Below are 72,089 nucleotides of genomic sequence, written 5' to 3'. Positions count from 1 at the left end.
CTGAACCAAATGGGTTTTTCTGACAATCGAAAATGGTCATCATTAGACACTTAAGTTCCAGAGCTTATTTTTATTGAATTCAAATTCTCCAAGTGCTGCAGCAGGCTTTGAACCCAGGTCTCCAGAACGTTATCTGTGGCCTTGGATTAACTGTCTAGCGACAATACCACTAGGCCAGTACTTCCCCACATCGCTGTCCATCTGCACAGAGTGAACAGTGATTTTCTGGTTAATCACACATAAGTTTGCTCAATGATTGCAGGAGTGGGATGTATTCTGGGGTTTGTTTCTGATGATGATTGAAAACACCATCAGTCTTGTTATCTTTCGAGGATAAAAACAGTTTCAGTTAGCTTTCTGTTAAATTCATGGCAATCAAGTCGATCCCATAACTCTCAGGCAGATTAGTTACTTTAGAAGAACTCTCCATCTCCCCAACCTCCTCCATCCTCACCCCCAACAGTACAATAATCTTACAGAGTCTCTTTGTGACTATGAATGAGACAATCTGATCAGCTGCTTCTTTCCCTACTCCTATGTCAAGTAGCTCTTAAACTCCCCTTGCTGCAGTTGTGATCCTGCATCATTGTACAGTGTTGCTTGTATTTCCTGTCTTGGCCTATCAGTGTTCATGATACTGCATGGAGCTTCTTGTAAAGGGCTGATAGTGTAAGAGTTGAGCTCTTTCCTTCCAACAACAACAGTCGAGTTGCACTCCAACAAAGCTTACAGAATCATGGCCCAGCATGTTCCCAACTTAACTCTTACCATCACACCACAGGATCAGCCCTCATTCAACTGAGAGAGTTCAGGAGGGCATGCCAGTAACAACAGCATGAATACCTAAAAATGAGGTGTTAACCTGATGAAGTTACCAAAGAAGACTACTTGTGTTCCAAACAGCATAAGCAGCAAGTGATAGACAGAGAAAAGCAATCCGGGAAACAGCAGAACAGATCTAAGATCTGCAGTCCAGACACATCCAGTTGTGAATGAAGTCAGAGTACAGCTGGAGTTCTGAGGACAGTTCTTTTCAAGATATTAACCAACAAGAATGTCAGACACATGGTGGGGAATCCCAGTCTCATGGAGTGCACATCCTGTTCCATGTGGGAAAACCAGGACAATTCTTGTGTCAGCAACAACCACAAGAACACGGAGGTCAGCAACACGAGTGTGACCACGGCCAATATACTGCACTCACTTCTGTTCCCCACATTCCAGGGTGATGTGTTCTCCCCAGACAGGATTGATCAGAGTGTTTCTCCAATTGGAGAATTTCTGCTCTGAGAAAGGCTGGATAGGGTGGGGATGATTTCCAAGGAGGATGAGCTGAGCTTTTATTGAAGTGATAAGATGCTGAGGAATCCAGATTGAGTGGATAGGAAGGAGCTATCCATTAACAGATGGATAGATCATAAGACCATAAGGCATTGGAGTGGAAGTAAGGCCATTCTGCCCATTGAGTCCACTCCACCATTCAATCATGGCTGATGGGCATTTCAACTCCACTTACCCGCATTCTCCCCGTAGCCCTTAATTCCGTGTGACATCAAGAATTTATCAATCTCTGCCTTGAAGACATTTAGCATCCCGACCTCCAATGCACTCCGCAGCAATGAATTCCACAGGCCCACCACTCTCTGGCTGAAGAAATGTCTCCGCATTTCTGTTCTGTATTTACCCCCTCTAATTCTAAGGCTGTGTCCACGGGTCCTAGTCTCCTCGCCTAACGGAAACAGTTTCCTAGCATCCACCCTTTCCAAGCCATGTATTATCTTGTAAGTTTCTATTAGATCTCCCCTTAATCTTCTAAATTCCAATGAATACAATCCCAGGATCCTCAGCCATTCCTCGTATATTAGACCTACCATTCCAGGGACCATCCGTGTGAATCTCCGCTGGACACGCTCCAGTGCCAGTATGTCCTTCCTGAGGTGTGGGGACCAAAACTGGACACAGTACTCCAAATGGGGCCTAACCAGAGCTTTATAAAGACTCAATAGCACATCGGTGCTTTCATATTGCAATCCTATTGAGATAAATGACAACATTGCATTCGCTTTCTTAATCATGGACTCAACCTGCATGTTTACCTTTAGAGAATCCTCGACTAGCACTCCCAGATCCCATTGTACTTTGGCTTTATGAATTTTCTCACCGTTTAGAAAGTAGTCCATGCTTGTATTCTTTTTTTAAAAGTGAAAGACCTCGCATTTGCTCATATTGAATTCCATCAGCCATTTCCTGGATCACTCCCCCAAACTGTCTAGATCGTTCTGCAGCCTCCCCACTTCCTCAGTACTACCTGCCTGCCCACTCACCTTCGTATCATCGGCAAACTTCGTTAGAACGCCCCAGTCACTTCATTCAGATCATTAATATATAACGTGAACAGCTGCGGCCCCAACACTGAACCCTGCGGGACACCGCTTGTCACTGGCTGCCATTCCAAAGAAGAACCTTTTATCCCAACTCTCTACCTTCTGCCAGACAGCCAATCCTCAATCCATACCAGTAGCTCACCTTGAACACCATGGCCCCTCACCTTACTCAGCAGCCTCCCGTATGGCACCTTATCAAAGGCCTTTTGGAAGTCTAGATAGTCCACATCCACTGGGTTTCCCTGGTCTAATCTACTTGTCACCTCTTCAAAGAATTCTAACAGGTTTGTCAGGCACAACCTCGCCTTACTAAATCCATGTTGACTTGTTCTAATCCGACCCTGCTCTTCCAAGAATTTAGAAACCTCATCCTTAATGATGGATTCTAGAATTTTACCAACAACCGAGGTTAGGCTAATTAGCCTATAAATTTCCATCTTTTGTCTTGATCCTTTCTTGAACAAGGAGGTTACAACAGCGATCTTCCAATCATCCGGGACTTTCCCTTACTCCAGTGACGTTTGAAAGATCTCAACCAACACCTCTGCTATTTCCTCAGCCACTTCCCTCAGAACTCTAGGGTGTCGCCCATCAGGGCCAGGAGAACTATCAATTTTAAGACCTTTTAGCTTTTCTAGCAATTTCACCTTTGTAATGGCAACCATACACAACTCAGCCCCCTGACTCCCTTTAATATTTGGGATATTACTCATGTCTTCCATTATGAAGACTGACACAAAGTGCTTATTAAGTTCTCCAGCTATTTCCTTATCTCCCATCACTAGGCTTCCAGCATCAGTTTGAAGTGGCCCAATGTCTACTCTTGCCTGTCGTTTGTTTCTTATGTATTGAAAGAAACTATTACTATCACTTCTAATATTACTGGCTAGCGTATCTTCATATTTCATCATCTCCTTCCTTATTTCTCTCTTTGTTATCCTGTGTTTGTTTTTGTAGCCTACCCAATCTTCTGATTTCCCAGTGCTCTTGGCCACTTTATAGGATCTCTCTTTTTCTTTGATACATTTCCTGACTTCCTTTGTCAGCCATGGCTGTCTAATCCCTCCCCGGATAATCTTTCTTTACTTGGGGATGAACCTCTGTACAGTGTCCTCAATTTTACCCACAAACTCCTGCCATTTTAACTCTACTGTCTTCCCCACTAGGCTCTGCTTCCAGTCTATTTTCATCAGTTCCTCTTTCATGCCCACATAATTACCTTTATTTAGCTGTAACACCATTACATCTGATTTTGCCTTCTCTCTTTCAAACTGCAGACTGAACTCTACCACATTATGATCGCTGCTTCCTAAGTGTTCCCTTACTTTAAGATTTTTTTATAAAGTCTGGTTCATTACATAGCACTAGGTCCAGAATAGCCTGCTCCCTTGTGGGGTCGATGACAAGCTGTTCCAAAAAGCCATCGTGTAAGCATTCCATGAATTCACTTTCTTTGGATCCACTGGCAACATTATTTACCCATTCCACCTGCATATTGAAGTTCCCCATGATCACCGTGACCTTGCCTTTCTGACATGCCTTCTCTATTTCCCGGTACATGTTGGGCCCCGGGTCCTAACCACTGTTAGGAGGTCTGTACACAACTCCAATTATGGTTTTTTTGCCTTTGTGGTTCCTCAATTCCATCCACACAGACTCCACATCATCCAACCCTATGTCATTCAGTGCCATGGATTTAATTTTGTTCTTAACTAACAAGGCAACCCCGCCCCCTCTGCCCACGTCCCTGTCTTTTCGATAAGTTGTAAATCCTTGGATATTTAACTGCCAGTCCTGAACCCCTGCAACCACATCTCTGTGATGCCTACCACATCATAATCATTCACGGTGATCTGAGCCGTTAGTTCATTTACTTTGTTACGAATGCTGCAAGCATTCAGGTAAAGTGCCTTAATGCTAACTTTCTTATCATGAGAGATATTGCAAGTCATAGATGTCCTAAGTTATCCCTCCTTTTTGCTGTATTCCTAGTCTGCCTCAAGCTTAAATCCACCTGCACACACGCTATCCTGCTGCTTATCTTTCCATTTATCTCCAAAATCCCTGTCGCTTTCACTTTCCCTACCATCCTAACTCATAAATTTAAAGTCCTACTGACCACCCTATTTAACCTCTTCACTAGAACATTGGTACCAGATCGGTTCAGGTGGAGACCATTCCAATGGTACAGATTATGACGGAGGATGTGCTGACCATATTGAAAAATCATGAGGATAGATAAGTCTCCTCGGCCAGAAAGGATATAACTAAGATTGTTATGGGAAACGAGGGAAGGGATTACTGTGTTTTAGCGAAAATCTTTGCAGCCTCACTGTCCGCTGGAGTCATCCCAGATGATTGGAGAGTGGCAAACATTATTCCCTTATTCAAGAAAGGCAATCAAGATAATCCTAGGAATCATCGATGAGTCAGTCTTACATCAGTTGTGGGCAAATTATTGGAGAGGATTCAGAGAGACAGGATTTATGATTATTTGGAAAAGCATAGATTGATTAGAGATAGTCAGCATGGCTTTGTGAGTGGCAGGTTATGCCTCACAAACCTTACAGAATTATTTGAGGTTGTGACAAACACATTGGTGATGACAGAGCAGTGGATGTGGTGTATATGGATTTTAGCAATGTGTTTGATAAGGTTCCCATGGTAGGCTTAATCAGAAAGTAATGAGGCATGGGATACAGGGTTATCCTGATATAATTCAATGTTGAGACATTTGTGTCAGAGACTGCAAGGGGGAAGTGAGAGAGAAAGATTTTTTTAAAAAGCAGAAAGGAAAGGAACTGGTGAGCAGAGGAGCTCCAATTAGTTTCTCACCCTGCCAACATCGTATTGGGTGAGCTTGGACGAAGACTAGTCGAGCAAAGGCCTGACACAGTTACACGGACAGAATCATAGCTTACAATGTCCTAGACATCATCGTCACTATCCCTGTATGTCCTGTCCCACCGGCAGGACATGGATGTAATTGAAATGCTGGAACATGCAGGGTTATGGACTAAGGTCTGCAGAATGGGATCATTGTGATTTATTTGACATTTCTCCAGAATATTAAACTCCAGTCTAATTTGAAAATTTATTAACATCATCAGACTTGAACTCCAAATATCAGAAAAAAAATCAGAGACTTACAGCGCAGGTCGAGGTCACTTGGCCCACCCTGTATATGTTGCTTGTAATATAACTACCAAGTCATTACAATGTTCTGTACTCACCGATGAGAGCAACTATTTCAGACTGTGTACTCTGCCCTCTATGTTGTTATAATCTATTTTTCCAATGTATTTCTTTGATAGCTGCTCACCTTGTTTCCTGGTTTCTTTCCCAGCCCTAAATCCATTCCCTGTGGCCTTGAGGGACTACCATTTCTGCAATTTAATCTCTCCTGCCTTCCCCCGTGTGACAGACTGTCTTTTTGTCCTTGCCTCACCCCCACCTTGCTCACATCCTGTTACATTTCTGATGGTTCCCAAGCCTCTGTGACTTCACTGCGCCCCCTGGGTCAGTGGCACGAATTTTGAATTCTCTTCCTCCAGAAATAATTGGAAATCTTTCTTGCAGTTTCCCCCAGATTTTATTTTGAAAAGCAGAGCATTTGTGTCAGAGTCAAGTATTTGTGTGCCTTCATCCACAATTCTGAGCATTTGGGTGTAATCTGTGACCTGCCCACAGATGTGCAGTTTCACTGGATTGACCATGTTAATATGGCCTGTAGTGTGCAGGTTCGGCGGGTTGGGTTAGCCATGATAAATGTGGGGTTATGGGGGTAGGGTGGGAGAGCAGGTTATTGCAGACTCGAAGGGCCAAATAGCCTCCTCATGCACCTACGGGATTCTGTGATTCTAACTAGTTGTGATTGTCGTCACGTTTTCCTCATGCCATGGTCATTCAGCTCAGGTACATATGCTGCTTTGGTGTTTCTGTGGGTGCTCGCACACTCCTTTCCTTCTGTTTTATAACAATTTCACACTGTATTTGAGGGTGGGAATGAATTTGTAAATACAAATACTCCAACCGAAACCCGGGCAGGTCAGGACCTGTTTCTGCTGCTGATGTCGCTCACAGGGAACGGGAAAATAAAGCTTCGGTCATACATCTTACAAGGACAGAGGTTACAATCAGCAGGAATGGCTAAACAGCTTAAACCTCTTTTCTCAAGAGGAAGCTGAGACACAACCTGGTACAAGCAGGAAGCTTTATGTCGGGTTTTTAGAGAGTTCAGGTTGAAATAATTGGGTTGGAAGTGTGTTTCATTGCCCCAGGACATCAAAGGTGCTATCTAAATGTGCATATTTATTTCTGTCTCTCTGTTAACAATCAAATGGACAGGTCAATGTCTGAGTGTTTTCCCAAACCCCTGATTGAAGCTGCCTCCTCCCACAAACTTAGGTGCCTCACCAATCACTGGGTCATGGAGAAACTCTGCTGTTACAATGAGAACTGTCTTTGCTGTCACCGCTCCTCATGCTTCCGCCTAATCCCCACTGCCCTTCATGAAATCCCAGCTGCCTCTAGTCCACCCACATGGGCATGTTGAAGTGCCTGACAGGAGATTGGATTGAAACCGAGAGGTCAATAGCCAGAATGAAAGAGGAAGAAGGAAATAAATGGGGATTTTGAATCCCAGGGGATATAGACTCCAGGATTAGTTCTTGTGGGCATTCCCGCAGTAACACGAGACAGCATTCCATTATGAGAGTTAAACCCGGGTGGCAGGAGAGGGAGCCACTGAACATGAGCAGGTTTAGTTCAAACACAGGAGGTTTGTTCAGTCAGTAACAGTGTGTTAGACATGGATGTGAAGTGAACAGTGAGGGGAAATGTTACCACAAGCTGCAGACAACTTTCATTGCAACAGGAGGAGACCATTCAGCCCTTCAACCCTGCTCTGCCATTCAATAGATCGTGGCTGATTTGTGGCCTAACTTGCAATTTTCAAAACTCTCCAAACTCATCAATAAACTCCTCTGCAACAGACAAGATCAATATTCAAAAACTTAAACATCTGAAAATATGGGAAATCAGGAACAAAAACAGAAATTGCTGGAAAAATTCAGCAGATCTGGCAGCATCAGTGGAGAGTGAACCTTTGGGTCCAGTGACCGGTCAGGTGACCAGCTGCAGCTGACCATTCTGCCTTTTCTGTAACACTCTCTGGAACAGGTTCTGGTGCGAGGGGAATGAGACGGTCAATAATTGAGAAAATAGGAGGACGTGCTCAATGAGAATAAAACACACTTTTGTCTTTCACTTTTAATTCAACTATTATTGTACAATATTATTATTATTATTCAACTACTGCAAAGATTATTCATCATCATTTCAGAAATAAGATAATAGGCCAGAAATCAACTCTTCATGTCATTGGGTCTGGGAAACTGTGTTAATTCTAACCTGGTCCAGCTTCCGTGTGAATCCAGACCCTGAATCACGTGGTTGACTCTGAACGATCTCTTGGGCAGTTAGAATGGATGACAAATGCTGCCCCAGCAAGTGATGCCATGATCCCATGAACAAACAAAACAAATCCAATCTCTGTGGATCGTTGTGAACTCGCCGGTGTTATTGGAAGAGGACGACTGGGAAGGTTTATGGGGTAAAGGGAGAAGATTGGCATTCGGTGAGGTGATCCTTTGGAGAGCTGATGAGCCAATCAGCCTCTTTTTGGACAGTAACAATTCAGTGAATATTTCATTCTGAGCCATCTAAGGAAATATCAGGGCAGGGTTTGGAAAGAGGTCAGATTGAATGAGTGTCTCAGTGAACACAAGTGAGACACAGGTACAGAGGAGTTTTGGGATGGATTAAATTAAATTTTATACATTTGCATAGTCATCAACTTTACAGCAGTTAAAAATGGGAATGATCAAGAGAGTGGAATTAGAGCAGCAAATAAACCTTAAACATTTATGCAGCTAAAGGGAATGCTGGGTAAAGATACCGTAGTTAGTGCTTCTTTTATTCCAGGCACACCAGCCAGGGAGCACATCCTTCCTGTATCTATCCTCTCACGCTCTTGAAGATTTTTGTTCATTTGAAGTGTTTCATGTTTAGATACTCCAGAGAAGACAGCTTCAAGCTCCTCAATCTCTCCTGGCAGGGAAATACTGCTGTTAGAATTCAATTCACTGGTGCATGTTACTGGCTGCTTCATGGACTGGAGCTGACAATTGAGACTGAAAGCTTACTGTATAAAATATCTTCAATGGTATTGCCAGAGGTGAGTGGTTTTAGGAAAATGACCTTGACTTAGGGGCATTGAGTGTCAGAGCACTTCCTGTTGTGGGGCATCCTGTTTAAATTCAATCTATTGATAACTATTAGAACTGACTTGCACTGGCTCAAAGTGGTCAGAGCATTATGGCTGTCATCGAAGCTGGTAACAAACTTCCCATGGGTTAAAAATCGTAAATGATAGAGTAGGTACGAGGTCTGATGGCACTGTTGGAGTATTGATGTTGTTGTTAATCACATTCACTCGGCAGGAGTTGACTGAATTTATATTGTCTCTTTCTGAATCTCAGGATGGCTCTCTGGGCAATAAGTCTCCAATAAACAGCAATGTGACAATGCACAGGGATCACCTGTTTTGATTCAAATTGGAGTCCAGCCTTGGTCAAGTCAGTGTGGAGTTTGCACATTCCCCTATGATTGTGTGGGCCCCCTCCAGGTGCTCTGGTTTCCTCCCACAGTTCAAATATTTGTGGGTTAGGTGGGTCATTTGTGTGAAATTGTCCACAGTGTCCAGGATTGTGCAGATTCGGTGGATCAGCCATGGGAAATGCAGTGTTACAAGGATGGAGTGCTCCAGGTGGGATGCTCTTTGGATGGTTGGTGGGGTTTCATGGGCCAATGCTCTCCTTCCACACTGTTGGGATTCTATTCTATGATTGAGGATAAAGCAGGGTGTCCTTGGAGAAGGAGTATGTGGTATGTATCAATGCTCTCGATGCCTTTAGATAGAGGTGGGCATCGCAGGGGATAGAGTGCTTTATCTCCACTGCTGCCCCCTCACCCCTAACTCTACTTTGATTTGGTCCCTTCCCACTCTGTCATTTGTAATGGTTTGCTTTGCCCGTAATGGACTTTGTTTGTAAATATTCAATTGGTTACACGGGTGATTTACTGCTAGTGATTATATATTAACAAAACTCAAAATGGCGTAATGATGAACGTGGGAAGGTTGCTCAGCTGTTTGAGATAACACTTCTGGGTAGGAGAAATGGGGGGAAAAAGTACACTTCACAGGTCACAGAAGGAGAACTGAAAAGCAGTTAAACCAAAACAAAGGTTCAGACAGGGAGGGAATATTTCCCTGGAGTTTGAGTAACTGGAAAGTGATGGTGTCCGGGAATAGACAGGATTTTGTTTTACAGGGCGTTTGAATTTTTAAAAAACTGTTATATTCAGATAGTTTCATTTCTTTTCTTTTAGTTTTATTTATTGTGGAATAAATAGCTACAATACTTTAAAACCAAATTCACAAACCTTGTGTTAAAGACAAATGTTAAATAAAATCCATCAAACCATCCCTCACTGAAAACTGATGTAGAGGTGCAATCTCCTGGAGAATCCCTGCCCACTTCTTCCTACCCGGGCTCTATGGCTATATACATACCTGGGAGATAGCAGGAGGAGACGACCATTCGGCCTTTCAATCCTGCTCCCCCATTCAATGGGAAACAGCTGACCATCCAGCTCAGTCTCCTGTTCCTGCTGTGTTCCAATCCCTTTTCATGACTTTACCTCAAAGTACGATATCAAAGTCCTGCTTTGGTTTCACTGCCTTTTGTTCCAGTGGCGTTGTTGTGTTACTGTGTGGGTGCAGGCAGGGGTAATGTGATGGTGCTGGCTCCTGGAGGATGCACTCAGCATCCCTCTTCATCCTGCAGTAACATCAATTGGATTTCAGCAACTCGAGATCGAAACCGTTTCCAGGATATGGGCATCACTGGCTCAGCCAGCATTTATTCCCCATCTCTCGTTACCCTTGAGAAGATGGTAGTGAGCTGCTGTCTTGTACCATTCACACTCCATTTGGTGCAGGTAGACTGACAATGCCGTGAGGAGAGTGTTGCAGGATTTTGGCCGAGTGATTCTCCATCTTCGGTTCTTCAAATGCTGGTTAACTTTATCACGATCCGCGCATGATTTTGAGATGTCAGTCTGCAAATCTTCACCATCTGGCACCCTGTATAAAGGAATATGTACAGGTTAGAAATTCAGAACAGACAATTCTCGTTTCTCTGGAATATCTTTTTCCCCTTTCTTCCCCCAAAACTGTAACCCTGCAGCCCACTTACTCTCTCCCACCATTCTGACTCTGCTACCCCCTAATGTACATCCTCCCCATTCTCACGGGAGTGCCTGATAAACAGATCCATGCCACCACTTCCCATCCCTGGTTAGACTCTGCACCCTTTCTGGGTTCACTTCCTTTCCCTCAGTTGCTGCAAGTCAATAATGTAACAGCAGAATGAAACAAAAGGAAACAGACAGGGAGATGGCAGATCCTGGACAGAAGAGGAACCTTCAGTCTGGGAGAATGGGTCAGATCCTTCCTTGTTTCCCATTAGTCAATTCCCAGTGTTATGACAAGTTGCGAATGGAACTTGGTCCCATCTGGGCATAGTGACACTTTGACCCCCCCCAACAGATCAATACTACAAGCAGATACGTCCCTTCTCCAGCCAATCACAGTGTGAAATGCTTTCCGCTAGTTACCCCAAAGAACATGCTCCAAAACCCTCCCACATTCTGTACATGTACAGTGCTGGGTTTCCCCACACACGTGTGGTTCCTGCCTCAGGGATTGTGGGAGTTGTAGTCCCCATGAAGCCCCTGGAGACCTGTCCCTGGAAAATGAAAGAAAGTGTGGGCTGGAGGGTATTGTGTATAGGATATCTATTCAGACACACAGGACATGTGGGCTGTCACTGGGATTTACTGAGACATCCGCTTAGACACCCCGATTTCTGATGTAAGGAATATACATTCAGCCAATTTCAGGGTGGGGAGGTTAATAATGGTCAGCAGATTTTAAGCAGAGGTTGCTCAGTGGCTAGCACTGCTGCCTCACAGCGTCAAGGACCAAGGTTTGATTCCAGCGTTAGGCAACTGTGTGGAGTTTACACATTCTCCCCATGTCTGCATGGTTTTGTTCGGTGCTCCAGTTTCCTCCCACAGTCCAAAGATGTGCAGGTTAGGTGGCTTGGTTATGCCAAATTGCCCACAGGGTCCATGCATGAGCCAGTTAGGTAATTGGCAACAGGAAACGCAGGGTTACAGGGAATGGGAGGGTCTGAATGGGATGCTCATTTTAGGGTTGGTGCGGAATCGATGGATGAATACCCTGTTTTTGCACTAGAGAGACTTTATTCTATTCTCATGAAGAAGAATGTATCTATCTCAATGTGTTCTGAATCTGTGGAATTCCCTATTCAAAATGCAGTGGATGCCAGGACAATGAGCAAATTTAATGAAGAGATACAGATGTTTAATTTGCAATGAGTTGAAGGGTGAGAGACAGCAGGTGGGAAAATCCAGCTGAGACCGAGGTGAGCTGAGTCATCATGGTATTAAATGGTGGATCTGGTTCGAAGGGCTGCATTGCCTCTCCTGCGCCCAGTGCTTATCTTCTTACGGTAATAACTGGAAAGCTGAATCCAAAAATCACCAACTTCACCAAAGGAGATTTCTGGAAAATGCAGGATAGTCAGGTGGATTAGCGTCCCAAACTTAGATAGTGAGGAAGCGTGCAGGAGATAATGATTTTGCTTTTTTAAACTGAGGGGAGACAGTGATTTATGGTTTTAGAATGTGTAGGACATTCACAGTGTCCAGAATACTCTGTTGTGAATATCTATCTTATAGATGTGGGTGGCACAGTGGCACAGTGGTTAGCACTGCTGCCTCACAGCGCCAGAGACCCGGGTTCAATTCCCGACTCAGGCGTCTGACTGGAGTTTGCACGTTCTCCCTGTGTCTGCGTGGGTTTGCTCCGGTTTCCTCCCACAGTCCAAAGATGTGCACGTCAGGTGAATTGGCCATGCTAAATTGCCCGTATTGTTAGGTAAAGGGGTAAATGTACGGGAATGGGTGGGTTACACTTCGGCGGGCTTGTGTGGACTTGTTGGGCCGAAGGGCCTGTTTCCACACTGTAAATAATCTAATCTAATCTAAATTTTATTACAAAGCCAAGATCTCTGACAATGAAGCCCAAAACACCCAGGAAACATTGCCTCCCATCCAATCTGATAAAAAGACTTGTGATAAGTCTGGTTGAATTTAGAACACAGATGGAAAGCGGGAAGATTAAATCCAATCCCAACATACTGTGCTTAAACAAAGGAGACTACAATAGGATGAGGCAGGAGTTGGCTAATACAGACTGGAAGCAAAGACTTTACTGTGGGACAGTTGACAGACAGTGGAGAAATATCAAAGCAATTTTTCAAATTTCTCAGCAAAAGTATATATCAGTGAAAAGGAAGGACTGTAGGAAAAGGAGCAAAATGCCATGGGTGGCTAAGGAAATAAAGTAGTCTATCAAATTGAAATAGAAGGCATACAAATTGGCAAAGACCAAGGAGAAATTCGGAGATTGGAAAAACTTCAAAGATCAACAGAAAGCATGATGGAATTGGGGATAAAACGTGATGAGTAGCTATCCCCAGGAACAGAATAGCAGTTTACACTGCTAGAGGGAAACCTATTGTTTGGGGAACATATGGCCTCTGTAATTGTTGAAGCACTTAACTGTTACCATAGGGACAATCCTGATCAAGTTAAAAATCACAGCACACCCCAAAAGCTTGTATTGCCAAATAAATCTGTTGGACTATAACCTGGTGATGTGTGGTTTTTAACTTTGACCACCCCACCCCAACCCCGGCTCCTCCACATCAGAATCCCGATAGAAAGCCCCCCTGAAACTGAAGAGTCTGTCAGATACTTGAGGGAGCCACGGGGGCGTGGGGGGAGGAGTGTGTGGTTTAACCACAAAGTGCTGAACTGAACTAGACTTTTGAACTGCCGTTGCCATGGAGATAATATTGAGAGACAGTCTGTATTCAAAGTCACAAAGCACAAAAGGTAGAAGAATGGGAGCATACACCAGACAGGCAGGGAGTTACCCGATGCTGCCTGAAGGCGTTTTGCATGTACACTATCCAGGTAACTGCCATGTCTCAACAATAAAGACTCAAAGAAGACCTCTCAGAGTTCTGTGCCTAGTTATGCCTCTCCAGCAGGGTTGAAGAATATGATTACACAGCAGTCAGTCTTCACAGTGGAGGATACGAAGAACATGCCAGTAATTGATAAGGAAACTGAGGAAGGTGAGGACCAAGAAACAATCATTATCACGAAAGTGTTAGAGCTGGGCAAGTTAATGGAACTAAACGTACACAAGTCTCATTGCCCTGATGGAATACGTCCCAGGATACCAACAGACTTAGTGGGAGAAATCGCAAATATACTTAGAGTTGTCGAATCCTACAGCAGAGACAGGCGCTTTGGCCCAAACTGGCCCATGCTGATCAGAATGCCCATCCACACTAACCCCATTTCCCTGCACTTGGTCCATCTGCTTCTGACCCTTTGCTATCCATGTATTTGTCCAAATGCCTTTTACATGTTGTTAATGTACGCACCTCAACCACTTTCACTGGCAGCTCATTCCATACACATACCACCCTCTGTGTAAAACAGTTGCCCCTCAGCTTCCCTTTTATTCTTTCTCCTCTAATCATAAACTGATGCCCTCCAGTCCTTAGTTCCCTTAGAAAAAGACTGAGTGCATTCACCTTACCCATGCCTCTGTAAAATATTCCCCCTCGGTTTCCTTTGCTCTAAACAAAAAGGTCCTCGCTTGTCCAACCTCTCCCTGTAACTCAGACCCCTGAGACCTGGCATTATCCTTGTAAATTTCTTCTGCACCTTTCCAGTTTAATAACTCAAACCTACACTGCACTCATCACATTTCCAGTGTTTCCCCACGGCACTGGAACCGACGTGACAACGCCAATGGATTACAATCCATGATCAATAATTCACTCCATTACAACAATCCCATTTTCATAGCTTTTTCCACGATGCATGAATCCTTTTGTCTTTCTGGTTTCATGGTAAATTGCCTCATACAAAACCAATCTGGGGCTTAACTGTTCCTGGGAAATATGCCATGATTTTTTAGACTTTCAAAAACCAATGAAATCTCTCCCCACAGTCCCCACGCTAACATGGACTTCGCTGTCTCAGTACGTTTTTCCAGACACACTGACATTTGAAATATTCGTCCACGGACAGAATGGCCTTTTCATCTGGATGGAAAGGTGTGCAATGATATTGAGATAGGCACGGATCCAGTAACATGAGGTTCAATTTAAATTTCTCAACTACAAATCCCCCCTTTCAGTACTCTACAACAAAGAAAACAGAAAGTGCTGGAGCTCCTCAGCAGGCCTGGCAGCATCTGAAATGGTGACAGATGCAGGAAACATTGTAGCCTTGAAGAAGTGTTTAGATGATCACACCTCTGCTATTCCCTCCCCACCCCTTTCAGCATTCCACAGAGACCATACCCTCTGTGACTTCCACGTTCGATCCACAGTCCCCACCAACCCATCCTCCACTCCAGGTACCTTCGCTTGCCACTGCAAGAGGTTGAAAACCTGTGCCCACACCTTCCCCTCACCTCCATCCAAGGTACCACAGGATCCTCCCACATCCAGCATAGATTTCCCTGCCCACCCAAACACCTCACCTATTATGTCCTTTGCTTTCAGGACGCCAAATTGTGAAATATTTCAGGGAACATTTCTGGGACACATGCACCAACGAACCCCACCGCCCTGTGGCTGACCACTTCAGCTACCCCCCACCCCCCCCCCCCCCGCTGCCAAAGACATGCAAGTCCTCCACCCCCAAATCCGAGCCACCCGACACCTGGAGGAAGAACACCTTGGGAACTTTCAACCACACGGCATCAAGGTTTCCTCATCTCCCCTCCCCCAACTTATCTCAGATTCAACCCTCCAACTCGGCACAACCCTCTTAAACAGTCCCATCTGTCCACTTTCTTTCCAATTGTCCATTCCACTCTCTCACCACTACCCTCCATCCACAACCACCTATTGCCTCCCTAGCTCCCTTCCCCCAACCCCAAACACCCCTCCCTATTTATCTCTCAGCCGTATTCCACCACCCACATTTATGATGAAGTGCTAACATGCCCAATACGTCAATTGCCCTGCTCCTTGGATGCTGCCTGACCTGTGGCGCTTTTCCTGCGCCACACTTTAACACAAGCTGGAAGAACAACACCTCATCTCCCACTCGGGGACCCTGCAACCTTCTGGCTTCAACATCAAATTCAATAACTTTAGGTCCTGAATTCTCTCACGTCCTAGTGTCTTTGCCCCCTACCCCACATACCAGGCCTTGTTATTACATAGCCTTCCATTACACATTACCTATCGTTAGCCACTAACAGTCCCTATAAACAGCTATTCACCCTCCCCCAGTCAGATCGTTATCCACTCCTTTGTCCAACTGATCTTATCTCTCTCTTTGGACTCTATCACCATCTATCATTTACTCCTTAACCCCTACCTTCTGCATAAAAACCGACATTTCTTTCTCAGTAACATCAGTTCCTGAGGAAGCGTCGCTGGATCGAAAATGCGAACCGATTTCTCTTCACAGATGCTGCCAGATCAGCTGAGCTTTTCTAGTACCTTCTGGTTGTTGTGTGTGATTTACAGCATCTGCAGTTCTTTTGGTTCTAATTTACTCAGAGTATCTTTCAGTCTGCTAGACCTGAATTAGTGTTTATCAACCTTCCCAGTCCACACTAACTCCATCTCTCTCCCAATATCTGCTGTCTCTCCCACTCCTTCACATTCAGTCCCCCCTCACAGTGACACTGCGCCTGCAAAGCTGATGGTCATGTGTTGGCCTGCTGGACCCACCCCTCATTCACTCCCATTGGCTGGAGGACCACACCAACTCTCCTATTGGTCCGAAGCTGTGTCAATCAGCCAGGCCCCATTGTGACCTGAGTGGTGGGATCCTCCCAGGTGCATCAAAGGCTGAGGGGTGACCTCAGAGGTTTATAAAATCATGTGGGGCATGGGTAGGATAAATAGACAAGGTCGTTTCCCTGGGGTGGGGGAGTCCAGAATGAGAGGGCATAGATTTAAGATGAGAGGGGAAGAATTTAAAATGGATTTGAGGGGCATTTCTTTTCCCACTGAGGTTGGTGCGTGTATGGAATCTTCTGTTAGGAAGTGAAGGATGTTAGTACAATTATACCATTTGGCATCTGGATGGATATATGAATAGGAAGGGTGTAGAGTGATATGTGCCAAGTGTTGGCAAATGGGTCGAGATTAGGTTGGGATATCTAGTCAGCATGGACCAGTTTAACCAAAGGGATTATTTTCATGCTGTACATCTCTACGGCTCTGCCCTGTGATGAGCTTCATCATTCACAGTGAATTGGTCAGTATCACAGAGCACAGGGGCTGGGGGTTATTCAGCCCATTGGGGCTGTACTCTCTCCCTCTGGAGATGGTACCAGTCTATCCCAACTCACCTCCCATTTGTACATAGCCCCCCAAATCCTTACTTAAAAAAAGTTAAATTTCAAATTTGTTTTGACAATAACTACTGAATCTGCATCCAGCTGTCTTTCAAACTGTTCCAGATGCTTAGAACTTAGTGAGTAAAATAATCTTCACATTTTTCCTCTGCGTTATTTGCCAGTTACCTGAAAATATTTACTAAAAATTGTGATGTTAAAAATTTCTCACTCTGTCTCTCTGTAAATGAAATACCCTGGAAACAAATCAACTACTGGTCGAAATCATTGCTTAACCTTCTCAGCTCCAAGGAGAATTGTCTGACCTTCTGCTAACTCTCCATAAAAGAGAAACCTACGTTAATTTTAATTTATTAAAGTTATAGAGAAGTACAGCACAGAAACAGACCTTTCAGTCCAACTTGTCCATGCCGACCAGATATGCTAAATTAATCTTGTCCCAAATGCCAGCACTTGGCCCATAGCCTTCTAAACCTTTCCCAATCACATATCCAATGAGATGCCTTTTAAATGTTGTAACTGTACCAGCCTCCACACTTTCTCTGGCAGCTCATTCCATACACGTACCACGTTCAGCTTGAAACTTTGCACCTAATAATCCTTTTCAATCTTTTCCCTCACACCTGTGTTTTCTAGTTTTGGACTCACCGAAATAGGAATAAGACCCTGGCTGTTTATCCTATCCATGCCCCTAACGATTTTATCAACCTCTATGGTCACCTCTCAGCATCCGATTCTCCAGTGAAAACAGCCTCAGTCTATTCAGCCTCTCCCTATAGCTCAATCCTCAACCCTGGCAACATCTTAGCATCTTTTCTGAATCCTTTCAAGATTCACAATATCATTCCAATAGCAGGGAGACCAGGACTGAAAGCAGAATTCCAGAAGTGGCTGAATGAATGTCCTGTACAGCCGCAAAATATCGTCACAACTCCTGTACTCAATGCACAGACCAATAAAGGCAAGTACACCAAACACTTTATCCACTACCCTGCCTATCTACGATTCCACTTTCAAGGAACTATGAAACTGCACTCCAAGGTGCCTTTGTTCAACAACACTCCCCAGGACATTCCCATTAAGTGCATAAGTGCCACCCTAATTTGCTTTTCCAAAATGCAGAACCTCACATATATCTAAATTAAACTTCATCTGCCACTCCTCAGCCCATTTGATCGGAGTCTCATTGTACTCTCAGGTAACTTTGCTGTCCATTGCACCTCCAATTTTGGTCTCTATTGTAAACCTACTCATCATAGCTCCTATATTCACATAGAAATCATTTACATAAATGGCAAAAAGCAGTGGACACAGCACCCAGCCTAACAGCACATTGCTCATCACAGGCTTCCAGTCCAAAAAGCACCCTTCACTATGAGACTGACTGCTCAGCAGGGTTAGAGCTCATGGCATACAGGGAGAACTAACCATTTGCGTACAGAACTGGCTCAAAGGCAGAAGACAGAGGGTGGTGATGGAGGGTTGCTTTTCAGACTGGAGGCGTGTGACTAGTGGAGTGTTACAATGATCACTGCTGGATCCACGACCTTTCATTTATATCATGACTTGGATGTGAACATAGGAGGTATAGTTAGTGAGATGACACCAAAACTGGAGATGTAGTGGACAGTGAAAATGATTACCTCAGAGTAAAATGGGATCTTGATCAGATGGGTGAATGGGCTGAGGAGTGGCATTTTGGGAAAGCAAATCTTAGCAGGACTTATACACTTAATGGTAAGGTCCTGAGGAGTGATACTGAACAACGAGACCTTGGAGTGCAGGTAGATAGGATAGTGAAGGCGGCATTTGGTATGCTTTCCTTTATCGGACAAAGTATTGAGTACAGGAGTTATGAGATCATGTTGCAACTGTATAGGACATTGGGTAGGCCACTTTTGGAACGCTGCGTACAAATCTGGTCTCCCTCCTATTGGAAGGATGTTGTGAAACTTGAAAGGGTTCAGAAAAGATTTACAAGAACGTTGCCAGGGTTGGAGGATTTGAGCTAGGCTGGGGGTTGAATAGAGGTTGAATAGACTGGGGCTGTTTTCCCTGCAGCGTCGGAGGCTGAGAGGTGATCTTATCTATGTATATAAAAACATGAGGTGTATGGATAGGATAAATAGACAAAGTCTTTTCCCTGGCGTGGAGGATCCCAGCACTAGAGGGCATAGGTTTACGGTATGAGGGGAAAGACTTTAAAGAAACGTGAGAGGCAAAGTTTTCATACAGAGGGTGGTACGTGTATGGAATGAGCTGCCAGAGGAAGTGGTGGAGGCCATTACGATTGCAACATTTAAAAGGCATCTTCATGTGTACATGAATAGGAAGGATATGGGCCGGGTGCTGACAGGTGGGACTAGATTGCATTGGGATATCTGATCAGCATGTACTGGTTGGACCGACGGGTCTCTGTTTCTGTGCTGTCCATCTATGACTCTTTGACCTTCCAGCAAATTCCGTATCCAAACAGCTAGTTCCGCTAGAATTCTATGGCTGCTAACCTGCTAACCAGTGTGTTATGTGAAACCTTGTGTCTTTCTCAAGTCCAAGTTAATGATTTCAATGCACAAAGCCATGCTGACTCTCCCTAATCATTTCTTGCTTTTCCAATGACATGTAAATCCTGTTCCTGAGAATCCCTTCCAACAACTTCTCTGCCACTGACTTCAGGCTCACCGGTCTATAGTTCCCTGGCTTTTCCTTACCACCTTTCTCAAATAATGGCACCAGTCTTCCAGCACCTCACCTGTGGCGATCGATGATACAAATATCGCAGTGAGGGGCCCAGCAAAAGCTTCCCTAATTACCCACAAAGTTCTGGGATACACCTGATCAGATTCCAGGGATTTATCCACCTTTATGCATTTTAACACATCCAGTACCTCCTCCTCTGTAATATTTACACTTGCCAAATTATCACTATTTATTTCTCCAACTTCTCTAACTTCCATATCCCCTTTCAGTAAAAACTGACATGAAATACTTACAGAATCTCCCTCACCTCTTGCTGTTCCATAGACAGTCTTGTTGATCTTGGAGGGTCGCTATTCTCTGCCTAGTTATTCTTTTGTCTTCAGTGTATTTGTAGAATCTCTTTGGATTCTCCTTAAACCTATTTCCCAAAGCTATCTCATGTCCCCTTTTTTGCCTCCTGCTTTCCCGCGAGTATACTCCTACTGCCCTTATTGTCCTCTAGGGATTCACAAAAACACAGTGGTCTGTACCTGCCATATCCTTTCTTCATTTTCTTGACCAGAGCCTCAATTTCGCAGCATTCTCGACGCCTCCCAGCCTTGGCCTTAACAGGAACATACTGTCTGTGTACTCTCATTGTCGCAGGCCTATGGAGGCAATGGCAGATGAGGACAGAGAAACAATCATTTATCAGTAAAGAGGTAGTGTTGGGAAAGCTAACAACTCATCCTTATCTCTATAATTCCTCTCTAGCCTCAGAACTATCACTATCTCTGCATCAAAAACATCTCAATCTCTGCAACGTCCACCAATCTCTAATCTCCTCCAGTCTCAGTACCCTATCTTTAATCATGTCCACCCTCACAAATCTCTGTGATGTGCCTTTCTTTAATTCCAGCCTTCAGGATAACCCATTTTTATTTCAGATTCCTGAATCCAGAGCTCCACAATGTCCCGCTTAACCTCTGTCACATTTTCCTCCAAAAACATTAATCAATCCCGTATCATCTATTCTAATATCACCTTCTCTGACCTGGTTTCTATTGTGGCTTGTCATATTCCTATATTACTCTTCTGTGGTCTACATGACAGAAAATGGTTTTGTGGTCCATTGGGTTTATGCTGTAAAGAAATCTCCCAGCTAACTATTTTAATCTCATTTTCCAGCACTGAGCCCATAGACCTGTCAGCCTTGGCCTTGCAAGTGTGTTCCTAAATAGATTTTAAATGCCATCGGGATTTCTGTCTCTCACTCTCTTCCGGACAGTGAGGTTTAGTGCAACTGTTGCTCTATGCTATCACCCACAGGGTTCAGAGCAGCTGGGTCTGTGCAAACACAGATCACCCACACATTGTGAAGGATGGCAGGGTCCACGAGAGGGGGCACAGGAGATTTACCACGATGGTTCAAGGAATGGGGGATTTTAGTTGCAGAATTTGTGGGGCTTTTTTAACATTAATGGATCACGTGATATGTGTGTTGCTAATACACATCAAGAATAACCATCCACAATTAATGGACTCTCCTTTTTAACCTCTCCCCTTGCCTGCGCTGTGGTAATATTCAGGTTAACCACTACCAGACATCTCTCTAATGAGAGAGCAGTCTTATGGTCGGGTCGGACAATGCTGACTTGATCTTTTATACAGTGATGCCAAAGCACATCGGGGGTGGGGAGAGGGAATGCTGAAGGTGGTGGATGGGACATCATTCAGGTACAGTGCTTTATCCTGGAGGATGTTCACTTTCTTTAATATTGTTGGGGGGGTCTGCACTGATGCCGGCAAGTGGAGAATGTTCCAACATTATCCTGATGTGTACCTTATAGAGAGTAAACAGACATTGTGGAATCAGCGGTTTGGGGAAACTGAGATTGTTCTCCTTGTAGCAAAGGAAATTTGGGGAGCTGTGACAAAGTGGTTTACAAAAGTTACACGTTATAATAATAAACCTTACACCCATCAGCTCATTATACAAGGATTACAGGACACATGTTGAAGATTTGGGAAGATCTATTGAGAGGATGGTTTGATTCAAAGGAGAACTTTTATTCAGCAAATGGTATTGATCTGGAACACAATACTCTCACACAATATGAATATACAGGTCCTGATGAATTGAGTAATTCTGTCAGAGTGTGGCGTTACAATGACTGAGATTACCATCTGAATATCTGCCTGTAATACAAGTTTATAAAATCCGTCACTGTCAGTTCAAGTTTGAAACTCATACAATCCCCTCCTCCTGGCCCAGGATGACTGTACAGATTATCGCTGATGGAGGTTAGCAGGCACTTCAAGGGCAAATCTATGTGAGTTTCTATGAGTTTCCACCTTGGGACTTCATGTGACTGAACATGGGACAGAATGTCCCAAGATTCAGTGAGATATGGAGAGCAGGATTTGCTTCATTTTCTTTCCTTCCGTTCTGCCGCTGTGCCTCCTCAATTAGACTTGGGGTGTGAAAGGCTCATGCAGCTTGATGGGCAAGATGTCTCCATTCTGACCGATGGGCAGCAAGCTCCTCCCAGTCATGAAACAGAGTATCCCTGAAAGATAGCAACTGCGCATGCTTCCCACTGCCCAGTGCTCACAGTATATGTTTCGAATAATGAAGGGGGAAATCTCCTAGAAAAGGCATAACAGGAAAGTTCCAATATAATTATAAACAGTTTACAGAGAGATATTCACAGGAAACGTGGCAACAAGTTGGCAAATAGAGTATAACTTGGGATAAACTGTTGAAAGCTGCACCACAAAGGGATTGGGGGAAAATGAGGAGGAAACACAGAAAGCTAGCACACAGTTACAACATGGAATCAGGAAGGGGAATGGAATGTTGTCTCTTATTTCAAATAGTTTGCAATATAACAGTTTGGAATATATACCTTAGGGCAACTAAACAAATGGCGAGTGAGACCACAACTGGAGTAACGTGAACAGATTTGGTCGCTTTAGTTAACGAAATAGACCAGCTTATTGGAGGCATTTCAGAGAAGATCCATTGGGATGATCCCCGTTTTGAAGGGATTATCCCTGTAAGCAAAGGCTGAATAAGTTGGGAATCTACTCACTGGACTTTGGAAGAATGAGAGGTGATTTCTTTGAAACATACAGGATTCTGTCGAGGTTTGACAGGGTAAATATGGAGAGGATGTGTCCCATTACAGGTGAGTCTTGAACCAGATTCTGGGTCAGTCGTGGAATCAAGGGTTCTGTTTCAGATTTGTCAAGTTAAAGGCAACACCGACACAGGTTAGGGTTTCAGTAGCAATGGAGCTGGGGTGAGAAGGAGACAAGCAACGTTTTAGAGATTGGAATTCCTGGTGTTTGTGATTGTGTAGATGTCTGATCAGAAGGTCACCTTGGGGTCAGATATGAAAGCAATATTGTGAAGAATGTAGTTCTGCCTCAGACACTTCCCAGTGAGAGGGAGGGACACAGCAGTAAGGGAAATGAATTTGGAATAGCAACTGAAGGCAATGGGTTTAGCAATTACAGTGTTTCATTGTACTGAATTGCAGCTAATCGAAGCATGGCAAGCAGTTTGATAACTGAGTAATAGTGGAGGAATGGAGATGGATGATGGGGAGGGAGAGCTGGACAGTGTCAGTGTATATGTGAAACCTAACACAGTGCTTTTGGGCGATGTTATCTCCTGGCAGTATGTAGGTGAGAAACAGGACAGACCAAGGATAGATCCTGCAGGGACACCAAAGACAATGAATTCAGCAAGGAAAGGGAGAGTGGAGATGGAGCAGGATTTTCCAATGATGGTGAGGTCAAATATTAGCTGTTAGCAGAAGGGTGAGAAGGACATAACCAGAAAAGACAGACAGACAGATCATGGAACAATATCTGTGAATTGCAAGGGGGGGGGGGCGGTGACAAGCAGGAGGATGAGACGGAGATTTGGAATGTCCATGATTTAGCTACACTAGGGTAAATGGTCAAGATGACCTCCAATAAGGCTTGACAAGGGACTCTAGGAAATGCAAGTTTAGGACTAAAATGAGGAGCATCCTTGTGAGGCAGTTTGGCTCGGTGGACTAGTGAAGAGGGCGGAAAGAAGCAGAGGCAGCTGATCGGATTGTCTCAATGTTATTGTCAGAGAAACTCCATGTGCTCCTCACTCTTGTTGTTGGAGGGGAGGATGGAGGAGACAGAGTAATGGACAATTTTTTTTATTTCCAAAACAATAAACAAAACCTGTGATAGTGATTCTAAAAATAAGTGAACAAACCTGTCGTATTTATCATTTATCAAGAATGTTAAAATATACAACTGAAGTTCAGGTTTGAATCCCAAATCGGTAGAGGGTGGCTCTGAAGTCAAGAAAAAAATAACTGGAATGAAGAATGTACTGTTTGCCATGGAACTATTGGGGATGTTTTTCTGCCATTGACAATGTCCTTGAGGGAAAGAAACCCGACAGTGGCCCATCAAGTCACTCATTGTATTAATCACTGCACAGTCTCAACAAAGGAATGAAACTGGATGGACCACATTACATCTACCAATGCACTAGCAAATACAACCACACAATCAGCCCTCTTGACCCTGCAACTTCCACCTCACTGTGGGCCAACAGCAGCAGAACTGTACTCCAGCCCAATCTGAAACTCATGGCTTGATATCCCCCACTCAACCATTAACATCAAGCCAGGGGAATCAACCCTGGTTCAATGGTGAATGCAGGAGGGCATGCCAGGAGCAGTACCAGGCATACCTAAAAATGAGGTGCCAACCTGGTGCAGCTACCAAACCTGCATGCCAAACAACACAAGCAACACCAAATAGAACTAAGTGATCCCATAACCAATGGATCAGATCTGAGTTCTGCAGTTCTGCCACACCTAGTCAAGAATAGTGATGGACAATTAAACAACTCACTGGAGGAAGCATCACAGATATCCCTAGCCTTACCGATGGAGGGGTCTCACACATTCATGCAACAGATAAGAGGACAGCATCAGCAGCGATTTTCAGCCAACAGTGCCAAGTGGATGAGCCTTCTCCATTGGTCCCTGACATCACAGATATGAATCGACTTGGTTGAAAACCCATTTCAAATCAGATCAAGAAATGGATAAGCAGTGTAAATGTATGGGCCCTGCCAATATTCTGGCAATAATACTGTTGGCTGTGCTGCAGAACCTGCTGCCCTCCAAGGCAAGTACTGCTCCAGCACTGGCACCTACTGACTTTGTGGAACATTGCTCAGGGATGTTCCAACACAAAAACATAGGGCAGATCCAACCCAACCAATTCCCCTCTATCAGTCCACACTCGCTCAGCAGTGAAGTAATGGAAGGTGTTGTGAGAAACAAAAGCTCACTCACTTTAATAATTTCAATCCGAGACCAAAAATCTGAAACAGTGTCGTTTATTTGTACACTTGCAAGTGGGTGCCATGTCTAATGCCAGGTAAGGCAATGACAAATGCACACCAAATCCAACAAACTCTCGAAATTTATACAGTTTGAATTCCAATATTTTTTCCTTATTCCATTGTTTGCCCCCATCCTCGGCTTACGTCATTCATTTCCTTAAGACTGATCCCACAACTTCTGTTTATCCGGCCTTGTCAGTGACAAATGTCTATCTCTGCCTCCCATAAAGTTGTTTCACGTCATCCCATCCTTTGCTTATCATTATCTGCTCCCTCCATCTGCGCTGCCCCTCATAGCATCTTATCACTAAGCCCTTTTAATTGGGGTTTGTTCCTGTGTCTCTGTACAAGTGGGAAACAGATGTTTATAAAGGCCTCTTTTCACAGCATTTTATCTAGTGCCTGTATTTCTACCATTGTTCTGTAATCACGTCTCATGCTAACATACCATTTTGTAACGGATTATATATTTCCTCATTCTTGCTAAGTCAGCTCTCGTCCAAAACAATCCCAAACTAATGTGAATTCATTTACTCTGTATCAGAACTTATAATTTCAGAAATAACATTAATTCACCTATATCCCAGTGTCATCAACAGTGCTGTCAAGCACCTGCTCAGCAATAACCTGCTCAGCGATGCCCAGTTTGGGTTCTGCCAGGGCCACTCAGTTCCTGAGCTTGTTACAGACTTGATTCACAAACTGACAAACAGCTGAATGAGGTGAGGATGACAGGCCAGACCCCCTCCAAGATCACTGTTTCGACTTCAGTGATATCACCTGACCTTACCACAGTCTCAGCTCTTTTGCTGAAACTCTCATTCATTCCTTTTGTTAACTCTAGATTTCATTATCTAAAGCCACTCCTGGCCAGCATCCCACATTCACCCTCCCAATAATCTCAAAAATATTGAAAACTCTACTGCCGAAGTGCTCACTTGTACCAAAACTTGCTGATCAATCAAAAGACTCCCATTTATAAGCAGCAACAATTTACTTTCACACCTTTGAATTAATTCCTGGCTGTAAGCATTCCTATCTCCCTGCACCACACACCCTTTCATATCTCAATAACTCATTTTAGTTCAGACTCTCAATGATGTGTTTATTTTTGAGTTCACCTGTGTTGCTGTTTCTATAGACTCCAAGGGAACATGTCTGGAATCCCCACTCTAACCCTGTAAGATCTACTTTCTTCCTTTAAGGCATTCTTGAAAACTGCTTATTTGGCAATGTTTTGGTCACTGGACACAATATTCTCCATCTGTAGCCTTATGTCAAAATTTCTCAATAATATTTTTGTGAAATTAAAACCATGATGATTTGTACAGATATCTTCTACTCTTCGATATCGCTGAGTGAATACTCTGTAATGTCTCTTACCCAACCACGTTGTGGGAGCACCTTCACCACACAAACTGCAGCAGTACAAGGAAGTCAAATATCTCCCTCTCCACAGGTAATAAGGATTTGGCATTGATCACTGGTTGCTGTGGAATTCATATTGCAGTTGATGTTTCAGGGAGTGCAATATGAATTACAGTGAATGAAAATGGTGCAGACTTTGACTGTCAGAAATTGAAGGAAAATGCACTCGCTTATTGGAAAAAGAATTCTTGACTGTCAAAGGTATTGTGGAAAAAATAACCTGATAATGGAACAGCATATGGTCAGGAGCCAGGTAGCAGTGGACAATTCATTTACATTCCTGAAGAAGGGCTTATGTCCGAAACGTTGATTCTCCTGCTCCTCGGATGCTGCCTGGCCTGCTGTGTTTTTCCAGCTCTACATTTTTCAATTCATTTACAAAACAGCTGTGAAAGTAATAGTAAAATACTATACAGAACAAAAATACACCCATGAGAGACTGAGGAAGCTAGATAATGAACAAGTGGACATCAGAGAACCCAGAGGTGAACCAGAGCAGAGTTCACTTTTATGATCCCACAGTCAAAGATGTCTAGCACAGAAACAGACTTCTTCGGTCCAACCTATGCCAACCAGATATCCTAACCTAATCTATCTAAATTAAATCCAATCTGCCACGCCTCAGCCCATTGGCCCATCTGATCAATATCCCACTGTACTCTGAGATAACCTTCTTCATTGTCCACAATACCTCCAATTTTGGTGTCACCTGCAAACTTACTAACTATACGGCCTCTATTCACATCCAAATCATTTAAATGAATGACGAAACAAATCCATAAAAAAAATACATTTCTCTGGGTTTGAATGTGCTCTGTGTAAATCCTACCCTCTGACTCTTTTTACCAGGGAAGGCTGTACATACATTCCTGAACTTTGCCCCCTACAAAGCTGGCGGCCGCGCACGTGTACAGTGAATCATTGCCCCGAATAAAGATGGCGGCGCTCACTCGGGCAGATTACTCAACGATTCTGGATCAGTGGTGCTGGAAGAGCACAGCAATTCAGGCAGCATCCGAGGACAGGCAAAATCGACGTTTCGGGCAAAAGCCCTTCATCAGGAATAAAGGCAGAGAGACTGAAGCGTGGAGAGATAAGCTAGAGGAGGGTGGGGGTGGGGATAGAGTAGCATAGAGTACAATAGGTCAGTGGGGAAGGAGATGAAGGTGATAGGTCAGGGAGGAGAGGGTGGAGTGGATAGGTGGAAAAGGAGCTAGGCAGGTCGGACAAGTCCGGACACGTCAGGGGATCGTGTTGCCGGAGGTTAGAAACTAGGATGAGGTGGGGGAAGGGGAAATGAGGAAACTGTTGAAATCCACATTGATGCCCTGGGGTTGAAGTGTTCCTAGGCGGAAGATGAGGCGTTCTTCCTCCATGCGTCTGGTGGTGAGGGAGCGGCGATGGAGGAGGCCCAGCACCTCCATGTCCTCCGCAGAGTGGGAGGGGGAGTTGAAATCTGGATCGGTGGTGCTGGAAGAGCACAGCAATTCAGGCAGCATCCGAGGACAGGCAAAATCGACGTTTTGGGCAAAAGCCCTTCATCAGGAATAAAGGCAGAGAGCCTGAAGTGTGGAGAGATAAGCTAGAGGAGGGTGGGGGTGGGGAGAGAGTGGCATAGAATACAATAGGTCAGTGGGGAAGGAGATGAAGGTGATAGGTCAGGGAGGAGAGGGTGGAGTGGATAGGTGGAAAAGGAGCTGGGCAGGTCGGACAAGTCCGGACAGGTCAGGGGATCGAGTTGCTGGAGGTTAGAAGCTAGGATGAGGTGGGGGAAGGGGAAATGAGGAAACTGTTGAAATCCACATTGATGCCCTGAAATGTTGAAATGTTGAGCCACGGGGCGATTTGGTTGATTGGTGCGGGTGTCCCGGAGATGTTCCCTAAAGCGCTCTGCTAGGAGGCGCCCAGTCTCCCCAATGTAGAGGAGACCGCATCGGGAGCAACGGATACAATAAATGATATTAGTGGATGTGCAGGTAAAACTTTGATGGATGTGGAAGGCTCCTTTAGGGCCTTGGATGGAGGTGAGGGAGGAGGTGTGGGCACAGGTTTTACAGTTCCTGCGGTGGCAGGGGAAAGTGCCAGGATGGGAGGGTGGATCTTAGGGGGGCATGGACCTGACCAGGTAGTCACGGAGGGAACGGTCTTTGCGGAAGGCGGAGAGGGGTGGGGAAGGAAATATATCCCTGGTGGTGGGGTCTGTTTGGAGGTGGCGGAAATGTTGGCGGATGATTTGGTTTATGCGAAGGTTGGTAGGGTGGAAGGTGAGCACCAGGGGCGTTCTGTCCTTGTTGCGGTTGGAGGGGTTGGGTCTGAGGGCGGAGGTGCGGGATGTGGACGAGATGCGTTGGAGGGCATCTTTAACCACGTGCGAAGGGAAATTGCGGTCTCTAAAGAAGGAGGCCATCTGGTGTGTTCTATGGTGGAACTGCTCCTCCTGGGAGCAGATACGGCGGAGGCGGAGGAATTGGGAATACGGGATGGCATTTTTGCAAGAGGTAGGGTGGGAAGAGGTGTAATCCAGGTAGCTGTGGGAGTCGGTGAGTTTGTAGAAAATGTCAGTGTCAAGTCGGTCGTCACTGATGGAGATGGAGAGGTCCAGGAAGGGGAGGGAGGTGTCAGAGATGGTCCAGGTAAATTTAAGGTCAGGGTGGAATGTGTTGGTGAAGTTGATGAATTGCTCAACCTCCTCACGGGAGCACGAGGTGGCGCCAATGCAGTCATCAACGTAGTGGAGGAAGAGGTGGGGAGTGGTGCCGGCGTAATTACGGAAGATCAACTGCTCTACGTAGCCAACAAAGAGACAGGCAGAGCTGGGGCCCATACGTGTGCCCATGGCTACCCCTTTGGTCTGGAGGAAGTGGGAGGATTCAAAGGAGAAATTGTTAAGGGTGAGGACCAGTTCGGCCAAACGAATGAGAGTGTCGGTGGAGGGGTACTGTTGGGAACGTCTGGAGAGGAAAAAACGGAGGGCTTGGAGGCCCTGGTCATGGCGGATGGAGGTGTAGAGGGATTGGATATCCATGGTGAAGATGAGGCGTTGGGGGCCGGGGAAACGGAAGTCTTGGAGGAGGTGGAGGGCGTGGGTGGTGTCTCGAATGTATGTGGGGAGTTCCTGGACTAGGGGGGATAGGACAGTGTCGAGGTAGGTAGAGATGAGTTCAGTGGGGCAGGAGCATGCTGAGACAATGGGTCGGCCAGGGTGGTCAGGCTTGTGGATCTTGGGAAGGAGGTAGAACCGGGCAGTGCGGGGTTCCCGGACTATGAGGTTGGAAGCTGTGGGTGGGAGATCTCCTGAGGTGAAGAGGTTCTGCATGGTCTGGGAGATGATGGTTTGGTGATGGGGGGTGGGGTCATGGTCAAGGGGGCGGTAGGAAGAGGTGTCCTCGAGTTGGCGTTTGGCTTCAGTGATGTAGAGGTCAGTGCGCCAGACTACCACTGCGCCCCCTTTGTCCGCTGGCTTGATGGTGAGGTCAGGATTGGAGCAGAGGGATTGGAGGGCTGCGCGTTGTAAGGATGAGAGGTTGGAGTGGGGGAGGGGGGTCTACAGGTTGAGGCGGTTAATGTCCCGGCGGCAGTTGGAAATGAAGAGGTCGAGGGCAGGTAATAGGCCAGCGCGGGGTGTCCAGGTGGATGCAGTGTGTTGGAGGTGGGCGAAGGGGTCCTCGGAAGGTGGGCGGGAGTCCTGATTGTGAAAGTAAGCTCGGAGGCGGAGGCGACGGAAGAATTGTTCGATGTCACGGCGTGTATTAAATTCATTGATGCGTGGACGGAGGGGGACGAAGGTGAGTCCTTTGCTGAGGACTGATCGTTCGTCCTCAGTGAGGGGGAGGTCTGGAGGGATGGTGAAAACTTGGCAGGGCTGGGAGCTGGTGTGGGTGTAGAGCTGGAGTGGGGTCAGAGCCAGTACCTGGAGTGGGTGTGATGGTGGGGGGAATGGGGGTAGAGTCATGAGCAGGGGTAGTGTTCCCCTCAGGGTTCTGGGGGGTGGGGATAGTGACAGTGGGGTCTGTGGGGGGCGTGTCAGCAGAATGCAGGTGAGTGGCGTTGGTGGGGACGTAAGTGGTGGCAGACACGGCAGTAGGGGTGGCGGAAGTCACTGAGGGTGTGGCATCGGCGATGATGTGAGGGCCGGAAGTGGCTGTGGGAGTGGCCATGATGGGGGCAGAAGTGACATCATCAATCAGTGTGGGGGTGGTAGCTGCATCAGCCGCATGGCTAATGGCGTTTCCGAGGCCAGGGGAATCTTCTGGAATGTTCGAGGAGCGCTGGTTATGGAGGTGAGTAGATAAAAGTTTGTTGTACTTACAGTTTTTGATGTTTGAGATGGAATTGAAATACTGTTTGTTGAGAGTATGAATTCTCCTGAGGATGTAGTACAGAGTGGGTCTTTTGCAATTCTGAGAGAGTGTGGCCCTCAGCTGTGGCAGGGCAGACTGGAGAGAGGTTAGGTACCGGCGCATTGCTGCAAGCGTGGAGCGGAGGATCTTGATGGAGAACCGTTGCTGGTGTTTTTGAATCTGTAGTCTGTACTGTTTGTCCTGTTCGGGTCCGCGATCCCCTGACATGTCCGGACTTGTCCGACCTGCCTAGCTCCTTTTCCACCTATCCACTCCACCCTCTCCTCCCTGACCTATCACCTTCATCTCCTTCCCCACTGACCTATTGTACTCTATGCTACTCTATCCCCACCCCCACCCTCCTCTAGCTTATCTCTCCACGCTTCAGTCTCTCTGCCTTTATTCCTGATGAAGGGCTTTTGCCCGAAACGTCGATTTTGCCTGTCCTCGGATGCTGCCTGAATTGCTGTGCTCTTCCAGCACCACTGATCCAGAATCTGGTTTCCAGCATCTGCAGTCATTGTTTTTACCAGATTACTCAACGAGGCATATTCCCGTTTGCTGCAAAAACGGGACTGTAAGTTTCAAATTTGTATTTTCCGATGTGTACCAAATGACTGTAAAACCTCTCAGACCATACAAACACCATTTCCCTCCCGCTTCCTGCTGTTTATTTCTTTCCTTACCGACAGCCCTCCTCACACACACGCTCCGAACATCCGCGCCCACCGCGAGGATGATCACGTGGTATAGTCTAGTCCCGCCCTCATTCACTGATTGGTCGGAGGTCCAACTGCCCCGCCAGGTCCTCCAGCTCCTCCCCTGCCTTTCCGCCGCTGGTCCGCCGCTGACATCAATCACTTCTTAGGTCCTACCTGTCGATGCCAACCAGATATCCTAACCTAATCTATCTAAATTAAATCCTATCTGCCACTCCTCAACTCATTGGCGCATCTGATCAATATCCCACTGTATTCTGATATAACCTTCTTCGTTGTCCACAATACCAACTGTTGGCTGGAGCTTGTGCACTGCTTCGTGGCTTTTGTTGCTGTTTCTCAATTACAAAAGCGAGGGACAAAGTTAAAAATCACACAACCACCTGATGAAGGACCAGCAAAGTAGTGCTTCCAAATAAACCTGTTGGACTATAACCAGATGTTATGTGGATTTTAATTTTGTCCATCCTAATCCAACACCGGCACCTCCAAGTCACGAGTGAGGGAGGAATGCATAACATAAGAACAAAATATCTTGGAAAAGGAGAAGGCCGTCCTGCCCTTCGAGCCTGCTCTACCATTCGATAAGATCATGGCTGATCATTTTGTGGATGCATTTATCCACGTTCTCACTGTATTCCTTAATTAATTATTTCTTTTTTTGAAAAACTAACTTAGCTTTAAAAACGTTCATTGAACTTGCATCAACTACTTCCCTGGGCAATGAATTCCACAGAGGTCAAGAAGTTCCTTTTCAATTCAGTCCTAAATTTGCTGCCTCTAACCTTGAGATGATGCCGTCTTGTCATAGCTTCACCTGCCAGTGGAAACATCCTCTCTACTTCTATTTTATCCATTCCATTAATTAATTTATATCTTTCCATTCTTCTGAATTCCAATGAATATAATCCCAATTCACTCAGTCTCTGTTAAGCCAAACCCCTCCCCTCCGGAATCAACCTAGTTAACCTCCTCTGCCCCCCCTCTAGTGCCAGTACATCCTTGAGCAAGTAAGGAGATAAAAACTACATGTAGTTTTGGTGTGGGCTCACCAGCACCCACTATAGTTAGAACATTACCTTTGCTTTTAAACACAATCTCTTCAGCAATGAAGGACAAAATTCCATTTGCTTTCTGAATTGATTATTGTACCTGGTGACCAACCCTCCTGCAGAAGGATGTTCAGGTGCCTCTGCATAGCAAATAACACAACTTTTCAAAATTTAAGTAATAATCTTTTTATTAATGTTACTCCAACCAAAGAGTATGACTTTACATTTATGAACATAATATTCCACTTGCCAAACCATTGCCCACTCACTCAATGTATCTATGTCCCTCTGCAAATTTTCCCAGTCCTCCGCACACATTGTTCTGCAACTCATCTTAGTGTCATATGCAAACTTTGACACCCTATATGTGGTCCCCAACTCCAAATCATCTGTATCAATTCTAAATAATTGCAGTCCCAACACTGATCCGAGAGGCACACTACTAGTTACTGATTCCTGAAGAAGGGCTTATGCCTGAAACGTAGATTCTCCTGTTCCCTGGATGCTGCCTGACCTGCTGCGCTGTTCCAGCAACACATTTTCAGCTCTGATCTCCAGCATCATCACTTTCTCCTCACTAGTTACTGATTGCCAGCCCGAATAAGGCTTATTTGTCCCCACTCTGCTTCCTGTTAGTCATCCAATCTTCTAACCATGTTAACACTCTATCCCATGCACTCTTAGTTAATGCAACAGCCTCTTGCACAGCACCTTGTTGAAGGTCTTTTGGAAATCCAGATACACTGCATCCACTGGGTCCCCGTTGTCTACCTTGCTCGAAATGTCTTCATAGAATTCCAAACGATTTGTCAAGCATGACCTGCCCTTCATGAATCCATGCTCTCTCTGCCCAATGGGACAATTTCTATCCAGATTCCCTGCTATTTCTTCCTTGATAATAAACCCAAGCATCTTTCCAACTACAGAGAATAAACTAACTGGTGTAGAATTCCCTATCTTTTGTCCACCGCCTTTCCTTACAGTCCTTCCTTTTCACTGGAATATGCCTTTGCTGAGCACTTCCTAAAATGTCTTTGAAAATCTTTTACTGCTCATCAACTGTCCCACCATAAAATATTTGTTTCCAGTCTACGTTATCCAGGTTCTCACTCATTCTATTTTAGTTCCTCGTGTTCAAGCACAGGACCAAGGTATTAAATTTTATCTTCACACTCTCCATATGTATTCTAACTTCAATCATACAGTGATCACTTCTTTCAAGAGGATCCCTAACTCTGAGGTTATTAATTATTCCTGTCTCATTGCACAGGGGCCAGATCTTGGATAGCTTGCTCCTTGTCGGTTCAATTTCATTCTGTTCAAAAAAACTATCATGGATACACTTAATGAACTCCTCACGGCTACCCTGACTGAGCTGGTTCGAACAATCTACATATAGATTAAAATCACCCATGGTAATAGACATATCATTTTTACAGGCTTTTAGTTATTTCTTTGTTAATTGCCCATCCCAATGTGATGTTATTATTTGGCCTGCACACTATGCCTATCAGTGATTTTCTTGTTAGAATTTTGAAAGCATCATTCGTGTTTCTCCTAATGTATGGCAATAAAAACAACTACTTGCATTGTATGGAATCTTTCACAATGGCAAATCTCCTAAGGTGCTTCATGGATGATCAAAACATTGATTAAAGAGAATGATTTTAAAATACATCTTAAAGGAAGATAGAGAAGGTTAGGGAGGCTATTCCACAGACTTCTGCCCTTGACAGCTCCAATTGTGAGTGATGCAGATGGGGTGCATTGGAAAGGGAACGTGCAAAGGGGAAATGGAGGAGCGTAGGCAGTACATAAGGTATTAAGGACAGAGGAGGTTCCAGACTGAGTCTGTCTGTCATAGAGGGTATAGCTGCCTCATGGAGTTTGAAGCAATGGGTCCATGCATGTAATGTTAGTCAAGGATAGTATAACGGTGGCTGAGAGAACTTTTGATGAGGACTTGTCTACTGAAGTAGTGTGGGCTGAGGATAGAACAGGAGAGGGGAGATAACACTGCTTGGATTTTTTTATAGGCCGCCGCAGAGTTCCAGAGAGGGGGAAGAGAGGATTTGCAAAATTACTCTGGGTAGGAGTAAAAGTAACATGGTCGTCAATATGGGGTCTTTAACTTCCCCAACATTGACTGGAAATGCTATAACTCTCGTACGTCGGATGGATCCAATGTGTACAGGAGGGTTTCCTGACACAGTATGTCAAAGGACCGACAAGAGGGGAGGCCACGTTGGATCTTGTGTTTGGTCCTGAACCGGACTAGGTGTTTGATTTAGTTGTGGGTGAGCACTTTGGAGAGAGTGATCATAATTCAGTTATGTTTAGTTTAGTGATGGAAAGGGATAGTTACCTGCCACAGGTGAAGACCTATCGATGGGGCAGTGGCAATTATAATGCGATTCGGCAAGAATTAGGATGCATAGAATGTGGTAGCAAAATGCAGTGGATGCAGACAATGGAAATGTGGAGTTGGTTTAAGGAACAGATATTGCGTGTCCTTGATAGGAATGTCCCTGTCAGGCAGGGAGGAAGTGATAAGGTAAGTGAACCGTGGTTTACCACAGAAATTGCATCTTTTGTTAAGAAGAAGTAGGAAGCTTATGTGTTGATGAGGCAAATGGTACAGATGAGGCGATGGAGACATGCAGATCAGCTCGGAAGGATTTAAAGAGAGTTAAGAAGAGCAAAGGGAGGACACTGGCAGTCCTTAGCGAAAAGAATAAAGGAGAACCCTGAAGCTTTCTATCGGCATGTGAGGAATAAAGGATAGGGTAGGAATAGGGCCAATCAAAGACAGAATTGGGAAGTTGAGTGTGGACACTGTGGAAATCGGAGAGGTGCTAAACGATCATTTCTCATTGGTTTTCACTCAGGAAAATGAGAATATTGTAGACAATAATAAGGTTGAAGATGTTAGACTAGAAAGGATCGAGGTTAGTTATCACTTCTAGAAGGATTGAAAGTAAACAGGTCCCCTGGGCTGGATGAGATTTATCCGTGGATTCTCTGGGAATCTAGGGAGAAGATAGCAAATACTTCGGCTTTGATATTGAGTCGGTATTGCCTACAGGTTCAGTACCAGAGAACTGGATGATTGCAAATGTTCTGCCCTTGATCAAGAAGGGCAGTAGACATGACCCAGGTAATTATATATCAGTGAGCCTTACTTCTGTTGTAGGAAAGGTTTTGGAAAGGATTATAAGAGACAATATTTGTAATCATCTAGCAAACAACAATATGATTTCAGAATGTCAATATGGTTTCCTCAAGAGCAGGTTGTGTCTCACAAACAATATTGAGTTTTTTGAGATGGTGGCCAAGCATGTAGATGAGGGTAGGGCAGTTGACGTGGTATACATGGACTTCAGTAAAGCCTTTGATAATGTTCCACATGGTAGGCTGTTAGAGAAAACGCAGCGACATGGAATTGAGTGTGATTTAGCAGTTTGGATTAGAAAGAAGGAAGCGAGTGGTAGATGATGGAAAATAATCAGCCTCCAGTGCAGTTATTAGTGGTGTGCCACAAGGATCTGTTTTGGGACCACTGCTGTTTTTCATTTTTATAAAAGTCTTAGACGCAGGCATAGGTGGATGGATTAGTAAATTTGCAGACGACACGAAAGTCAGTGGAGCAGTGGACAGTGTGGAAGAATGATACAGGTTGCAGGGGGACTTGGTAAACTGCAGAATTGGGCTGAATGGAGGCAAATGGAGTTCAATGCAGCTTTGTGAAGAATAACAGGAAGGCAGAGTACTGGGTCAATGGAAACATTGTTGGTAGTGTAGATGTGCAGAGGGATGTTGGAGTCCATGTACGTAGATGGCTGAAAGTTGCCACCCAGGTGTACAGTACTGTTAAGGCGGCATACAGTGTGTTAGGTTTCATTCGTAGATGGATTGAGTTCTGGAGCCGTAATATCATGCTGCAACGATTCAAAACACTGGTACGGCCATATTTGGAATATTGTTTGCAGTTCTGGTGCCCATATTTCGGGAAGGATATGGAAGCATTGGAAAGGGTTCAGAGGAGATTTACCAGGATGTTGTGTGGTCTGGAGGGAAGCACTTATGAGGAAAAGTTGAGTGACTTGAACGTGTTCTCATTGGCAAGAAGAAGGCTAAGCGAGGATTTGATAGATACATACAAGATGATCAGAGGCTTAGATAGGGTAGACAGTGAAAGTCTTTTTCCTAGGATGATGACATCAGTATGTATAATGGGGCATAACTACAAATTGAGGGGTGATAGAGTTAAGACAGATGTCAGAGGCAGGTTCTTTACTCAGAGAGTGATTAGGGCGTGGAATGCCCTACCTACTAATGTAGTTAACTCAGCCACATTAGGTAGATTGAAACAATCCTTTAGATAAGCACACGGGTGATTTTGGGATAGTGTAGGGGGACGAGCTGAGACTAGTTCACAGGTCGGCGCAACATCAAGGACCGAAGGGCCTGTTCTGCGCTGTATTGTTCTCAGACTATTGTGCTACAAGAGGTTTCTACTGTCTTAAACAGAGTGATGGATCTTGTATTGTGGGCTTACAAAGTGTCACTGATCTCTACCAAACATGTACGAGGTAGAGAATGCTGCCTGACCTGCTGCTCTTTTCCAACAACACATTTTTCAGCTCTGATTTCCAGCATCTGCAGTCCTCACTTTCTCCATGTACGAGGTAGTCAGGGCAATAATAAGAGGCTGCAACAGGAGGGGAACAGGTAGCTCCATACAAAACCCGACTCCTTCTCAACTGGTTTCACCACAAAAACCGAGCACCTTCCAGAAAAGCACCTCTTCATCCCACCGTAATACTTTGCTCCACAATCGTGGTATCTGGCTGTGCACTAAGAGGAGTGCAACAGTCTGTACTGGGACCCTGAAACGCTTGGTAAAGAGTCAAATCTTCAAAGCATTGAGAGCCCCACCACATTGCATGCATTTTCTCTTGTTTTCAATCTGTTCCTGGCTTCCCTTGGTTTTCCTCATGAACCTGCTAAAAGTTGTTATTACAGACACCTGCACAAGCTGTGAATTGAACCCAGGCCTCTCGGTCCAAGATTCGGGATATTTTCACCGCGTCACAAAACATCGACTTGAACTTTCTTTGTCCCTTGCCTGCTAAGTCACGCCTGAATCAACTCTGCAATTGGGGGAAGGGGAGGACCGAGTAGCGGCCGGTCCTCCAACCAGAGTGAGTGAGGAGAGGGGCCAAAGCATTCTCGGGAGTGAACGCTTCAAGATTGGTCAGAGAGCCAACTATTTTGCAGGATTGATCATTCTCACTTCATAGTGGAGCATTAAACCTCTATCATAAATCAATGTGAGATTTTAAGAAATACTGCGTAGTTGAAATGCAAATCTGATAACGTACATATTTCCAATTGATTTGCACAACTCGAGTAAGAAACTTCTTCTCAAACTCCCAGAACGATTGGTAATTTACATACCTGGCCGGTATCTTTGATTTGGGCCGAACAATCTATTTGCATGCTCGACATCCCTGACTGTAACTCGACAAAGCAATTGTTAATGACTAATATTTTACCCATGAGACTGCGCAGATATGAATATTCTCTATAAACTCTCTGATAACCTCAGACGCACGCGCAGTTTGGTTTCTATGTAGAGCATGCGCAGTGTCACATTGGTCAGGACAGAGAGAGACATGGAGCTGCTTTCTCCGGCAGCGGCTGTGATCGGCTTCAGAGAGCGGCACTCAGAGCCGGTGTGTGGGAGCCCTCGCTGGGAGAAAGGAGCGGAGATAATTCACAAATCCTGTATAAAGGTTAAAAATAACTCGAAAAAGAGGTGGCGGTCTCTGATCAGGGAAGCGGCCAGGGTCAGGGCCGCCATTTGTTTGAGGGAACAGGGAGCGCGGGCATGAGGGCCGCCATCTTGAGAAGGTCAAGGTGCAGGTGGGCGGGGCTCTTGAGGTCTGTAGAACAATCAGAGGAAAGGGAAGACCCATTGTTACTAATTAATTCCACGGACACAGCGTCACTGGGCGGTCCCACAGGAATATCCTCTCTCAGTCCTGCTGGGATGTTTCACCCAGTCAGAACCAGCAGCTCTCTCCTCTCTCAGCTCCCCTTCTGTCCTTCCTGCAGCATCTGTCCCCCGGAACATTGAGCTGCCTGTCCTGTCCCTCCCTCAGCTGTTGTTTCTGTAATACCTGTGATATCCCAGTCCCCCCTTAGATTACTTCACTAAAGACAGGAATGTACCCGATGGATTTTTCTTAACATCAGCAATTGCTTAATACTCACTTACCTGTTTTTAATTATATCTTTTTTGAAGCATTTAATTCACATTCAATCATTTGCAATGGCGGGATTTAAATGTCCAGAGAACATTTGCTGAGTTTCTGGATAAATTGCTTCACAATAATACCACTCGTCCATCACTTCGTCTGCTCACAGGTTGCACATCCCAATACAACATTTAATCAACACCCTGTCTTTGTGCACAATTGTTTGATCCTGAACTCTGGTGATGTCACTCAGTATCTCTCCATGTGGGGTCCCTCACTTTGTGGGTCTAATTGCTGCCTCTATCAGCGTCTCTCGCTCTTGCAGCTACTCCAGATCCTGAGCCAACAGAATTCTCCACTCCAGAGTAATGAGGCAGTACTGGCCAGGAATGGAGACTGGGATTTTCCAGATCTCTGTGGGGCTCAGTGCCATTCTACATGTGTAACCCTCACAAGCATCAGTCTAATTCCCAATTCTGCCTATTTCTCTGTCTTCTACAGGTACTGAAGGAGTTCCTGACTCAATAGACTTGCCAACTGCTGGTTGGGGAGGTGTTTTGTCAGCCAGAGAGAAAAAGGTCAGGGAGGTCGGGAGCCTTCAATAAATCCTGCCACCAGGTAAGATTACTCACAGTGCACAGAGCAGAGAGCAATGAGAGGGCTCCAAACATCAGCTAACAGGACATGACATAGATATAGTGCTGGAGGGGGAGCAGACTCGCCTCAGGCTCAATCACCACCTCTACTTTAAGTTTTATTGTACTGAGACAGCATCGGGAGTTCCCAGTTTTCAATCCAGGCGTGTGCTGTCTTGGTGAGCACCAGGAGAACAGAGGGGAATGCAGGCCTGCAATGAGAGAGTGGTAATGCTGCCTGGGATCTTTCTGTTCCCTATTCCCTCTCCAATAATGTATCTATGGCTCATCTTGTGGACCATTCTAACTCCTATATCAGTTCCTATCTCTGTCATCTCCTCCCCTCTCACCAATTTCTTGACATATTTGAAACCTCCAGTCCAGACGACCACCCGTATCGCTGTAACTTGCTTCAGTCTCTAACAACATGCCTTGTCTTGATAGTCGCCTCCAACAACAACTGAAGACATTGGGTCTGTTTCTGTGCTGCATGACTCTTTGTTTGAGGATTCGAAAACGGAATGAGTTGCATTTGCCTGTGTTTGGCCCATATCTCTTCCAATCTTCTCCTCACCATGTACCTGACCAAGTGTCTTTTCCATGTTGTAATTGTACTTGAATTCACCATTTCCTCTGGCAGTCCATTCCACATATGCACCATCCTCTGTGGAAAATGTTGCCCCTCAGCTCCCTCTTTAAACCTTGGTCTCTCACCTCACGTTTATGCCTCTAGATTTGGACTCACCTACCCTTCGCAATTTACCTTACTGAGGCTCTATATTGTTTCATAAACCTTTATAATGTCAACCCGTGGCCTCCTCTGCCCAGGAGAAATATTGACGACAATGTTACAAATATCTCCAGCTCATGTACTCAATGTTCTGGCGACTGATGATAAGTATGCCAAATGCTGGTTTCCCCACCCTGTCCCCCTATGATTCCACTTCCAAGGAACAATGTAACTGCAGCCCTTGGTCTCTCTCTGATCGACAACACTGTCCAGGGCCCAACCATTAACTCTGTTTGTCCTCCCTGGTTTGTCTGAACTAAATCCAACACCTGAATTAAATTCCATCTTTCATTCCTTGGCCCATTGGCCCAGTTGATTAACATCCCCTTCGATAACTATATTCCCTGCCCACTCTTCCACTAATCTTGGTATCCACAAACATACTAACAGGGACTGCTATATTTTCACTCAAATCGTTTATGTAAGTGGTGCACAACAGTGGTCCGAGCGCCAATCCTTACAGCACACTGTTGGTCAGAGGCCTCCAGTCTGAACAACAACCCTCTCCCACCACCCTCTGTCTCCCACTTTGTATCCAGTTGGCTAGCTCTCTCTGATCCCTTGTGACCTACCCTTACTAACCAATGTATCATGCTACACCCTGACCAAGGGTTGCTGAAGCCAGAAACAACGTATGTTGCTCTGCCTTCATCTATCTTCAAGTCAAGTTTGTGAGACGTGTTTTCCTACGCAATAAGCTATACTGGCTGCCGTAATCAGTTCTTGTCTTTCCAAATGCCATGTAAGTCCTACCTCTCAGAATGACCTCCCAACAACTGACGCACCCTGATGTCTGGTCATCAGTCTGTAGTTTCCTGGCTTCCTCTTGCAGCATTTGTTAACTAATGACACAACATTATAATCATAGTCAGAGAGTCAGACCGCACTGTTCGGTCAATGCTAACCATACTCTAAAACTGATCTCGTCCCACCTGCCTGTTCCTTGATCCTATCCCTTCAAACATTTCCTATTCATGTACAAATCCTAAGGTCTTTTAAACATTGTAATTGTCTCCACATTCACCCCTTCCTTGGGAGGTTCTTTCCACATACAATCCACCCTCTGTGTAACAATGTGACCCTCACGTCTTTTTTTTAAATGTCTCTCCTCTTACACTTAAAAATGTAGCTTCTATTTGCTGTGGTTCTGTTCGCCGAGCTGGAAGTTTTTGTTGCAAACGTTTCGTCCCCTGTCTAGGTGACATCCTCAATGCTTGGGAGCCTCCTGTGAAGCGCTTCTGTGGTGTTTCCTCTGGCATTTATAGTGGCCTGTCCCTGCCGCTTCCGGTTGTCAGTTTCAGCTGTCCGCTGTAGTGGCCGGTATATTGGGTCCAGGTCTATGTGTGTGTTGATGGAGTTTGTGGATGAGTGCCAAGCTTCTAGGAATTCTCTGGCAGTTCTTTGTTTCGCTTGCCCTATATTGGTAGTGTTGTCCCAGTCAAATTCATGTTGCTTGTGGTCTGCGTGTGTGGCAACTAGGGATAGCTGGTCGTGTCGTTTCGTGGCTAGTTGATGTTCGTGGATGTGGATCGTTAGCTGTCTTCCTGTTTGTCCTATATAGTGTTTTGTGCAGTCCTTGCATGGGATTTTGTACACTACGTTAGTTTTGCTCATGCTGGGTATAGGGTACTTCGTTTTGGTGAGTTGTTGTCTGAGAGTGGCTGTTGGTTTGTGTGCTGTTATGAGTCCTAGTGGTCGCAGTAGTCTGGCTATCAAATGACTCATAACAGCACACAAACCAACAGCCACCCTCAGACAACAACTCACCAAAACGAAGGACCCTATACCCAGCATGAGCAAAACTAACGTAGTGTACAAAATCCCATGCAAGGACTGCACAAAACACTATATAGGACAAACAGGAAGACAGCTAACGATCCACATCCACGAACATCAACTAGCCACGAAACGACACGACCAGCTATCCCTAGTTGCCACACACGCAGACCACAAGCAACATGAATTTGACTGGGACAACACTACCAATATAGGGCAAGCGAAACAAAGAACTGCCAGAGAATTCCTAGAAGCTTGGCACTCATCCACAAACTCCATCAACACACACATAGACCTGGACCCAATATACCGGCCACTACAGCGGACAGCTGAAACTGACAACCGGAAGCGGCAGGGACTGGCCACTGTAAATGCCAGAGGAAACACCACAGAAGCGCTTCACAGGAGGCTCCCAAGCACTGAGGATGTCACCTAGACAGGGGACGAAACGTTTGCAACAAAAACTTCCAGCTCGGCGAACAGAACCACAGCAACAAGCACCCGAGCTGCAAATGTTCTCACAAACTTTGAGTAGCTTCTAGTCTTGAAACTCCCCTGTTCCTTGGGAAAAGACAACTCCCATTAACTCTATCTATTCCCCTCATTATCTAATAAACTTCTACGAGGTCATCTGTCAACATTCAGATTTCAAATGAAAAACATACCAATATATTCAGCCTTTCCTTATAAATGAAAACTTCCATACCCAGCCACATCCCAGTAAATCTCATCTGAACCCTCTCAAGCTTAATAATATCCTTCCGATAACTGGGCAACCTGAACTGAACACAGTATTCCAGAAGAGGACTCACCCATGGCCTGTATAATCCCAATGCAACTTCACAACTCCTATATCCAAAGCAATGGAAGCAAGTGAGGCAAGCACCTTTTTAACCATCCTGTCTCTCCATGTTGCAAACTTCAAAGAATTATGTACCTATACCTCGTGGTCCCTCTGTTCTACAACCCTACTGAAGGTCCTACCATTAATTGTATAGGCCCTGCCCGTGTTTGTTATACCAAATGCATTCCCTCGCATTATACAGATTGAACTTCATCTACAGTTTTTCAGCCATCAGAATCCCTTTGTAATCTCAGAAAACCTTCTTCACTGTCCACAATGCCACCCTCCAGTCTACCTGCCTATCACACATAGCTCTTTAGGTAGAAATATTTCTGCTAGGGGCCCTACAATTTCTTCACCAGCTTCCCACAATATCCTGAGATACATTTAATCAGGGCCTGGGGATTTATCTACCTTTGTGTTTTAAAACCTCCAGCACCGCCTTTTCTATAGTGTGGACTCATTTCAAGACATTGAGTCACAGAGATGTATAGCATGGAAACAGGCCCTTCGGACCAACTCCTGCATGATGTATCTAGTCACATTTGCCAGAATGTTGCCAATATCCTTCTAAACCCTTCCAGTTCATATACCCATCCACATGCCTTTTAAATGTATCTCTATCAGCCTCCACTATTTGCTCTGGCAGCTTATTCCATACACTCTGCTGGAGCTAGTTTTCCTTTAGGTCCCTTTGAAAAGTTTCCCTCGCACTTTAAAGCTATGCCCTGTCGGTTTGGAATCCCCCAACCTGGGAAAAAGATCTTGTTTATTGACTCAATCGATGACCATCATGATTTTAAACACCTTTATCAGATAACTCCTCAGCCTCCCATGTTCAAGTGAAAACAGCCCCAGCTTATTCAGGCTTTTCCCTGAAGAGCAAACCGTTCAACCCTGGCAGCATCCTTGTTCATTTCTTCCGAACCTTTCATGTTCCACAACATCTTTCCTATGGCATTGAGACCAGAATTTCACACAGTATTCTAATAGTAGTCAGGACAAACACGGTTTAGTCCCCTGAGCGCCCCAGTCTTTATCCACAGTAAGTTCCAAAGTGAAATATTTGTTTCCGATCTTGTATTTTCACACATCGTTGGCTTCATTGATCATTAAGGATATCGGTATTGTCCCTCGCTCTTGTTTTGCTCCTAATATACTTGTAGAGTCTCTTTGGATTCTCCTTAACTTTCTCTGCCAAAGCTATCTCGTGTCCACTTTTTACATCCCTGATTTCCATCCTAAGCGTATTTCTACAGCCCCGATGCTCCTGAAGGGATTCACTTGAGTCAACCAGTTATGTGCCCCCCTGTTTGCTTGACCAAAGCCTCGAAATTCAGCCACTGTTTCATAATTCAGTCAGCATTGAGCTGCACACTAACAGGGACACGCTGGCGCTGAATGCTCCTTTTATCTCGGTTTTAAAATATTCCTACTACCAGACTTCCCTTTACCTGCAAATAGCCCCCCCAAATCTACTTTTAAAGTTCATGACTAATACTATCTTGCTCCATTTTATAACTTGAACTTGTGGACCAGGCCTGTCCTTTTCCATCGCTATTTTCAAACTAATACAATTGTGGTGACTTTCCAAAATGCTCCCCCAATAACAGCTCAGTCCTGTTCCCTAACTTGTTTCCCAAGGGGAGGTCAGGTTTAGCCCCATTCTCCAGTTGGGCCATTTACATAATGACTGTCTACCTGTGCTGACACCTTCAGACATCCAGGGACTTGCTCACCAAGGTCCCTGTGTTCCTCAGTACTCCGGGAGGACCTCGCATTCATGATGTGTACCATTCGTTTATTAGACTTCCCACAGTGCATTACCTCACAGTGATCAGTAGTAAACTCTGTCTGCCATTACTCTGCTCAGTCTATCATCTGATCGATATCAGACTGCGGCCTGAGACTATCCCCCTCACTGTGGACAACACCCTCACCTTTCATGTCATCGGTAAATCTACTAATGATTCCTTCTGCTTTCACATCCGAGATATTAATGTACATAATAACCAGCAATGGTTCCTGCACAGATCACTGTGTTACAGCCCTGTCCATAAACCTACCGACATGATTGGCCAGGACACTGGTCCCATCATGGTTCCAGTGGGGCCCAGTGCAACGGGATTGTTTTTATTAACTCATGAGATGTTGGTATCTCTGTCTGACCTGCCTTTCTTTCCCAGCCTTAGCTGCCATTGAACTGAGTAACTTGCTCGGCCATTTCAGAGGGTCATTGAGACACAAACACTTTGCTGTGGGTATTTTGTGCAGACCACGTGAGGATAGGCAGATGTCCTTCTCGAAATGACAAGTGTTTGTACTTTTTGTACATCAGCAATTGTCTCATAATTATTTATGGATTATTAATTATTATCTTTAATATAATTGTTTTCAAATTCCCCCATTTCTGATGGTGGGATTCAAACTTGACTCCCCTGAACATTAGCTGAGGTTTGGGATACATGCTCTAGCAATAATGCCACTGGCCATCACTTCACCTGCTCACGGTTTGCTCATTCCTGACCAGTTATACCATCATGAAGCAGAACCTATTCTTCCCACACAATTGATTGATTCTGAAGCCTTCTGACATGATTGTTTGAGCCTGATACCTTCCAGCACTCTGGTGATATCACACAGTATCTCTCTCCAACTGGTATCCCTCACTGTGTGGATCGAATAGCTGCCTCTGTCAATGCCCCTCGCTCTTATAGCTACTCCAGACCCTGAGCCAACAGAATTCTCCACTCCAGAGAGATGCAGCAGCACAAGCCAGGGACGGAGTCTGGGACTTTCCAGATCTCTGTTTTACTCAGGACCATTCTCTATGTGTAACTCTCACTACATCAGTATAAATTCCCATTCTGTCTATTTCTCTATCTCCTGTAGGTACTCAGGAAGGTCCTGACTCAATAAATTTCACAGCTGCTGGGTGTCTCGTCCATCACCACATTGAAGATGGTTTGTCAGCCAGAGAGACCAAGGCAGGTAGATCTGGAGCCTTCAATAAATCCTGCAGTGAGGTAAGATCACTCACGGTGCACAGAGCAGAGAGCAATGAGAGGGCTCTACATATCGGCTAACAAGACATGACATAGATACAGTGCTGGAGGGGGAGCAGAGTACAGACAAACCTCAGGCTCAATCACCACCCCTGCTGTAAGTTTTGTTGTACTGAGGGGAACAGAGGGGAAAACAGGCTTCCCAAGAGAGAGTGGGAATGCTGCCTGAGATCTCTCTTCCATATTTCCCTCTCCAACACTGTATCTATGGCATGTCGCATGGACCGGTGTCTTCCATAATTTTTAACTCCTATAACAATTCCTGACCCTGTAACCTTCTCCCTTCCCTATAGTCCCTCCACATATTTGAAATGTACTGCATTCCAGACTACCATCCCTATCTCTGTAACTTGATTCAGTGTCTGCAACATGCCTTATCTCGGTCGTCTCCTCCTCCAATGACAGAGTCATGCAGCACAGAAACAGAACCTTTGCTTTGATCCAACTAGTCGATGCTGAACACGGTTCATGAACGAGTCGCGTTTCCCTGCAAATGGCCCGTATCCCTTCAAACCTTCTCCTCTCCATGTATCCACCCAAATGTCTTTTCCATGTTGTCATTGTGCTTCTCTCCATCACTTCCCCTGGCAGCTCATTCAATTTGTGCATCATGCTCTCTGTGAAAAATGCTCTCCTCTGATCCCTCTTAAGTCTTCCCTCTCCCACCTCACATTTCTGCCCTCTAGTTATGGACTCCCCTACCCTGGGGTAGAGACCTTCACTATTCACCTTACCTGTACCCCTCATGGTTTATAAACCTTTATAAGATCACCCCTCAGCCACCTACACCCAATGGAAATATGAAAGATAATGATACAAATATCTCTGCCACGGTCCCCACTGCGACTTTGCCACAATGTTCTGGGATACACTTGTTCAGGATCTAGGACTTTCTATACCTTTGTATTCTAAGACCTCCAGCACCACCTCTTCTGTAATGGGGACTCTTTTTAAAACATCACTGTTTCTTTCCTTTTGTTTCCTAGTCTTTGTACACCGTACGTTCCAACATGAAATATTCATTTTGGGTCGCACCCATTTCCTGTGGTTCCATGCATGGATGGCCTTATTGATCTTTGAGGGGCTCTATTGTCTCTCTAGTAGTCTTTTTGTACTTGTGTGCTGTAGAATCTCTTTGGATTCTCCTTAACCTTATCTGTCAACTCTATCTCATTCCCCCGTGTTGCTTTCCAGCTAATCCAGCCTCTCTGTTTCTGTAAGTCCCTCCAGTATCAGTAACATCTTCGTCAATCTTTGTTCCATTTGCAGTTTCCTGAAGTAGGATGATCAGAATTCTACACAGTACACCAACTGGAGACCCAGCAATGTCTTGTACAGCCGTATCATGTTGTATCAACCCATTTACTCAATGCTCTGACCCATGAGGGCTAGTGTGCCGAATCTGCTTTCCCCGCCCTGCCCACCTGTGATGCCACTTCCAAGGAACAATGTAAGTGCACCCCTTGGTCTTTCTCTGCTAGACAACACTGTCCAGAGCCCAACCATTAACTGTGTTAGCCTCCCTGGTTTATCTTAACAACACCCAACACCTGAATTTTGCTCCATCTTTCATTTCTTGACCCACTGGCTCAGTTGATTAAGATCACCTTTGATAACTGTATTTGCTGCCAATTATAACATGTATTTTACTATCCACAAATTTACAAACAATAATTCATATATTCTCGTTTATGTCAATAATGCACATGTGTGGATCCTGCACCGATCCTTATGGCACACCGCTGGTCAGAGGCCCCCAGTCTGCACAACAACCCTCTCCCACTACCCTCTGTTTCTTACTGTCAAGCCCATTTTGTGTCCGTTTGTGTCCGCCTCCAACAACATTCGCACCACTGACATCAAGCTAATTGGTGTTTAGACCCCTGGCTTTCCCTCACAGCCTATCCTAAATACTGGCACAACATTAGCCACCTCCAGACTTCCACCTAACCACCCGTGGCTGTCAGTGATAGAAATATCATTGTAAGTTTCTTCCCTAACTTACCCCAATGTCCTAGGATATACATGATTAGTTCCCAGGGAGTTGTCTAATTTTAATGTGTTTGAAAACCTTCAGCACCTCCTGTTCTCCAATGTGGGCTCTTTTGAAAATATCATTGTTTATTTCCCTGCTTCCCCAGCGTTTTTTTTCCACAGTAAATTCTGACGTGAATTTCTTGTTTCTGATCTCACTCATTTCCTGTGGGTTCACACTCGGATGGCTTCATTGATCTTTCAGGGGTCACATTCTGTCTCGAGTTAATCTTCTGTTGTTAATATACTTGTAGAATCTCTGTAGATTTTCCTGAACCTTATCTGCCAAAGCTCTGTCAGTTCCCCTTTAGGCCCTCATGGTTTCCCTCTTAAGAGTATTACTACACCCACAATGTTCTTCAAGGGATTGACTTCATCCAGCTGGCTACAAAGGACATGTGTCCCCTTTTGTCTTGACCAGAGCCTCAATATCCCCAGTCATCCAGCATTTCCCACTTGTGTCAGCATTGTCCTTCACACTAACAGGAAAATGCTGGCCCAGAAATCTTAATTTATCTCTCTTTTGAAAGAATCCCACTTGCCCGACATCCCTTTAATTTCAAATAGCCTCCATGAATCAACTTTTGGACAGTCTTGCGGGAATACCTTCTGGACTGGGGCAAGGCCAGTGTTGATCTTTAACTTGTGGACCAGGCCTGTCCTTTTCCATCGCTATTTTCAAACTAATAGAATTGTGGCGACTTTGCTAAAGTGCTGCCCCACAGACACTTCAGCCCCTTTCTCCACCTTGTTTCCGAGGGGAGGTGTTGTTTCATTCCGTTCTCCAGTTGGACCACTTACATACTGACTGAGAAAGTTTTCTTGAACACACTGAACGAACCCCTCCCATCCAAGCTGCGAACATTATGGCAGTCTCAGTCTAGGTTTGGAAAGTTAAATCCCCGACCATTACAACTCTATCATTCTTACAGATATCTGAGATCTCCGACGTATTTGCTGCTCAATTTCCCGCTGACTACTGCAGGCTTGCAGTACCGTCATATCAAACTGATCATCCAGCTATATTTCTAAGTTCTGCTATTAAAGCTTCACTGGGCGATCCCCAGAAATATGCTCTCTAAGCGCTGCAGTAATGTTTTCACTGATCAAAAACACCAATCCCCCTCCTCTCTTGCCTCTCCTTCTATCCTTCCTGTAGCATCTGTCCCGGGAACATTGAGCTGCCTGTCCTGCCCCTCCCTCAGCTGTGTTTCTGTAATTCCTGTGATATCCCTGTCCCATGCCCCCATCCATGCCATGTGTTCATCTGTATAACCGGTTAGGCCTTTTGCATTAAAGTAGATGCAGCTTAATTGATCAGTTTTCCCTCAATGCCTACTGTGCTCTTGCCGGGCTTGTTGATTGAAATGATTCTCTTGAAATTCTGTCCAGGCCTCAACCTTCAGACTGCAGCCTGAGGCCACCTCCCTCACTGTGGACAACACCCTCACCTTTCATGTCATCTACAAACCTGCTAATGATACCTTCTGCTTTCACATCCAAGTGACTAATGCCCCTAAGGAACAGCAATGGTTCCTGCACAGATCCCTGTGATACACCCACTGGGCCAAGGCTTTCAATCACAAAACCAACCCACACAACAATTTTGGATCCAATTTGCCAACTTGCCTTGGATCCCATAGGCTCTTCCCATTTGGATGAGCCTTCCACGTGGGACCTTGTCAAAGGCCTTAATGAATTCCATGGAACCCACAGCATCTGCACTGCCCTCATCAATATCTTCAATCGTAATTTCAAAGAAATCTCAGCTGATTTCATCAAACATTATCTTCCTCTTCCAAATCCGTGCTGAGTATCACTAATCGATCCCTGCCTTTGCAGTTATTGATTCAACCTGTCCCTTAGCATTGTTCCCAATTACCCTCTCACTGCTGTCAGACTACCTGCTCTGAATTTCCTATCCCTGCTACCCTTCTTGAATAAAGGAACCACATTAGTGATCCTCCAGTCATTCGGCACTTCACCCGTGGCCAGCAAAGTATTAATGGAGCAATCTCCTCCATTACCTCCCATAGCAGTCTGTGATACATTTCATTGGGTACTGGGGATTTCTCCACCTTTATGCCTGTGAAAATATTTAATACCTCCTCCTTATTGATCTTAACATATTCTGGAACCTCACCATCCTGACAGAAATCCCTGGCTGCAATGTCTTTGTCCTGTGTGAATAGAGATGGGTAGTATTCGTTGAAGACCTCACCCGTTTCCTCTGGCTCCATGCACAGATTATCCCTTTGGTTTCTCACAGCCCCCCCCCCCCCCCACTTTCGCTGGGAATCCTCTTACTCTCACGATTCTGATAAAATACCTGTGGCTCCCGGATGCCAGGGTCAAGGATGTCTCTGAGCGGTTACTGAACATTCTGAAGGGGGAGGGTGAAAAGCCAGAGGTCATTGTGCACATTGGTCCATATGACAGAGGTAGACAAAGGGATGGGGTCCTGTGAAATGAGTACAGGGAGTTAGGGGAGAAGTTAAAAAGGGAGGATATTGATATTAATGATATTAATGATATCCAGATTACTCCCAGTGCCACGTGCCAGTGAGGATAGAAATAGAAAGATAAGCCAGATGGATGTGTGGCTGAGAAGCTGGTGAAGCGGGCAGGGTTTTCAGTTCTTGGGCCATTGAGATTTCTTCTGGGGTAGAGGTGACCTGTACAAAGGGGATAGTTTGTACTTGAAGCAGAGGGGCACTAATATCCCAGGGAGGAAATTTTCTCGAGTTACCCAGGAGGATCTAAACTAGCTTGGCAGGGAGTTGTGACTCTGAGTAAGAGAGGGACCATCGAAAAGTCAGAGGAAAGTACATCAGCCATCAAGAGCAAGGATAGCCAGGGGCATAGTCGAGGGAGGGTAAAGACTGCTGGTTTAAAGGGCATTTGTTTCAACATACTAGACCTGACTAGTAAGGCAGATGAGCCCAGGGCATGGATTAGCTCTGGGAACTGGGATATTATAGCTGTAACAGAAACATGGCTGAGAGAGGGCAGGACTGGCAGCTCACTGTTCCAGGATACAGAAGCTACAGGCGTGACAGAATGACAAGTAAGTGAGGGGGGAGCTGCCCCTTTGATTAGGAAGGACATAACAACAGTGCTTAGAGACCATCAAATGAGGCCATATATTTAAAAGTTAGAAACAAAAAGGGGATGGTCTGTCTGCAGGGATGGTGTTCTAGACCCTCAAATGGCCAGTGGGTACTAGAGGAGAAAATGTGTCGTGAGTTTGCAGGTGTCTATAAAAATAATAGAATAGCATTGGATGGAGATTTTAACTTCCCCTGGATTGACTGGGTCACCCAGAGTGTAAAAGGCCTGTACTGGGTGGAATTTGTATAATGTGTCCAAAAACGTTTCTGAAACCAAGACGTAGACGGCTCTACGCTACTCAGGCGGATGCAACACGAGACCGCTCCTCAGAAAACGAGGTCAGACAAGTGACTGAAGTATCAGTCTGAGAGCACATTGGTTCCAGTGACCACAACTGTCTTTGTTTTAACAGAGTTATGGAAAAAGATCAGACGGGTTGACAGATTTAGGTCTTAAACTGGAACTGGGCCAATATTGGAGCCATTCAGCAGGATCAAGCAGGGTTTGATTGGGCGAAGGTAAAAATCACACAACACCAGGCTATAGTCCAGATGGTTTACAGAGGAACCTCGATTATCTGAACGAGATGGGCGGGCACTATTTCGTTCGGATAATTGGGTTTTCAGTTAATCGATTCAATGCCTTTGTTCTGGGGCTCGGAGTTTTCAGTCCAGTCTGCTCCCTGTTCAGGTGACTAGGCCGCAGCAAGCCATGAGCGAGCCCCCACACCCTGCCAAACCCCAAAAACACATCCCGCTCACCTCCAAACCCATCCAACACCGCCCCCACCCGCCCCTCAATGTCACCCCCCACCTGTCCCAAACCCACGAAAAAGCGGCCCCTGCCGCCAAAACCGTCGGACATCACCCTCCACTCGCCGCCTGCCCCCACTTCCTAAATTCGTTCGACATCAACCTCAGCCAGTCCCCAAACCCGTCCAACACCGCCCTCCGCATACCACACCCACTGTCCAATCCATGTCCACGGCCGTGTCCCCTGCCCCCATCATCCCCTCCCCCTTCTGGGCAGCTGGAGTGGACACCAACAGTAAGACATCTACTGCCTTTGCGGGGGTAAGTCTCGAAATAGTGCACATGCACATGCACACACACGTTCAGACAGCCACACACAACCTTTTACTGCAACATCTCAAAAAGTTTCACCTTTGCCCTATACAGAACAATGTTCGAGAGAATATCTGGGGAAGGGGGGGGGGGGAGGGGGTTAGGATTTATCCCTATATTTAACTCTCGGCTAAATGTGGGGAGAGGGTGAGAGGTCAGTCATTTGGAGATGGTCCCGTGGCTCGATGTCCAGGACTGTTCTCAGCAGCATTTCAGTGAGCCGAGATCGGTTTTAATCAGTGTAAACAAATAAAAACACAATCAGGGTTGAAACGGCTCTTTGATGTAATGTTTCTATTGGGACCTCGAGATCTCCTTTGAATAATCTGATATTGGGTTAATTGATATTTGGATAATCGAGGTCCCTTTGTATTTGAAAGCGCTAGATTTAGAAGCTCTGGTGATCATTGTAAAAAGATAAAAGACTTAATCTAAGCTTGTTTAATATTTCATTCCATGACACTACATTCCTGTTGCTATAAATTCTGTGCCTTAGGATTGTGCTCCACATCCACCTGTTGAAGAAGCAGTGCTTCGAAAGCTAGTGCTTGCAAATAAACCTGCTGGACTATAACCAGTGTTGTGTGATTATTAACTTTGCCCACCCCGGTTCAACACTGGCACGTCCAAATCATGACTAAAATCGATTGGGTCGGTCTGTTGGAATGAAAAGGAATGACTGGCAAATGGGAAGCTTTTAACAGTGTTCTCTCAAGCATCCAGTATGTCCCTATTAGGGTGAAGGGAACAGCTAGCAGGTTTAGGAATCCCTGGCCAATGAGAGGTGTGTCACTCTGTTCAGGAAAAAGGGGAAGGCACACATTGTCTTTAATGTTTCTGTATCTATGTAACCTCTTACTGTCCTAAAGACGCGATCAATCTGGGGAGACCCAAATAGCCTCTCAGGTCCCTGCAACACTCCCAACCTGTAGAACCACAACAAATCATGTGACTTTCAGTTCCTATAAGACTCACTATCTGTGTAACATCCTCCCATCACTCGCACCCCACTATTAATGTAATCTCCTCCAGTCTCTCCATCCACTACTCATCTACATAACCTTCTCCAGCACTTACACCTCTATCTGTGTAAACACCACTCTCCCCGACAACCCTTCCCACTTTTGCCATTCTGGAGGAGGTTACTAATGCTCCCTTATCTGTGAAACTGTCTCCAACCAAAATTTCTGGAAAATCTGTCAGACACCACACCCTCCGTATCTAACTAATCTGCAGAACCGAAACCTTCCTGTATCTATAAACATCATCTATGACCACCCTCCATATCTCTGTTTGGTCCTCCAGTCGAAACAACCCACTTTCTCTCTAAACTTCTCCATTCACCTAAAACACTCCCGTCTGTGTAAACTACTCCATCCCACCAACATCCATATCTGTGTAAACTGTTCCATCCATCCCAACCTCTCCTTCTCCATGAACTCCTGCAGGCCCAACAGCCCTCCACATTTCTGTAACACCCTCGTGGTTCTATGGTCCTCCGTCCCCGTGAATCCAGCCCAGTCCCCACAGCCCTCACAGTCTGGGTCGTCTGTTCCTGATCAGACCATTGGTGTTTCTGTTACCTGTGGTACTCCGAGCAAACCTTCCTAATTGTATCTATTCATTCAGATCCCGTCCTCTCCAGCCTCCCTAAACACCTTCCTGCCATTGTGACCCTCCCGATATAGAACACAGAACAGTACAGCACAGTACAGGCTCTTCAGCCTTTGATAATGTGCTGATCTTTTATCCTACTCTAACCTGCAGACCATTCAAAGAAGAAAGGAACAAAGAAAATTCCAGCACAGAAACAGGCTGTTCGGCCCTCCACACCTGTGCCGATCCAGATCCTCTGTCTAAACCTGCTGCCTATTTTCTAAGGATCTGTATCCTTTTGATTCCTGCCCATTCATGCATCTGTCTAGATACATCTTAAATGACGTCATCGTTCCCGCCTCTACCACCTCCATTGGCAATGCGTTCCAGACCCCATCACCCTCTGCATAAAGAACGTTCCACGTATATCTGTCCTAAACCTTTCCCCTCTCACCTTGAGCTTGTGACCCCCAATAAGTGCATTCTACACTCTGGGGCAAAAAGCTTCTTGCTATCCACCATGTCTACACATCTCATGAGTTTCTAGACATCAATCGGGTCCCCAGTCAACCTTTGTCTTTCTAATAAAATCTATTCAACCTCTCTTTATAGCTAGCCACTTCCATACCAGACAACATCTCGGTGAACTTCCTCTGCACCCTCTCCAAAGCATCCACATCCTTTTGGTAATGTGGTGATCAGTACTGTATGTAACATTCCAAACGTGGCCGAATCAAAATCCAATACAACTGTAACATGACCTGCCAACTCTTTTACTCTATTTCCCGTTCAATGAAGGAAAGCATGTTGTATGCAGCCTTCACCATTCTACTGACCTGCGTTGTCACCTTCAAGGAACAATGGACCTGAATACCCAGGTCTCTCTGTACGTCAATTTTCGCAAGGACTTTTCCATTTACTGTATAGTTCACTTTTGAATTGGATCTTGCGAAATGCATCACCTCGCATTTGCCTGGATTGAACTCCCCATCTGCCATTTCTCTGCCCATCTCTCCAATCGATTTATACACTGCAGTGTTCTCTGACTGTTCCCATCACTATCTGCTACTCCACTAATATTAGAGTCATCTGCAAACTTGCTAATCAGGCAACTGATACCTTCGTCCAAATCATTTATGTATATCACAAACAACAGTGGACCCAGTACGGATCACCGTGGAACACCACAGGGCACAGGTCTCCATTTTGAGAAATTAATTTTACTGTAATCCATGTGCATATCCAAAAGTTAATTAAATGTCCCTAATGTTGCTCTCTCTACCACCAACTCTGGCAGTGCATTCCACATTCCCACCACTCTCTGTGTAACGTACGTACCTCTGATATCTCCCATAAACCTTCCTCCAAGTACCTTAAAATTATGCCCCATCATTATAGCCATTTTCACAATTGGAAAATTCTTGGGCCAGCCACTCTGTGTATGCCTCTAATAATCTCGGACGTCTCTTATCATCTCGTACACCTCTACCAAGTCAGCTCTCATCCTTTTTCATTCCAATGAGAAAAGCCCTGGCTTCCCCAACATTTCTTCATTAGACCTGCCTTCCAATCCAGAAAACATCCTTATAAATCTCTGCACCCTCTTCGAAGCTTCCACATCTTTCCTATAATGAGGCGACTGGAACATAACACAATATTCCAAGTGTGGAGTAACCAGAGTTGTATGGAGCTGCAGCATAACCTCACAGGTCTTAAACTCAATCCCCCTGCTAATGAAAGCTAACACATCACACGCCTTCGTACCATCCCTATCAACTTGGCTGGAATCTTTGAAGGATCTATGAATGTGGACCCCAAGGTTCTTCTGTTTCTCCACTCTACCAAGAATCCTGCCTTTAACTCGGTAGAGGTTTTCTGCAGAATCTTTCAATCTTAACCCTTCCCTAATTTGGTATCTTCCTCCAGTCCCCAGAAAACTCATAAACTGTGAAGCGTCTTCCCGTCCCTACAATCCTCCTTAGCTCTGTAACCTCTTTTATTGACATGAACCCTCAAAACCACCAAAGCCAATTTCAACCACTTCAATATTACTAATAACTGCAAAATCCTCCAATCCTGATATTCCTCCCTAACTCTGTAACTCCCCATCATCCTCCAGTACCCTTCTGGGAAACATTGCAGAAGAAGGAAGAGTTGTATAGTCCGGGTCATGTTACGGAGGTAGGAAGGGCTGCAGAACCTGGAGGATGGTACAAATGTAGGAAGGACGGGGATCTTGCAGGAGGTTAGAGGGAGCAGGATTCATATTACCTGCAGGATGGGACCAAGACTGCGTTGTGGAACCTGAAGGATGTTTTAGTCTGAATGATTCATTTGTTTTTTTTTAATTAGACTATTGGGCCGATCTTGATGACGTAATTTTACTGATGTTTACCAGAATTGGCTGTGCATAGCTTCAGATTCCCAGGCTGGGAAATGTGAGTTCAGATGTGAATCTATTTGCCCATTCTGTCCGTGTGCCTGACACTGACCTGGTGCTGCTCTAGTAGAAAGTACTCTCCGTGTATCTGGTAGCCTCCAGATTGACAGGACTGACCACAGGACTCACCTCATCAAAGCCTTCATTTAGAATGTTCTTTTTTATTATTATTTTCAAGTGACAGTTTTGTGAGATGCAGGAATTGGGGTGATTCCATTTTAAGAGAATGAAACCTTTATCATTGGAGATTGGGAAGCCTTCAAAAATGAGATAACGGTTTTCCAGAGACAGTATGTAGTATTCCTGTTAGGATGGAAGGAAATGTTGGTGGGTGTAGGGTATGCTGGATGACAAGAGAATGAAGATTTTGTTTAAGAAAAAAAAGGAAAAATTTGTCAGGTATAGACACGAGAAATCAAGTGAATTCTCAGAATATAAAGGCAGGAGGAGTATACTTAAAAGAGAAATCAGAAGTGTAAAAAGGGGACATGAGATAGCTTTGACAAATAGTGTTAAGGAGAATCCAAAGGGTTTTTATATATAAATAAACGACAAGAGGGTAACTAGGGAGAAAATAGGGCCCTTAAAAGATCAGCAAGGCAGCCTTTGTGTGCAGCCGGAGGAGATGGTGGCGATACTATATGAGTATTTTGCATCAGTGTTTACTGTGGCGTAGGAAATGGAGGATACAGAATGTGGGGAAGTAGATGGTGACACTTGAAAAGCGTCCATATCGAAGAGGAGGAGGTGCTGGGTGTCTTGAAATGCATAAAAGCGCATAAATCCCCAGGATCTGATCAGGTGTACCTTGGAATCTGTGGGAGGCTCGGGAAGTTACTGATGGGCCCTTTGCTGAGAAATTTGTATCATTGATTATCACAGGTGAGGTGCGAAAAGACTGGAGGTTGGCTAACGTGGTGCCACCATTTAAAAAAGGTGGTAAGGGAAAGCTAGGGAACGACAGACCAGTGAGCCTGACATCAGTAGTGGGTAAATTGTTGAAGGGAATCCTGCGGGATAGGATTTACATGTATTTAGAAAGGCAAGGAGTGACTAGGGATAGTCAGCATGGCTTTATGTGTGAGAAATAATGTCTCAAGAAATTGATTGTGTTTTTTGAAGAAGTAACAAAAAGGATTGATGAGGGCCAATCATTAGATGTGATTTCTATGAACTTCAGTGAGGTGCGTGAAATAGTTCATCATGGGAGATTGGTTAGCAAGGTTAGATCTCATGGAATACAGGGAGAACTGGCTGTTTGGATACAGAACTGGCTCGAAGTTAGAAGACAGAGGGTCGTGGCGGACAGTTCCTTTTCACACTGGAGGACGATGGTGTGCCACAAAGATCGGTGCTGGTGTCACTATGTTTCATCATTATATTAATGATTTTGACATGAACATAGGAGATACAGTTAACAAGTTTGCAGATGACGCCAAAATTTGAGATATAGTGTTTATTACAGGACATTGTGGGAAAAAGGAAATTATAATTTTTTTTTGAATGGACAAACAATGTACAGTTTTAGTTAAACTCTGTCCCTTTCTGTTCCTTTCTGCTTGTCTTCAGCCACATCCCCATGCTGTTCTGAGGCTTCACATTTTCTCTTTGGATTTGGAAAGCTCCTTTCACCTGAACCCTGTCCCTGCATCCTCTCTATCAGTTTAAAACCCTGTCCATAAACCTACCGACATGATTGGCCAGGACACTGGTCTCAGCAGTGTTGATTTTAATTCACTCTTGAGATATTGCTGTCTCTAGCTGGCCAGCATCGCATGCCCACCCTGACCAGCCTAAGAGCTGAGTGGCTTGCCAGATCATTACAGTGGGCATTTGAGCGTCAATCCCATTGCCCTGGGTCTGGATTCAAACGTAGGCCAGACTGGCAGCCTATAACAGATTTCCTTACTTAAAGGTTATTAAGTAGTCAGATGGTTATCCCTGCTACCGGCATTAAATTCTGGATGAACAGTCTAGTGAGAGTAACATGAGGCCATTGCCTGGCCCACTGATTGCTCACTCATTCCTGAGTACTGATCCCAGTGCACCTTCTTCGTGATCGTGGTTTGATCCTGATACCTTCCTGCACTCTGGTGCTATCACACAGTCTCTCTCCATGTGGTATCTGTCACTGTGAGGGTCTAATTGCTGCCGGTGACTGCACCTTTTGCAGCTACTCCAGATCCTGAAACAACAGAATTCTCCACTCTAGGGAGACGCAGCAGCACAGACCAAGGATGGAGACTGGGATTTTCCAGGTCTCTGTGGGACTCGGTGCCATTCTCCATGTTTAACCATCACTGCATCAGTCTGATTTCCCATTCTGTTCATTTCTCTGTCTCCTGTAGGTACTCAGGATGCTCCTGACTCAGCAGAATTCCCAATTCCTGTTTCCTCCATCACCACACTGAAGACAGTTGGTCAGCCAGAGAGATGGAGAGTGAGATCTGGAGCCTTCAGTAAATCCTGCAGTGAGGTAAGATCACTCACAGTGAACAGAGCAGAGTGTATTTAAGGGATCGAACTTTGGTCCAGAAGACATGAGATAGATACAGTATTGAAGCACGAACACTATTATAGGACAAGCCAAACAGAGAACAGCCAGGGAATTCCTAGAGGCATGGCACTCATCCACAGACTCTATCAACAAACACATCGACCTGGACCCAATATACCAGCCACTACAGCGGACAGCTGGAACTGACAACCGGAAGCGGCAGGGACAGGCCACTATAAATGCCAGAGGAAACATCACAGAAGCGCTTCACAGGAGGCTCCCAAGCACTGAGGATGTCACCTAGACAGGGGACGATTTGCAAGACAAATTCCCAGCTCGGCGAACAGAACCTCAACCAATCATAGCCAGCCTGCACCTCAATAGGAGCCAGGAGCAAGGCCATTCAGCCCCCACCCTAACCCAGAAGGGAGAGCATGGGAAGCTGATAAAGGAAACAAGCCCCTCCCATGTGGCCTTCTGAAATGGAGCTGGAGGACAGAGCACATCTAACCTGCTGTTTGCTTCCCTGAGACTGGCCTCCTCCACCTTACAGTGAGAGACTGAGAGGAACCTCAAGGAGATTTCACTTCTCACTGAGAGGCTGCAACTCCAATCCAAATCAGGCTGGTTCCCTCCGAGACTCACGGAAGAGTGCAGCACTCTACAGATCAGTCCCTTGTGTCGTCCTAACCTCCAATGTGGGGGCCAAGAGCTGGGAGGTATTGTTAAGAACACAAGACCATCCGAAATAGGAACAGGAGGAGACCATCCAGCCCCTCGAGCCTGCCCTGCTATTCAATAGGATCGTGGATGATTTAGTATTTGATTTGGGAGCTGAAGCACAGACAGTATCTTTACTCAGCGAGTCGTGAGTTCATGGAATGCCCTGCCAGTAGCAGTGGTGGACTCTCCCTCATTATGGGCATTTAAGCGGGCATTGGATAGGCATATGGAGGATAGTGGGCTAGTGTAGGTTAGGTGGGCTTGGATCGGCGCAACATCGAGGGCCGAAGGGCCTGTACTGCGCTGTATTCTTCTATGTTCTATGTAGTACAGAGACAGAGAATCAAATTATTCTGCTGTACAGAATCATCAGACAGGAGCTGGAACCAGAAAGAGCAAACACACACACACATTGTGGGATTCAGGCTGTCTGTGGGAATTTTACCACAAGATGCGAACTCTACACTGAGGAGGAACAAAGGCGCAAAATGCTAGAGGGGGCAGCTGCACAGTCTGAACCTACCGATCTCACTGCTTCCCACTCCCATGAGAGCTCTTTTGTATATTTCTGTGTTCCCAGATGTCTCTCCCACATTTGTCCTTCAATCCCTATCTCACAACATCCTTCATATCTCTGCCCTGTTGACATTTCCCGGCAGATTCCCTTCCTACAACACTCTGCCCCTTTGACACCCCATCATGTTTATCAGGAATGCTTAATCATTCAATCTTCCACAAAACCAACAACTTGCTCATCTCTCTCTGCATCTTTCTCTCAGCTCTGTGGGATCTTGCCTGTCTTGTTTGTAAATCATTCTCGTTGCATCGCAGCAGCCCCCCTCCACTTTCTCAGTTCTATGCTGCTGCTGCAACTCCTCTCTTTCTCTCTCTTTGTCCTATATCTCTGCCCAAGTTTTCTCTCTTGCTGTCTATTTGACCTTCACTCCCTGTCTTTGCCTCCCCTTTTTCACCTTGTATCTGTCTGACATTGTAATTCTCTTCCTGGGGTTTTACTCTCTCTCTCTATCCCTTTCTCTCTCTGTCTCTCTCCTGCTTTTTTTCAGTTCTTCTCACTTTCTCTCCCACCCTCTGCCTGCCTGTCTTTCTCGTGTTCTCCCCCTCCCTCTCACTGTCTGTCTGTCCATCTCTCTTTCTCTCTTGTCGTTTCTCTCCCTCTGTCTCCCTAGACCCCTGTCCCAGTGACTGGGGAAGGGACATGGGAAGAGTTTGTCTCAGTGTCGCTGGATGCTGTACAGTTAATGCGGGGATCAACCTTTTCCTGGTCTCTCCTGAATGTTACCCCAACTGTGGGTAGGGGGTTAGTGTAAGGGACATAAAATTACTTTTCTCATTGAGTCTGAAATGAAGAAAAAGAGAAGGAGAGGGTGACAAAAAGGGAAAGAGAGACATGGAGAGAGTGGGGATGGAGAAATTGAGGAGAGAGAGAGATGGGCAGTGAGAAACAGGGAGAGCAAGAAGGACACATATGGAGGGAGAAGGACAGTGTGTGTGGCTGGGGAATGGTTGCAGAGTGGGATCTTTCTGTGCATGACAGCAGTTAGTCAAAAGGTGTGTTAGTCTCTGCACCATGTCCTCAGGCCCAGGAGCTGTGGGTCTACATGGGAAGGGGGAGATTGGGAGACAAGGGGGGAGTGGGACATCCAGAGACGGGCACTGTTTAATGGGGTTTTGGGGTTGGTGGAGAAAGGAGGGGCTGCTGTGAGAGACAGAGAGATTGAGGGAGGGACAGCATGAGACGCAAAGTCTGAGACAGGATGGAGAAGAGGTGTTCACTGGACCCAATATACCGGCCACTGCAGCGGACAACTGGAACTGGCAACCGGAAGTGGCAGAGACAAACCACTATAAATTCCGGAGGAAACATCACAGAATCGCTTCACAGGAGGCTCCCAAGCACTGAGGATGTCATCTAGACAGGGGACGAAACGTCTGCAACACAAATTCCCAGCTCAGCGAACAGAACCTCAACACGGCGAAGAGGTCTCCACAAAAAGGATAGTCAGTGAGGCCATTCAGGGGACAATCCTGAGGATCCTGAACAGGACCAGGATCATTTAATGGGGGGGGGGGGGGAGGAAATGGGCAGAAAGAACTCCATCTGTGATACAAGCCTTCTATGATTCTGGGACTGGGATCTTGCTGTACATTAAAACAGCCACAGGCCAGTCAGTCAACCCAGACTCATTTACCTGTGTGAGAAAGTGAGTACTGCAGATGCTGGAAAGCCAGTTACAAAGTGTGGAGCTGGGGAAGCACAGCGGGTCAGCCAGGACAGTTGATCGTTCAGGCCTGACCTGCTGGGCTTTTCCAGCTCCACACTTTTCCATTTATTTCCCTCTGCGCCAGGGAATGGGGCTCACAGCAATGTTGGGGGCAGCAAAATATTTGAAGGGGGCATTTTTAGTGAAGCAGTTATTTGGAAGGGAAGATATTTGGGGAAGGGGATAAATTTGGGAGGACAGTGAAAATGAAGGGCATAATATTTGTGAGGATTTACAAAATTGGGTGAGATCTTTCAGGTCTGAAATAGCGAAAAACAGAAAGGGAGGGTGAGAAAAAGCGACAGAGGTGGAGAGATTGGGGATGGAGAAGGGGTATGGGAGAAAGATGGACAGCGAGAGACAGGGAGAGGGAGAGAGTGAGAGAAAGAGTGTGTGTGTGAGAGAGAGAGAGACAGACAGAAGGACAGAGAGAGAGGGGACAGAGAGAGGGAGAGAAGGGGAAGTCAGACTAAGACTGAGGAGTTAAAACATGGACAGACTGAAGGGGTGACACTTGTTAATCCAGTTGGTTCCAACTCTCTCTCTCAATGGATTTTCTCATTCCCTCTGTCCCATGCCCCTGGGTTTTGCTTCAGCCTCTCTCTCTCTCCCTCTCTCTCCCTCTCTCTCTCTCCCCCTCTCTCTCTCTCTCTCTCTCTCGCTCTGAGTCTGTTTCTGGGTCTGTGAAACTGTTTTCTCTCGCCCTCTCTCTCCCTCTCTCTTGATGGTCAGATGGTCTCTGTCTCTCGCCATGCCGGTCTCTTCAGAAGGCCTCCAGAGATTCAGGCAATCAGTCTGCAGATAAACCCTGTTTTTGTTCATTTCTGGATGGTTTTCAGGAACGTTCTATCGTTCTGGCCAATTAGGAGAATCCGTTAATAGTTTGAAGCATTGCCAATCATTTGGATGGCTTGTTGCTGTTAGTTTACTTGTGTAGCAGGACCCGGTGCCTTCCTGTCTGGGCCCTCATTTGTTTGGTAGATACATCTGTCCAGAATAGCTGTTGCCTTTTACACTATGCTGTGCTTGCGCTGTGCCTGGTGTGCGGGTTTTGTGATTTGGGAGATTTCCTTGGCCAATAAACCTTGGCTGTCTATCTGTGTTTAAGCCAGGAGGTTGTGACATCTCCCCCAACTCATCCACTTGAATGGAACGAAAGAAGCTTATGCAATAAATTACAAACCTAATTTTAAAAGCTGGTTATGCTTTTTGTCAGAGTAGCCAGCTGTCTGTGCAAAAGCCATTGTGTACGTTGGTCAAACCGATGGTCTTATAGCTTCACTTGGAGGTCGCCACTGATGATGCTACCCAGCCAGGTAAAGAAACGTCTGGATATCAAACCTATCAGCGAGCAAACCTACACCCTAAGTCTTATAGCTGATAAGTGATATCATAAAATCTTGACAGAGCAGAATCAGACCGTTCGGCCCATTGAGTCCACAATGACCCTCTGAAGAGAATCCAACTCAGACCCACTCCCCCAATGATATCCCTGAAGCCCTGCATTTCCTATGGCTATTCCAGCTAGCCCGAATATCCCTTGACACAATGGGCAATTTAACATGGTCAATCTGTCATAATGGCAACTATGGGCAGGAAATCAATACTGGCCTAGCCAGGAACACTCAAACACTGCAAATGAATGAAACCAAGGTGATCACCCAGGGAGTGCCATCTACTTTCCAGCCCCTGTGGGTGTATCCAGGCATTATTCACCATGATCGTACCCATCTGTTGCTGCCTGCAATCCTAACCACCAGTATCCCGAGATATATCAAGGTGAGTGCGTTTCAGATCACTGCTTGATGTGAGAGGAGCAGAATTCTTGGATAACAGGCTATGGGCATGTCACGGTATGACCTGTTACTTCCCATTTACGTAAGTATGGTCCCTGGCAATGTTCCCTCTATCTCCACAGTAATCATGGGAGCCCATCAAAATACCTTTTTTATACAACTCCGATAATTTGAACTTCATCCTAACTTTGGTCACTTGGGTTAAGTGGAATCCCTCATACCAAGCCCAGGTGTCCCACCAAGAGTGTCCTTACAGCTGTTATTAACCCAGCCCTTGGTGAGCTGCTGTCACACACAGTGAGAGACGTTGGTGTGGGTGTTCTCCTGGAACAAATATTTATGCTGTTTGTCACTAACCCGGGATGGGATTTTCCCTTGGCTGGCCTGCCTGAGTTCCTCCCTCAGCTGTTCCACCATCCCGTTACTGCACAGGGTGTGGTTTTACTGCTCACCATAATCTCTGATTGGGCCGTGGATGATCTGGTTAATCGTGTTGGCGTGACCCTCCAGTTTGGTCACTAAGTGATGGTTAGCCTGATTCTCCACGAGTTGTCCCATAGTCTCCTCTGGGTTTTCTGTATTCAGTCTTTCTCAGGCTCATTAGAGAGTTGTTGGGTCAGGATCCGGAGTTTATTCTCCAAATTAGCCAAGTCAGCGTACTGACCGGTAACACTCCTGCCCTGTATACGGTGGCTACATCATTAAGGAGTTCTCTTTTCTTATGTCTGTTAATTACTTTTCTGGGTTCTGTGTTTTCCCTCAAATTTCCCTGTCCTTTGTCCCATTATCCAGTGGGTCAGTTGGGAACATGATTATTTTAATGGGGAAGGACACCACTCTGACTACTGTATCCCTGATACATTCATTCTGATTAGTGTCAGTTTGTGCTAAATGTTAGTGAACAAGGAATTCCCTGTGAGTTTAATGCCTAGCCCATTGTGAGAGCCTGGTATGTGTGGGACAAGCTGGGGGAGGAGCCTTCCCTCCTGGTCTCAGCCCATTTTTAATTTTGTTCCTGAGGAATTCTCTCTGGTGGGCTTCCTGGGATTTTGCTGTCCGAATTCTGACCCCTAGTCCGGGCTGTGTGCTTGGTATTCAACTACCATACACCCATTCTCGGGGAAACCCTACCAAGCGCTTCTGATCCCTGAGCTCCTGTAACACAATGTGGAAATCCCTAACGTCTATTTCCTATTCAGCAATTAATTAGCAGAGGGCCCAAGCCTCATTTATGGGCGCGTCTGAGGGGTGGAATCCCAGGTGTCCCTCCTCCTTTCTGAGACATGGGAGACAAAGGGTCGGGCCCAGTTTCTCATCGCTAAGAGAGGTGCAGGTCACATCCCCAAACATCCAGACAAATTGGACCCAGAGTCTCCGGGTGAAGCTGACGGGGGGAGGGGAGGGGCATTCCCCTGGTTGTTGTTCTGCAGTTATGTAGCGCCTCTGCAGGTTATGCCTTATCCTGCCCTCGAGCAATGAGGATCGCAGCCTTCATCTCATCATGGATGCCCCTCCCTAACTGTTGGCCCTCAGGCAGGGCTTAATGGCCTGCTGGACTTAGGCACATGGCGATTCATTTGGATTGTTCCTCAGCGTCCACTCTGTGTATGACAGACTGTCGATCAATCTCATCCAAACATGTATCTGGGTCGGGGACGGGATCTTTATGGTGCTACCCACCAGCTGGGAGCCTGGACTGGCTGTTGTGTACAGAGTGAGACCATCAGCTGCTTTACACTGGGTAACTACATGATTCATGGAATCTGTGTTCGGCTGTGGGTCAGGCTGGGGGCAAAATGTGTCACATTCAGTCAGAGAGTTTCACAGTGTGTCTCAGAGAGTGTCACAGTGTGTCACAGAGAGTGTCACCATCTGTCAGAGAGTGTCTCAGAGAGTGTCACAGTGTGTCTCAGAGAGTATCACAGTGTGTCACAGAGAGTGTCACCGTCTGTCAGAAAGTGTCACATTCAGTCAGAGAGTGTCACAGTGTGTCTCAGAGAGTATCACAGTGTGTCACAGAGTGTCACCGTCTGTCAGAGAGTGTCACATTCAGTCAGAGAGTGTCACAGTGTGTCTCAGTGAGTACTAGAGCGATTCAGAGAGTGTTAGTGTGTCTCAGCAAGGGACAGAGAATGTCATGGTGTGTCTCAGAGTGTCAGAGATAATCAGAGAGTGTCACAGTGTGTCTCAGAGAATGTCACAGTCTGTCACAGTGTGCCTCAGAGAGAGTCAGAGAATGTCACAGTGTTTCATAGTCTGTCAGAGAGTGTCATAGTGTGTCTCAGTGAGTGTCATAGAGTGTTACAGTGTGTCTCAGAGAGGGTCAGAGAGTTTAAGATATGTCACAGTCAGTCAGAGAGTGTCACAGTGTGTCAGAGAAAATGTCACAGTCTGTCACAGTCGGTCAGGAAGTATCACAGTGTGTCTCAGAGAGTGTCACAGTGTGTCACGGTCTGTCAAAGAGAGTCACAGTGTGTTTTAGAGAGTGTCGAAGAGGGCCCGAAAGTGTCACAGTGTGTCTCAGCGAGTCAGAAAGAGTCAAATAATGTTACAGTATGTCTAAGAGAGTCTCAGAGAGCATCAGAAAGTGTCACAGTCTGTCTCAGAGAGGGTCAGAGTGTGTCACAGTCTGTCAGGGGTTGTCACAGTGTGCCTCAGAGAGTCAGAGAAAATCAGAAATGTCACAGTGTGTCATTTTCTGTCAGAGTGTCATAGTGTGTCTCAGAGTGTGTTAGAGATAGTCAGAGAGTGTCACAGTGTGTGTCAGAGAGTGTCACAGTATGTCTCTGAGAGTGTCACAGTCTGTCAGAGAAGGTTACAGTGCTTTTTAGAGTGTGTCAGAGTCAGAGAGTGTCACAGTGAGTCGTACTCTGTCTCAGAGAGTGTCAGAGAGGGTCAGCGTTTGTCTTAGAGAGGGTCACAGTCTGCGAGAGAGTGTCATAGTGTGTCTCAGAGTGGGTCAGAATGAGTCAGAGAGTGTCACAGTGTGTCTAAGAGAGTGCCAGAGAAAGTCAGAGAGCGTCACAGTTTATCACAACCTGTCAGAGAGTGTCACAGTGTATCGTGCTGTGCCTCAGAGAGTATCAGAGAGAGTGAGAGAGTTTCACAGCCCGTCTCAGACAGGGTCAGAGGTTGTCACTGTGTGTCTCAGAGAGTGTCACAGTTGGTCAGAGAGTGTCACAGCGTGTCTTAGAGAGTGTCAGAGAGGGTCACAGTGGGTCTCAGAGTGTCAGAGAGAGTCAGGGAGTGTCACACTGTGTCTAAGAGAGCGTCAGAATGTGTCACAGTGTGTCTCAGAGAGTGTCACAATTTCTCAGAGAATGTCACCGTGTGTCGGAGAGTATCACAGCGGTCAGTGAGTGTCACAGTGTGTCTCAGGGAGTCAGAGAGATACTGAAAGTGTTACAGAATGTATCAGAGAGTGTCACAGTGTTTCAGAATATGTCACCGTTTGTCAGAGAGTATCACAGTCTGTCAGTGTCATTGTGTGTCACAGAAAATGTCACAGTCTGTTAGAGTCATTCAGAGAGTGTCACAGTGTGTCAGAGAGTGTCACAGTATGTTTCAGAGAGTCTCAGAGAGATTCAGAGAGTGTCACAGTGTGTCTCAGAGAGTGTCAGACAGGGTCAGAGTGTCACATTCTGTCAGAGTGTCACAGTGTGTTTCAGAGACGGTCAGAGAGTATCACAGTATGTCATAGAGAGTGTCACATTCAGTCAGAGAGTGTCACAGTGTGTCTCAGAGAGGGTCACAGGTGTCACAGAGTGTCACCGTCTCTCAGAGTGTCACATTCAGTCAGAGAGTGTCACAGTGTGTCAGAGAGTGTCACAGTGTGTCCCAGAGAGTGTCAACGTCTGTCAGAGAGTGTCATATTCAGTCAGAAAGGGTCACAGTCTGTCTCAGAGAGGGTCAGAGAGTGTCACAGTGTGCCTCGGAGAGAGTCAGAGAATGTCACAGTGTGTCATAGTGTGTCTCAGAGAGGGTAAGATATAGTCAGAGTGTGTCACAGTGTGTCTCAGAGAGTGTCGAGTGTGTCACAGTCCGTCAGAAAAGATTACAGTGCATTTCAGAGTTTGTCAGAGAGAATCAGAAAGTGTCACAGTGTGTCAGAGAGGGTCAGAGTGGGTCAGCGTTTGTCTCAGAGTGGGTCACAGTCTGTGAGAGAGTGTCACAGTGTGTCTCAGAGTGTCAGAGAGAGTCAGAGAGTGTCACAGTCTGTCAGAAAATGTTACATGTATTTCAGAGTGTGTAAGAGAGAGTCAGAAAGTGTCACAGTGTGTTATACTGTGTCTCAGAGAGTGTCAGAGTAGGTCAGTGTTTGTCCCTGTGAGGGTCACAGTTTGTGAGAGAGTGTTATAGTGTGTCTCAGAGAGTGACAGAATGACTCAGAAAGTGTCACAGAGTGTCTCAGAGAGGGTCAGAGAAAGTCAGAGAGTGTCACAGTCTGTCAGAGAGTGTCACAGTGTGTCTCAGTGAGTATCACAGTGTCAGAGAGGGTCACAGATGTCGTGCTGTGCCTCAGAGAGTGTCAGGGAGGGTCAGAGAGTGTCACAGTGTGTCTCAGTGAGTGTCACAGTGTGTCTCAGTGAGTATCACAGTGTCAGAGAGGGTCACAGATGTCATGCTGTGCCTCAGAGAGTGTCAGGGAGAGTTAGAGAGTGTCACAGTCGGTCTCAGAGAGGGTCAGAGAGTGTCACAGTGTGCCGCAGAGTGTGTCAGAGAGTTTCACAGTCTGTTAGAGAGTGTCACAGTGTGTTTTAGAGAGTGTCTCAGTCTGCCTCAGAGAGTGTCAGAGAGAGTCAGAGAGTGTCACAGTGTGTCTAAGAGAGTCACAGCGTGTCTCAGAGAGTCAAAGCGAGTCGGAACGTGTCACAGTCTGTCTCTGAGAGTGTGCCTCAGAGAGTCAGAGAATGTTACAGTGTGTTTAAGACAGAGTCAGAGAATGTTAGTGTTTTTAAGAGAGTGTCACAGTGTCCCTCAGTGAGTGTCAGAGTGAGTCAGAGAGTGTCATAGTGTGTCATACTGTGCCTCAAATAGTGTCAGAGAGAGTCAGACTGTATCACAGTGTGTCTCAGAGTGTGTCACAGTCTGTCTCAGGAGTGTCATAGTGGATCACAGTCTGTCAGAGAAGGTTTCAGTATATTTCAGAGTGAGTCAGAGGGAGTCAGAAAGTGTCACAGTCTGTCTTTGAGAGTGTCACAGTGTGTCACAGTCTATCAGAGAGTGTCACAGAGCATCCCAGATAAGATAAGAGAGTGTCACAGTGTGTCTCAGAGAGTGTTAGATAGGATTAGAGAGTGTCACAGTGCGTCTCAAATTGTCAGAGAGAGTCAGAGAGTGTCCCAGTGTGTCTCAGCGAGTGTCAGAATGTGTCCCAGTGTGTCACAGTCTGACAGAGCGAGTCACAGTGTGTTTCAGAGAGAGTCAGAGAGTGTCACAGCATTCTCAGAGAGTGTCAAAGTGTGTTTCAGAGAGAGACAGCGAGTGTCACAGTGTGTCTCAGAGAGTGTCAGATAGGATCAGAGAGTGTCACAGTGCGTCTCAAAGTGTCACAGTCTGTCAGAGAGTGTCACATTGTGTCTCAGAGAGTGTCACAGTCTGTCAGAGAGTGTCACAGTGTGTTTCAGAGAGAGTCAGAGTGTCACAGTGTGTCACAGTCTGTCAGAGAGTGTCACAGTGCTTTTCAGAGAGTGTCAGAGAGCGTCACAGTCTTTCTCAGAGTGTGTCGGGTAGGATCAGAGAGTGTCATAGTGCGTCTCAAATTGTTAGCGAGAGTCAGAGAGTGTCACAGTGTGTCTAAGAGAGTGTCAGAGAGAGGCACAGTGTGTCACAGTCTGTCAGAGAGTGTCACAGTGTGCCTCAGAGAGAGTCAGAGAGTGTCACAGTGTGTCTCAGAGAGTCAGACAGAGTCAGAAGGTGTCACAATGTGTCACAGTCTGTCAGAGAAGGTTACAGTATATTTCAGAGTGAGCCAGAGAGAGTGAGAAAGAGTCACAGTCTGTCTTTGAGAGTGTCTCAGTATGTCACAGTCTGTCAGGGAGTGTCACAGTGTGCCTCAAAGAGTGTCAGAGAGAGTCAGAAAGTGTCAGTCTGTCTTTGAGAGTGTCTCAGTGTGTCACAGTCTTTCAGAGAGTGTCACAGAGGGTCACAGTGAGTCTAAGAGAGTTTCGCAGTGTGTCTCAGAGTGTCAGAGAGAGTCAGAAAGTGTCACAGTTTTTCTCAGAGAGTGTCACAGTGTGACATAATCTGTCAGAGAATCTTACAGTGTATTGCAGAGTGTCTCAGAGAGAGTCAGAGAGTGTCACAGTGTGTCATACTGTGTCTCAGAGAGTGTCAGCATTTGGCTCAGAGATGGTCACAGTCTGTGAGAGAGTGTCACAGTGTGTCTCCGAGATGTCAGAGAGTGTCACGGTATGTCATACTTTGCCTCAGAGAGTGTCATAGAGAGTCAGACTGTATCCCAGTGTGTCTCCGAGAGTGTCAGATAAGATCAGAGAGTGCCACGGCGCGTCTCAGAGAGTGTCTCAGTGTGTCACATTCTGTCAGAGAGTGTCACATTGTGTCTCAGAGAGTGACAGACAGTATCACAGCGTGTGTCAGAGATTCAGAGAAAATCTGAAAGTGTCACTATCTGTCACAGTTGTCACAATCTGTCAGTGTCACAGTGCACCTCAGAGAGTTTCAGAGAGTGTCACAGTGTGTCTCAGCGTGTGTCAGAGAGTGTCACAGTGCTTTTCAGAGAGTGTCACAGTGTGTCTCAGAGAGTGTTGGATAGGATCAGAGAGTGCTACAGTGTGTCTCAAATTGTCAGAGAGGGTCCCAGTTTGTCGCAGATAGTGTCAGAGTGTGTCACAATTTGTCCGAGAATTTCACAGTGTGTTTCAAAGAATGTCAGCGAATGTCACAGCGTGTGTCAGAGTGTGTCACAGTCTGTCAGAGAGTGTCACAGTGCATCTCAACTTGTCAGAGAGGGTACCAATGTATCTCTGAGAGTCTCAGACAGTGTCACAGTGTAGCACAGTCTGTCAGAGAGTGTCACAGTGTGTCTCAGAGAGTGTCGGATAGGATCAGAGAGTGTCACAGTGCGTCCCAAATTGTCAGAGACGGACCCAGTGTGCCTCAGAGAGACTCAGAGAGTGTCACAGTGTGTCACAGTCTCTCAGAGAGTGTCACAGTGTGTTTCAGAGCGAGTCAGAAAATGTCACAGTCTGTCTCTGAGAGTGTCACAGTGTGTCACAGTCTGTCAGAGAAGGTTACAGTATATTTCAGAGTGAGCCAGAGAGAGTGAGAAAGAGTCACAGTCTGTCTTTGAGAGTGTCTCAGTGTGTCACAGTCTGTCAGGGAGTGTCACAGTGTGCCTCAGAGAGTGTCAGAGAGAGTAAGAATGTGTCACAGTCTGTCTTTGAGAGTGTCTCAGTGTGTCACAGTCTTTCAGAGAGTGTCACAGTGAGTCTAAGAGAGTTTCACAGTGTGTCTCAGAGTGTTAGAGAGAGTCAGAAATTGTCACAGTGTTTCTCATAGAGTGTCACAGCGTGACACAATCTGTCAGAGAATCTTGCAGTGTATTCCAGAGTAATCTCAGAAAGAGTCAGAAAGTGTCACAGTGTGTCATACTGTGTCTCAGAGAGTGTCAGCATTTGGCTCAGAGAGTGTCACAGTCTGTGAGAGAGTGTCACAGTGTGTCTCCGAGATGTCAGAGTGAGTCAGAGAGTGTCACGGTATGTCATACTGTGCCTCAGAGAGTGTCAGATAGAGTCAGACTGTATCACAGTGTGTCAGAGAGAGTCAGAAAGTGTCATAGTGTGTGTCAGAGAGAGTCAGTGAGTGTAACTGTCTGTCTCAGAGAGTGTCAGAGCCGGTCAGAGAGTGTCACAATGCGTCTCAGGGAGTCAGAGAGAGACAGAAAGTGTCACAGTGTGTCTCAGAGAGAGTCACAGTGTCTGAGAAAATGTCACCGTGTGTCAGAGTGTCACAGTCATTCAGAGAGTGTCATAGTGTGTCACAGAAATTGTCACAGTTTATCAGAGCGTGACACAGTGTGTCTAAGAGAGTGTCAGAGAGAGTCAGAGAGTGTTGCAGTGTCTAAGAGAGTGTCAGAGAGTGTCAGTGTGTCACAGTCTCTCAGAGGGTGTCACAGTATGCCTCAGAGAGTGTCAGAGAGAATCAGAGAGTGTCACAGTGTGTCTATGAGTTTGTCAGAGAGTGTCACAGTCTGTCAGAGAGTTTCACAGTGTGTCCCAGTGAGTGTCACAGTGTGTCTCAGAGAGTCAGAGAGTCAGAAAGTGTCACAGTCTCTCTAGAGAGTGTCACAGTGTGTCACAGTCTATCAGAGAAGTTTACAGTATATTTCAGAGTGAGTCAGAGAGAGTCAGAAAGTCTCACCGTCTGTCTTTGAGAGTGTCTCAGTATTTCACAGTCTGTCAGAGAGTGTCACAGTGTGCCTCAGAGAGAGTTAAAAAGTGTCACAAACTGTCT

At 45.7% G+C, this 72,089-nt stretch overlaps 2 long non-coding RNA genes across 2 annotated transcripts; one reads left to right on the top strand and one right to left on the bottom strand.

Annotated features, from left to right (window-relative positions):
* Positions 1-9,562: 9,562 nt before the first annotated feature.
* LOC148139980 (uncharacterized) lies at positions 9,563-26,588 on the bottom strand. The gene is made up of 3 exons (XR_015753281.1): positions 26,483-26,588; positions 20,238-20,354; positions 9,563-10,593 (listed from the first exon to the last, which is right to left on the bottom strand). It is a non-coding gene; the product is annotated as an uncharacterized LOC148139980 (long non-coding RNA).
* An 11,773-nt stretch (positions 26,589-38,361) lies between these two features.
* Positions 38,362-61,144, top strand: LOC148139979 (uncharacterized). Its single transcript, XR_015753280.1, has 5 exons — positions 38,362-38,436; positions 39,403-39,519; positions 45,839-45,972; positions 47,281-47,461; positions 58,665-61,144. It is a non-coding gene; the product is annotated as an uncharacterized LOC148139979 (long non-coding RNA).
* Positions 61,145-72,089: the final 10,945 nt, after the last annotated feature.

Source organism: Chiloscyllium plagiosum, unplaced genomic scaffold (genome assembly GCF_037043375.1).
Source record: "Chiloscyllium plagiosum isolate Xiang-an unplaced genomic scaffold, Cpla_swu_hap1 HiC_scaffold_36, whole genome shotgun sequence".
NCBI classification, from domain to species: domain Eukaryota; kingdom Metazoa; phylum Chordata; class Chondrichthyes; order Orectolobiformes; family Hemiscylliidae; genus Chiloscyllium; species Chiloscyllium plagiosum.
The sequence above is the reverse complement of the archived record's forward strand: the minus strand, read 5'-3'. Positions and strand labels throughout refer to the sequence as shown.